At 33.8% G+C, this 72,089-nt stretch overlaps 4 protein-coding genes and 1 long non-coding RNA gene across 7 annotated transcripts; 2 read left to right on the top strand and 3 right to left on the bottom strand.

Annotated features, from left to right (window-relative positions):
* The first annotated feature begins 31,912 nt into the window (after positions 1-31,912).
* On the top strand, positions 31,913-34,969 carry LOC139858184 (uncharacterized). Its single transcript, XM_071847039.1, has 3 exons — positions 31,913-32,440; positions 33,067-33,174; positions 33,443-34,969. The coding sequence occupies exons 1-3, from the start codon at positions 31,991-31,993 to the stop codon at positions 34,739-34,741; spliced, it is 1,857 nt and encodes a 618-aa protein (XP_071703140.1). The 5' UTR covers positions 31,913-31,990; the 3' UTR covers positions 34,742-34,969.
* A 38-nt stretch (positions 34,970-35,007) lies between these two features.
* Positions 35,008-40,150, bottom strand: LOC139858230 (OVARIAN TUMOR DOMAIN-containing deubiquitinating enzyme 2). Of its 2 annotated transcripts, XR_011762856.1 has the most exons (10): positions 40,011-40,150; positions 39,457-39,536; positions 39,309-39,354; positions 38,955-39,063; positions 36,018-36,109; positions 35,868-35,930; positions 35,606-35,724; positions 35,443-35,518; positions 35,181-35,323; positions 35,008-35,139 (listed from the first exon to the last, which is right to left on the bottom strand). XR_011762856.1 is itself a non-coding variant. In XM_071847093.1 (9 exons), the coding sequence occupies exons 2-9, from the start codon at positions 39,519-39,521 to the stop codon at positions 35,267-35,269; spliced, it is 627 nt and encodes a 208-aa protein (XP_071703194.1). In that variant the 5' UTR covers positions 39,522-39,536; positions 40,011-40,150; the 3' UTR covers positions 35,141-35,266. The 2 variants fall into 2 exon arrangements, 1 of the variants encoding a protein (XP_071703194.1); XM_071847093.1 differs by lacking the exon at positions 35,008-35,139 and having other exon boundaries at positions 35,141-35,323.
* A 3,080-nt stretch (positions 40,151-43,230) lies between these two features.
* LOC139858920 (uncharacterized) lies at positions 43,231-47,490 on the top strand. Its single transcript, XM_071847755.1, has 4 exons — positions 43,231-43,300; positions 45,014-45,815; positions 46,443-46,673; positions 47,159-47,490. The coding sequence occupies exons 1-4, from the start codon at positions 43,231-43,233 to the stop codon at positions 47,292-47,294; spliced, it is 1,239 nt and encodes a 412-aa protein (XP_071703856.1). The 3' UTR covers positions 47,295-47,490.
* A 1,234-nt stretch (positions 47,491-48,724) lies between these two features.
* On the bottom strand, positions 48,725-53,125 carry LOC139857474 (uncharacterized). 2 transcript variants are annotated; one of them, XR_011762538.1, is made up of 7 exons: positions 52,741-53,125; positions 52,561-52,636; positions 51,960-52,013; positions 51,012-51,158; positions 49,685-49,767; positions 49,460-49,534; positions 48,725-48,826 (listed from the first exon to the last, which is right to left on the bottom strand). It is a non-coding gene; the product is annotated as an uncharacterized lncRNA (long non-coding RNA). The 2 variants fall into 2 exon arrangements; XR_011762537.1 differs by having other exon boundaries at positions 48,731-49,534.
* A 3,559-nt stretch (positions 53,126-56,684) lies between these two features.
* On the bottom strand, positions 56,685-57,213 carry LOC139858917 (uncharacterized). The gene is made up of 2 exons (XM_071847754.1): positions 57,182-57,213; positions 56,685-57,108 (listed from the first exon to the last, which is right to left on the bottom strand). Exons 1-2 carry the CDS (start codon positions 57,211-57,213, stop codon positions 56,685-56,687), a joined length of 456 nt encoding a protein of 151 aa, XP_071703855.1.
* Positions 57,214-72,089: the final 14,876 nt, after the last annotated feature.

The raw sequence follows: 72,089 nt of genomic DNA, 5'->3' as shown, positions 1-72,089 counted from the left end.
TTGTTTGCTGAATGATAAATGGTGCATATCATTTGTTCATTTCGTCTGTTGTTACATCACATTTATTTGTCATCTAGTCGTCAAAATTAGTAGCTTTTGCTGAACTTAATGTCAGTCTTTAAAAATGCGCTGTTTTACCCTGTTTTGTACAATCGACAATATACATACATACAAATATAATCATGCATGGCAATTTGAAATGGGACTTAATATCCCACTTTCAAATTTTAAATATGAAATATTAGTACACAATAGTAATAAAAATAATAAAAATTACACAAATATATCCAATAACATAAGTTTAAACATGAAAAAGTCAAAAGATAAAAATCATAAAAATAACCAAATGGAACTAAATCAGTCTGGATAGGGGTTCCAGTTCATCTCATCGGGTGGGTTCCATTGTTGGTTATAGGTGTTCTGATAGGCTTGGTCATAGTCATACCGGTTAAAGGGTGGTCGGATATCGGGGCTATGTGGCGGAAAATGAGCAGGTCGAGTAGGTACATAGTTATTTGGTACCTGATATGATAGCTGGCTCATGATTTGGTGCTGATGAACTAACCAGCTATCGTGTTGGCGTCGCCTATAATCCTCGTATACTCGCTCGGAGTTCCACTGCTCATACATACTATGTCTGGCCGCGTTCGTCATTGTTTCCTCATCTATACGAACGTGGACGTCAAGAATAGCATCTCGAAAGACATCCCTAATGTCTTCCGCCTCCTCCATTTCCTCGTCTGAGCCTCTCTCTACCTGAGGATGAGATCCCTCATAGGGTACTGCCTGGTTACGTCTACTTTTCAATACCTTAGCACCCACATAAACTTTCAATCCTAAGGGCTCAACCTGTTCTCTACAAATCTGTAATGGACCCCCTTGGTTCCTATCAACACCTAAATACTCTCCATTGAGAGTAACAAAAATACCTCCTCCTATTATACTCCCGTCCTGCATTCCCTCTACCATTTTAGATAAATAAAAAGCAACACAGTAAGGGATATTGACAAAGCTTCTAGGATCTCGAATACACTTTAGGTAGAATAAATCATATAAGGTAATTTTTTCTTTATTATGACCTCTTTGTGTAATCGAGTTAGCCAAAAATCTATGAATAATACGAAGCTCGGCTCTGTCAATATGTGTATAGGAGTGTCCTCCTGCTCGTGTAAAAACATCAAAATGTGACATACGCCTCCAAATGGCGTCAGCGTCAAAGTTACTATCTACCCGTTCACCATAATGAATCAAGTTTGTACAATAGGGTAATAGCAACTAACCAGGAGTATATATCTGTAAGGCCCTGGCCATGTCCAGCATGGACATTCTGTACATCCAACCGCCAAGGATAAACCTAAGAAATCTTCTATCATCTATCCTAACTATATTTGTATCAAGTGATACAGTACTCATCAACTCAACACACCATTCCTTATATACAGGTCTACGAATGGTGAAAAGACGTTCCCAATCTGTAAAAGAAGAACTGCCATACCTTTGAACTAAAAGCTGTCTAACACGGTCAGCTAGATGGACCGTTTCCAAAGGGGCCCAATCGATTACCCTTGGCACCTCTACATTTTTTGTTACCAATTTGAATTTGTTCCTTTGATATGTCTCGTAATCTCTCCATCTTCTATCAAATCTCAGATTAGGATGTAGAGTGTGCTCAGGAATCGTTGGGAATTCTACTGGCGGCCTCATTGGGAATACTATGAATTCATCAACAAACTATACCAGATCATAATAAGGTGTGTGCTGATCAGGCTGTTGTTGTTCCTGTTGTGGTTCTTGTTCGTGTTGCATTTCTGGTTCTGGTTCTGGTTCTGGTGCTGATCGTCTAGATGATGATGCTCCTGAACCTCCAGTATCGGCTTTCTGCAAAACACATTAAACAAAAAATTTGTGCATCCAAATATGCATTAGTGTTAGCAAAATAACAACTTAAAACAATCACTATAACATGTTAAATCAAAATTAAACTTATACACATTTTCACAATTTTTCACAATTCTACACTTTTCAAATAAGCACATATGAAAATGTATACAAAATTCATAAGCATTTAACTCAAATAACATGTTAAAATAGTCATTACTAATAATTAAACAAGTCTCAAATGGCAAATATATCAAATTAATCAAGTTCATGAATTTTGGACTTTAAAAAGTCCACTTTAATCTCCAAAAATCATGTTTAGGATCATTGTTTGGATCATTTAACTATCTAAACATGTTACACTACTCAATTTAGCAATAATTCATGACAAAAATCGGCCATAACCTGTTTATATCAAAAAGCCCCAAATTGCTCAAGAACACAAACCCTAGAATTCTAAAAATTTCGAAGCTTTTGGCTTCAAATCATGTTAAATAGCATCAATCTAGGTTATACATGCATAAAATACTAACAATTTAACACTAATTACACTAGAAATTAACAAAATTGCATTAGGTAAAAAATTGGTAATTATCACAAAAACTAGGAATTTATAGAGTTTAGGGGTGTAATTTTTACCAATTTGCTGAAGAATGAGAATCTAGGCATGATTAGAGCAAGAAAAATGACGAATTACGGTGGAAAAATGGCGAAAATTGGTGAATTTTTGGAGTTGGTTCGTGAATGTGTGTGTGTGTGGTGAAGAGCAGAACTCGCTGCTGTATTTGTTCTGGCCTGGATTTCAGCTCCATGCGATCGCATGGAGTTGAAGTGTAAAACCCATGCGATCGCATGGGGGTCCGGGTACAGTGTTTTCAGTTTTTTTTTTTTTTAACTTATAAAACAATTAAGTGATTAATTTTTAAAATTTTGTTTCCCTTTTTCTTAGGGCGAGGTCGTTTCGGATCGATGTCCTAGTCCGTCCTTCGACAAAATTTTAAAATTTGTCTTTTTCAAGCGATTGTTTTAAAAGCTTAGATTTTTGGGTTTTTTAATTTTTTTTTTTATATATATACCTTATTTCAATAAGATTAAAAATAGTGATAATAAAAGTTCTCGTCCCTCCCTTGTGTAAAGCAATTTCGGTTCAAAGACCTAGTCTTCAACTTACGACGAATTTTAAAAATCGTATTTTTAACTTAATGAGATAAAGTAAATTTTTGTATTTAAATTCACATAACTTAAAAATAAAATTCAAAATTAATATTAAAAATTCACACCAAACTTAAAATTTGAAATGCATAAAATTAAAAATTTATATTTTAAAAATTAAAAATTCACACCAAACTTAATTTAAAAATTCATATTATAAATTCACACCAAACTTATATTAATTTTTCAAATATTTACAATTTTAAATATATTGTTTTTACAAAGTTTACAATATTAATTTAAGATTTAAATATTAATTTTAAAAATATGGTAAAATTAAATTAAAAATCTTTTTGGCTTTTTATCCCACTTTAATCAATCAAATATTATCAAAAATATGCGCCCCTCTTTTCGGTAAAGTAATTTCGGTTCCAAGACCTAATTTAACTCATGACGAATTTTTGAAATATTTTGGGTTGATTGATTAAAGATATTTATACCTTAAGAATAAATGTTAAATTTCGCAGTGATGTAATAAATTTTTGAATGATATCAATAATTTCGGTTGCCAAACCTAATTTTATTTAATACCAATTTAATACTTTATAGCGAACAAATTAGCGTTTATTATCAAAAGGTTAAAAAAAATAAAAATAAAAAATGTACAGACATACCTGTGAAATAGATTTCTTAGTTATATGATCTATCCCATTCATAATATAGTCGGTTTAATTGGTTTTCCATAGCTACATAGGCGTAACCTCGAGCGTTCAGTGTCTTTTCTTCTAAACACATGAACGGTCCGTCTCTGCATAAAGTAACAAATTCGGTGTTTGAATAGGTTTGATTATTTGAACATTTACCTCCATGTGACCATTTTCCGCATTTGTGACATCTTTCTAGGTGTCGTGCTCTTCTTTTCGCTGCGGATTTTGATTTTCCTTTACCAAATTGTAACTTATTATCTTCGCATCTGGATTCTTTTCTAACTCCGTCCATTCTTTCTCTGATTACTGATACTAGTTCACTCGGTAGTATGTCATTATTACGTTTAGTGATCAAAGCGTGTAGCATTAGACCATGGTTTAGTTCACAGGCAGTCTTCATTTCGTAATAACCTAAAAAAAAAAAAATTCAGAATGGGGGGAGAAGACTAGTTCTTTAGGGTCTGCTAGGGAAAGACCATTCGGGTTCCATTTTCAAGAACTACACGAAAACAGACAATCTAACTCTAACAGAAATACATAAACCCCTTGATTCTCCCCACACTTAGTTAGCTGTGGTGTCGAAATTGTGATTAACTTCGTTGTCGACTTCCATCGGACTATCTATATAATGTTTAACTCTGTGACCATTAACTTTAAATTCAATCCCATTTGAATTTATTAATTCTATCGTTCCGTATGGGAAAACTCTTTTGACTATGAATGGTCCAGACCATCTTGATTTCAATTTTCCAGGAAATAGCTTGAATCGTGAATTGAAAAGAAGAACTCTGTCTCCTTCTTTAAATTCTTTTGAACTTCTGATTCTTTTATCATGCCATTTCTTCGTTCTTTCTTTATAGATTAACGAATTTTCGTATGCTTCATGTCTTAATTCTTCTAATTTGTTTAGTTGACTTAATCGTAGACGTCCGGCTTCATGTAAATCAAGATTACATGTCTTCAAAGCCCAAAACGCTTTGTGTTCAATTTCTACTGGAAGATGAAATGCTTTTCCATAAACAAGTCTAAAAGGTGTGGTTCCAATTGGAGTTTTGTAGGCTGTTCTAAAAGCCCAGAGTGCATCCTCCAATTTAATGGACCATTCCTTCGGATTTGATCCTACGGTTTTCTCTAGAATACGTTTTAAAGCTCGGTTGGTATTTTCAACTTGTTCACTTGTTTGTGGATGATATGCGGTGGAGATTTTATGAGTTACTCCATATCTTTTAAGAACTTTCTCAAGTTGATTATTACAGAAATGAGTACCCCGATCACTTATTAAAGCTTTCGGTGTTCCAAACCTTGCAAAAAGACGTTTTAAAAAGTTGACTACAACTCGTGCATCGTTAGTTGGGAGAGCTTGTGCTTCTGCCCATTTAGATACATAATCAATGGCTACGAGTATATATAGATTATTATGAGATTTTGGAAATGGACCCATAAAGTCAATACCCCAAATGTCAAATACTTCACATACTTGGATGACATTTTGTGGCATTTCATCACGTTGACTTATTTTTCTGGCCCTTTGACATGCATCACAGGATTTGCAAAGAAGGTGTGCGTCTTTGTAAATTGTAGGCCAATAGAATCCAGCATCATAAACTTTTCTTGCTGTTAGTTGAGGCCCATAATGCCCTCATGTTGGTCCTGTGTGACAATGGTTTAATATTTTACTAGCTTCATCTCCAAATACACATCGGCGTATTATTCCATCTGGACAACTTTTAAACAAATGTGGATCTTCCCAGAAATAGTGTTTTATATCACTGAAGAATTTCTTTCGTTTTTGGTACGATAATCCTTTTTCAAGGAATCCACAAACTAAGTAGTTTGCATAGTCTGCAAACCATGGAATTTCTTTATAATCTATCTTCAATAGAATTTCATCAGGAAAGTTGTCTTGTATGGCCGATTCATTCAGAACTTCTAATTCGGGATTTTCAAGACGAGAAAGATGATCAGCGGCGAGATTTTCTGCTCCTCTTTTATCTCGGATTTCAATATCAAACTCTTGTAAGAGTAAGATCTAACGGATTAATCTTGGTTTAGCATCTTGTTTTGAAAATAGGTATCTAAGAGCAGAATGGTCGGTATAGACCACCGTTTTTGCTAGAACGAGATATGATCGAAATTTGTCAAAAGCAAAGACAATAGCAAGGAGTTCTTTTTCAGTAGTTGTATAGTTCGTTTGTGCTCCTTGTAACATCTTACTAGCATAATATATAGGTTGAAATCGTTTTTCAATCCTTTGTCCTAAAACGGCTCCCATTGCAAAATCACTTGCATCGCACATTAGTTCAAATGGTAGACTCCAATTTGGTGTTATCATGATTGGCGCATTAGTTAGTTTTTCTTTAAGAATATTAAAAGATTTGATACACTCATCTGAAAAGATGAATGGAGCATCTTTTTCTAGGAGTTTATTCATAGGAGTGGCAATTTTTGAAAAATCTTTTATGAAACGTCGGTAAAAACCGGCATGCCCTAGAAAACTCCTAACTCCTCTAACATTGGTGGGATGTGGAAGTTTAGCAATTACATCTACTTTAGCTCTATCCACTTCAATTCCTTCTTTTGAAATTTTATGACCAAGAACGATGCCTTCTTTAACCATGAAATGGCATTTTTCCCAATTAAGTACTAGATTTGATCGTTCGCATCTAATAAGCATTCGTTCCAGATTAACTAGACATGATTCAAATGTATCACCGAAGACTGAAAAATCATCCATGAAAACTTTCATGCATTCTTCTATCATGTCGTGAAAAATCGCCAGCATACACCTTTGAAAGGTTGCAGGGGCGTTGCAAAGTCCAAATGGCATGCGTTTGTAAGCAAAAGTACCATAAGGGCACGTGAATGTGGTTTTCTCTTGATCTTCGGGTGCTATTGGAATTTGAAAATATCCGGAAAATCCATCTAGAAAACAATAGTAACTATTTCCGGCTAATCTTTCCAACATTTGATCTATAAAAGGTAAGGGAAAGTGATCTTTTCTGGTGGCGTCATTTAATTTTCTATAATCAATACACACACGCCATCGTGTTACAGTCCTAGTAGGAATAAGCTCATTTTTCTCATTTGTAATGACAGTCATGCCACCCTTCTTAGGCACGCATTGAACTGGGCTTACCCATGGACTATCAGAAATTGGATAAATTAAACCTGCATCTAGCAGTTTAATAATCTCTTTTTTACTACATCTTGCATATTAGGATTTAGTCTTCGTTGGCGTTGCACATACGTTTTATGACCTTCTTCCATAAGGATTTTATGTGTGTAATACGAAGGACTTATTCCTTTAATATCATGAATCTTCCATGCAATGGCTGGTTTATGAGCTTTTAACACAGAAATGAGTTGTGATTTCTCATTTTCAGTAAGAGAAGACGATATTATTACAGGTAATTCAGATTCACCATGTAAATAAGCGTATTCCAAATGGTTTGGAAGTGGCTTTAACTCTAATTTCGGAGGTTCTTCTATCGATAATTTATATCGATATCTGTCTTCTTCTTTTAGCATTTGAATTTCTTCTGTTGTTGGTTCATATCCATTAGCTATAAGTGTAGCTAACATTTCAGCTTCATCAATTGGTTCATTACCTTCTCCTAAAGAACATTCTCCTGTTCCTTGTAATTCTGGAAATTCTTCTAATAATTCTGCATGTGCTTCTATAGTTTGAATATAATAACATGTATCATCTGCAGATTGTGGTTGTTGCATTGCTCTATCAACTGAAAAGGTAACACTCTCATCCTCTATACTTAGGGTCAATTTCTTACCGAACACGTCTATCATTGCTTTAGCCGTGTTTAAGAATGGTCTTCCTAATATGAGAGGAACTTGAGAATCTTCTTCCATGTCCAAAACAACAAAATCTACTGGAAATACTAAAGTACCAACTTTAACTAGCATGTTCTCCATTATCCCTCTAGGATATTTTATTGATCTATCGGCTAGTTGTATGCTTATTCTGGTTGGTTTCAATTCTCCAAGGTCTAGTTTAGTGTAGAGTGAATACGGCATTAAATTTATACTAGCACCTAAATCTGCCAATGCTTCTATTGAACTAAGACTACCCAGAAAACATGGAATTGTGAAACTTCCTGGATCAGATAATTTTTCTGGTATCTTATTCAACAGCACTGCTGAACAATTAGCATTCATAGTAACAGCCGAGAGTTCTTCCATTTTGTTTCTATTTGAGATTAGATCTTTCAAGAATTTAGCATATCTAGGCATTCCTGAAATCACATCAATGAAAGGAAGATTTACATTTATCTGTTTAAACATATCCAAGAATTTGGATTGCTCGGCTTCAAGTTTCTCTTTCTTCATTTTACTCGGGTAAGGAAGTGGTGGTTGGTATGGTTTAACATAAGGTTTAGCCTTAACTGTGTTATCTTCATTAACCTTTTCAACTACCGGTTCTTTTTCCTTATCTTGATCAGGTTGTGGTACTTGTGGAGTAGGAATAGCTTCATCAGAAGTTACAGGTATTTCAGGTGGTTTAAGTGTTGTACCACTTCTTGTGGTAATAGCTTTAGATGTTTCATTCCGGGGGTTAGCATTTGTATCACTAGGTAGACTTCCCGATTTTCTTTCACCTATTAACCTTGCTAGGTTACTTACTTCTTGTTTCAGATTTTGAATAGAAGCTTGTTGATTTCTAAATGCTTAAGCATTTTGTTCATTAGTTTGTTTCTGAGATGTGAAAAACTGCGTTTGAGTTTCAACTAGCTTCGTCATCATATCTTCTAAATTCGGCTTTTTATCATCGGTTTGTTGTGGTGGTTTGTTTTGAAAATTAGGTCTTTGCTGATTATAAGTATTATTGGATACTTGTTGATTGCTAGGACCTTGTTGGTTGTTGTATGGAATATTTCTGTTATAATTCTGGTTTTGATTGTAAATCGGTCTTGGCGGTTGATAATTATTCTGATAATTATTTCCAGGCCTTTGGTTTATGTATGAAATATTCTCTCTTTGTTCCATTGTTAATTCAATACTGAGACAATCTTTTGTCAAATGTGGTCCTCCACACTGCTCACAACTAATTCGTATTGAGTGAATATCCTTAGTCATCTTTTCCATTCGTCTCTCCACAGCATCTATCTTTGCGGAAATGAAATCTAAGTCATGGTTAGAATCGGCTCTAGCTACTTTAGATGATCTAATGATATCTTTTTCTTGGTGCCACTCATGTGAGTGGGAAGCAGTGTTATCAATAATTTTGTAAGCATCAGTTTCGGTTTTCTTCATAATAGAACCACCAGCTGCTATATCTATGTCTTTCCTTGTAGTGATGTCGCATCCTTGGTAGAATATTTGTACTATTTGATAGGTGTCTAAACCATGTTGCGGACATCCTCTTAATAACTTTCCATATCTAGTCCACGCCTCATATAGAGTTTCATTTGGTTTCTGTGTAAACGTAACAATTTCTGCTTGAAGTCTTACGGCTTTAGATGCAGGAAAGAATTGTTTAAGAAATTTTTCAACTAAAACGTCCCATGTATCAATCGCCCCTTCAGGTAACGATTCCAACCAATCTTTGGCTTCTCCCTTTAAAGTCCAGGGAAATAACATGAGATATATCTGTTCATCCTCCACTTCTCGGATTTTAAATAGTGTGCAGATCCTATTAAAGGTACGTAAATGTTCATTTGGATCTTCCTTCGGCGCACCACTAAATTGGCATTGATTAGTCACCATGTGTAGAATTTGTCCTTTGATTTCATAATCTGGCGCATTAATGTCTGGATGAGTTATTGCGTGACCTTGGCCAGTGCGTTTAGCTCTCATTCGGTCTTCCATACTTAAAGGTTCCAGATTCTCCATAATTGAATTTGTTGAATCGGAATCACTAGAGGATTCTGATTTAATGGTTCGTTCCTCAACAATCTCTGTTTGAATGATTGGTGGTTCCGGGGGAAAGTTTAGTGGTTCAGGATCTACGAACCGTTCCTGAATATTCTCCGGATTCTCAATTGTGAGGTCGGGTTCAAAAAATGGATTATTGGAAATTTGAACTGAAGTACTTGGTCGACTGGATGACGTTTCTAAAGAAAAATCAACGGTGGTAATATTTGCTAAATGTCTTGATCTAGTTACAGGTGGTGAACGTACAAAAGGTGGTGAACGTCTTGCTCGGTGCATTCACTGAATATCCTATTAGTTTTTAAAAGGAAAGAAAAATTATAATAAGTTATCCAATCAATAGACTTTTCTGATTTTGCCCACGTTTCGAATAGCCAAAAGATGCAGCAGAGGGGCAGGATTCGTTTGGTCTCAATATAATTGAGGACTGTTTGGCTCCAATAACCCGGTCCACGTACAAATCCAACTATTACTACGAACCAGAAAATTTTGATGTCTATCAATTTAACCACTTAAAATAAATTTTCGTAATTTTAAGAAATTTAGATAAGAAGTAGAACAAAAATCTATGTCCTAAAACTAGAATAACGAGAAATAAGAAAGAAAAAGAGTTCGTCGGAAAAAGGTCGAAAAGGAAAAATGGTTGAAAAATAAAAGGTGACGGAAAAATAAAAGAAACTTATAAAACTAAAAAAAAACACTTGACTAACCTAACCTTATTACTACAACTAACTTAAAATTATAATCGCAAATTGAGATTACTAATTGTAATGATAATTGATACATAGGTAAAAGTCGTCTAAAAATATTAAAGCTTACAGGAAAAACTATATCCCAAATGGAAATAACTTAAAAAGAAACTAAAACTTAAAAAGGCGTCGCAAAATTCTAAAGCACTTAAATCTTAGTCTAAAGAAAAAGCACTTAAGGAATTCTACGGCAAAGCCTAAAAATCTAGAGGCAAAAACTATGAATTAAAACTAAATATGAGCGAAAAATACAAATATTACGCTAAAACGATTAAAAAGGGACAAAATATAAAAATATACAAAAAGTTGTAAAAAGTACAATTTTTATAAAAATATTATTTTTATATTATTTATTTTATTAAACTATAAATTTTGTAATTTATAAAAACTAATTAAAATTTTAAATACAAATTAATTAAAACTAATCTAAATAATAAAATAACCTAAACCCTAATTAGGGTTATAATTAATTATAATTAATAATTATACTCCGTAATGATTGCTGGCTGCAGTCTGGCGTGTCAGATGGGCTCATGCGATCGCATGAGTCCTCAGTTGCCCAGCCATGCGATCGCATGGGCTAGGGTTTCGGGCCAAGAGCTGGGCTGCTATAGTGTTCGGGCCGAATTAATTATTATTTTTTTTCTGTTTTTGCTGTAAAATATAAAATATATTTATTAATTAAATAAAACTTATATTTTTACAAACTAAAAAAAATAGAAATAAAAAAACTTTATAAAACATATTTATTTACCAAACTCTAAAAAAAATATTTATATTTTTGTTTTTCTTTTTATATTTTCGAATATTTAAAACGAATTTTTATAAAAATGAATTTTAATAAAAGTAAATTAAAAATTCTTTTTTTTTATTAGCGTTGCGCTTCCGGCTTTTAAGCTAGATTGCTCCCCGGCAGCGGCGCCAAAAATACTTGATGTTTCGCGAGGTGTATATAAAATAGCTTATATTTTTACAGGAAATACTATTAAATACGATACAATTTTACACAAGATATTTATTTATTTAGAGAATGGATATACTTAAACCTTGCTACAACACTTATAGGCAGTGTACCTAATCGTACAGTAGTGTAGTTTTTAGTAAGTCCGGTTCGTTCCACAGGGAAATCTTTAAACAAAGCTTAACGCTATATTAGTTTACTTTTATAAAAATACAAATATATATATAAGTAATATTATTATTATAAAGGGGGGTTTTTACCGTTTAATGACTGGTTTGTCGATTTTAAAACTTTAGTCGCTGTTAAAACCAAATGTAAAATAAAAAATAGATACAAGACTTAAATTAAAGCGTAAAGTAAATAACGATAATGAAATTGCGATTAATAAAAATGCGATAAAATAAACTTGCGATAATTAAAAAGTACGATAATTAAAAGTGCAATTAAATACAATAACAATAAAAATTCGATAATTAGAAGTGCAATTAAATATAAAATAAAGGAAATTAAATATGAAATAAAAGAATTATGCTTATTTAAACTTCCGTAATCATGATGTTTGACGTGTTGATTTTAGTTTTATGCCCATGGGTTAATTGTCCTTTGTCCTGGATTATTTAATATGTCCGTCTGGTTTTTGTCCATAACAGTCCATCAGTCATAAATATAAAGTGCGAGTGTCCTCGTCAAATTATCCTTATACCCGAAGTTAAATATTCCAACTAATTGGGGACTTAAACTGTAACAAGATTTTAATACTTTGTTTAATAATTACACCAGGATGTCGACTGAGTGTAACCCAAGGTTTTAATATTTTGTTATCAATTATACCAAGTGTCCTTGTACATTATTTCACCCCTGTTTTAATTATTCTAGTGGCTATTAATCCATTCCCGTGTCCGGTTAAATGAACGATTATTCGTACATATAAATACCCCGCCCATCGTGTCCGATCGAGTGTATATGGTAATTTATAGGGACGCCCAATTGTAAATCTTTATATTTGTAGTGACCCGAACTTTTCCATGTTTATATATATTAATTGAGATTGATATTTACATGATTAAATGTTTCCAACATGTTAAGCAATCAAACTTGTTAAGACTTGATTAATTGAAATAGGTTTCATATAGACAATTGACCACCCAAGTTGACCGGTGATTCACGAACGTTAAAACTTGTAAAAAAAACTATATGATGACATATATATGGTTATATATATAGTTAACATGATATTATGATAAGTAAACATATCATTAATTATATTAACAATGAACTACATATGTAAAAACAAGACTACTAACTTAATGATTTTGAAACGAGACATATATGTAACGTTTATCGTTGTAACGACATTTAATGTATATATATCATATTAAGAGATATTCGTACATCATAATATCATGATAATATAATAATTTAAAATCTCTTTTGATATTATAAACATTGGGTTAACAACATTTAACAAGATCGTTAACCTAAAGGTTTCAAAACAACACTTACATGTAACGACTAACGATGACTTAACGACTCAGTTAAAATGTATATACATGTAGTGTTTTAATATGTATTTATACACTTTTGAAAGACTTCAATACACTTATCAAAATACTTCTACTTAACAAAAATGCTTACAATTACATTCTCGTTCAGTTTCATCAACAATTCTACTCGTATGCACCCGTATTCGTACTCGTACAATACACAGCTTTTAGATGTATGTACTATTGGTATATACACTCCAATGATCAGCTCTTAGCAGCCCATGTGAGTCACCTAACACATGTGGGAACCATCATTTGGCAACTAGCATGAAATATCTCATAAGATTACAAAAATATGAGTAATCATTCATGACTTATTTACATGAAAACAAAATTACATATCCTTTATATCTAATCCATACACCAACGACCAAAAACACCTACAAACACTTTCATTCTTCAATTTTCTTCATCTAATTGAACTCTCTCAAGTTCTATCTTCAAGTTCTAAGTGTTCTTCATAAATTCCAAAAGTTCTAGTTTCATAAAATCAAGAATACTTTCAAGTTTGCTAGCTCACTTCCAATCTTGTAAGGTGATCATCCAACCTCAAGAAATCTTTGTTTCTTACAGTAGGTTATCATTCTAATACAAGGTAATAATCATATTCAAACTTTGGTTCAATTTCTATAACTATAACAATCTTATTTCAAGTGATGATCTTACTTGAACTTGTTTTCGTGTCATGATTTTGCTTCAAGAACTTTGAGCCATCCAAGGATCCATTGAAGCTAGATCCATTTTTCTCTTTTCCAGTAGGTTCATCCAAGGAACTTAAGGTAGTAATGATGTTCATAACATCATTCGATTCATACATATAAAGCTATCTTATTCGAAGGTTTAAACTTGTAACCACTAGAACATAGTTTAGTTAATTCTAAACTTGTTCGCAAACAAAAGTTAATCCTTCTAACTTGACTTTTAAAATCAACTAAACACATGTTCTATATCTATATGATATGCTTACTTAATGATTTAAAACCTGGAAACACGAAAAACACCGTAAAACCGGATTTACGCCGTCGTAGTAACACCGCGGGCTGTTTTGGGTTAGTTAATTAAAAACTATGATAAACTTTGATTTAAAAGTTGTTATTCTGAGAAAATGATTTTTATTATGAACATGAAACTATATCCAAAAATTATGGTTAAACTCAAAGTGGAAGTATGTTTTCTAAAATGGTCATCTAGACGTCGTTCTTTCGATTGAAATGACTACCTTTACAAAAACGACTTGTAACTTATTTTTCCGACTAGAAACCTATACTTTTTTTGTTTATATTCATAAAATAGAGTTCAATATGAAACCATAGCAATTTGATTCACTCAAAACGGATTTAAAATAAAGAAGTTATGGGTAAAACAAGATTGGATAATTTTTCTCATTTTAGCTACGTGAAAATTGGTAACAAATCTATTCCAACCATAACTTAATCAACTTGTATTATATATTATGTAATCTTGAGATACCATAGACACGTATACAATGTTTCGACCTATCATGTCGACACATCTATATATATTTCGGAACAACCATAGACACTCTATATGTGAATGTTGGAGTTAGCTATACAGGGTTGAGGTTGATTCCAAAATATATATAGTTTGAGTTGTGATCAATACTGAGATACGTATACACTGGGTCGTGGATTGATTCAAGATAATATTTATCGATTTATTTCTGTACATCTAACTGTGGACAACTAGTTGTAGGTTACTAACGAGGACAGCTGACTTAATAAACTTAAAACATCAAAATATATTAAAAGTGTTGTAAATATATTTTGAACATACTTTGATATATATGTATATATTGTTATAGGTTCGTGAATCAACCAGTGGCCAAGTCTTACTTCCCGACGAAGTAAAAATCTGTGAAAGTGAGTTATAGTCCCACTTTTAAAATCTAATATTTTTGGGATGAGAATACATGCAGGTTTTATAAATGATTTACAAAATAGACACAAGTACGTGAAACTACATTCTATGGTTGAATTATCGAAATCGAATATGCCCCTTTTTATTAAGTCTGGTAATCTAAGAATTAGGGAACAGACACCCTAATTGACGCGAATCCTAAAGATAGATCTATTGGGCCTAACAAACCCCATCCAAAGTACCGGATGCTTTAGTACTTCGAAATTTATATCATATCCGAAGGGTGTCCCGGAATGATGGGGATATTCTTATATATGCATCTTGTTATTGTCGGTTACCAGGTGTTCACCATATGAATGATTTTTATCTCTATGTATGGGATGTGTATTGAAATATGAAATCTTGTGGTCTATTGTTACGATTTGATATAAATAGGTTAAACCTATAACTCACCAACATTTTTGTTGACGTTTTAAGCATGTTTATTCTCAGGTGATTATTAAGAGCTTCCGCTGTCACATACTTAAATAAGGACAAGATTTGGAGTCCATGCTTGTATGATATTGTGTAAAAACTGCATTCAAGAAACTTATTTTGTTGTAACATATTTGTATTGTAAACCATTATGTAATGGTCGTGTGTAAACAGGATATTTTAGATTATCATTATTTGATAATCTACGTAAAGCTTTTTAAACCTTTATTGATGAAATAAAGGTTATGGTTTGTTTAAAAATGAATGCAGTCTTTGAAAAACGTCTCATATAGAGGTCAAAACCTCGCAACGAAATCAATTAATATGGAACGTTTTTAATCAATAAGAACGGGACATTTCAGTTGGTATCCGAGCGTTGGTCTTAGAGAACCAGAAAATTTGCATTAGTGTGTCTTATCGAGTTTGTTAGGATGCATTAGTGAGTCTGGACTTCGACCGTGTTTTCTTTAAAAATGATTGCTTAACATTTTTGTTGGAAACTATATATTTTTAACATATGAATATTATGTGATATATTAATCTCTTAACGTGTTTGATATTATGTGATAGATGTCTACCTCTAGAACAAGTCCCATTGACTCACCTAATAATAATGAAGAGTCAAATGTAACTTGGAATGATTTGTGGACTGATTCACAAGTTCCCGAAGAGGAACCGGAAGAAGAGTCGGAACCGGAAGAAGAATCGGAACCGGAAGAAGAATCGGAACCGGATGAAGAAATAGAACCGGTGGGGGAAATAATAAAACGGTTAAGTAAAAGAAAATCCTCAACCAACCGACCAAAGTTAATTATGGTCAATGGTGTTTCCGCCAAGGAAGCAAAATATTGGGAGGATTACCAATTCTCCGATGAATCGGATTCCGACGAGAATTCCGATGATGTTATAGAAATTACCCCAACTGAATTTAAAAAGGCAAAAGAAAATAATAAGGGAAAGGGCATAAAAATAGAGAAATCTAATTCCAACCCCGATGAACTTTATATGTATCGTCAACCCCCGAAGTCCTTAAGTTGTAACAATGACCCGGGAACCTCTAAACCACCAGGTTTTTCTAAACCAATGTGGACAACGACGGCTCGTATTAGGGGAACATCATATATCCCTAGAAACTTGGCAAAACGAACCAAAACCGAAGAAGAAGAAACGAGCGAGTCGGAATAAGATAGTTGTATTCGTGTGGTGTAATATATGGAATATAGTGTTCTTATGCTTTATGATATATGTAAAAATTGCTTGTATTAATAAGTATTTTTTTTATGAATCTAACTCTTGTCTATTTTACAGTTTAAAAACACAAAATGGATAGACAACCCAATATTTTAAGAGACCTACCCGGAGACATGATTGATGAAATCTTGTCTAGAGTCGGCCAGAATTCTTCGGCACAACTATTTAAGGCGAGATCAGTTTGTAAGACATTCGAAGAACGTTCCAAGAATGTCTTGGTTTATAAGAGACTTTCGTTTGAAAGATGGGGGATATCACATTGGGAAACCCATAAGTTACGATGTGTTTACTTTGACGCATATAATGCGGGGAACCCAAATGCTATTTTACGCAACGGGTTAAGAAATTATTTTGACTCAATATATCCGAATATTGGACTTCGTGATTTAGAAAAAGCGGCTAACATGCAACATAAAGAAGCATGTTATGCTTACGGATTAGTAATGTTCGCTTCTCACCAAAGTGAGAACAAGAACATCGGGCTACAACTATTAAACAAAACGTTTCCACAAGTGACGGAGTCGGTAATTGGGGTAAGAAATGAGGTTTTTAGATTATTACGGGACTGTTGGACATTACGTAACCCTCGTCCCTTTGATGACGTTACAACACGCTGTCTTATCAACGGCCATAACGGTTATGTTGCACAAGACCAAGGATGGGAAGTAGTCCTAGTAAAACCAGAATGCATGACTTGTTTCTGGACGTATGAATTACGTGTCTTTATTGCCTTTGCTGAACGACTTGTGTACTAGCTAGAATTGTCTTCACAACTATCTTGTATCAAAGTTATTGTGTGCTATATTTCATGCTTTATGTAAAATAAGCGGTATTGTAAGTTTGTAAAATATTGTATAAAAGTTTGAACGCGAAATATTATTATAATCAGTTTTTCATATAGAATTGTAGTAGTTGAATTGTATATTAGCTACTAAGTATGAACTTAACGGGTAGGTACTACCCGAATTTAAACTTATAAAACGCTAATATGAAGAAAAAGCTTTTATAAATGAGTTCATATTATGCTACGAAATACTATTAACTACTCTTAATATTCTGTATGATTAACTTGTTCCATTTAACTATTTTGAAGGAAATGGCACCGACTACTCGACACACCGTGAATATGAATGAAGAGGAATTTCGTACTTTTCTAGCTTCAAACATAGCCGCAGTACAGGCTGCGCTACATACCAACAATAACCTTGGATCTAGCAGTACAGGAAATCGTGTAGGATGCACCTACAAAGAATTCACTGCCTGCAAACCTTTGGAATTTGATGGAACCGAAGGACCGATCGGATTGAAACGGTGGACCGAGAAGGTTGAATCGGTGTTTGCCATAAGTAAGTGTACTGAAGAGGACAAAGTGAAGTACGCTACGCATACCTTCACAGGTTCTGCGTTAACATGGTGGAATACCTATCTAGAGCAAGTGGGACAAGATGATGCGTACGCACTACCGTGGTCAGCATTCAAGCACTTGATGAACGAGAAGTACCGTCCCAGAACCGAGGTCAATAAGCTCAAGACAGAACTTAGAGGGTTACGAACCCAAGGATTTGATATTACCACGTACGAAAGACGATTCACAGAATTGTGCCTATTGTGTCCGGGAGCATTCGAAGATGAGGAAGAGAAGATCGACGCGTTTGTGAAAGGATTACCGGAAAGAATCCAAGAAGATATAAGTTCACACGAGCCCGCCTCCATACAACAGGCATGTAGAATGGCTCACAAACTAGTGAACCAGATTGAAGAAAGAATTAAAGAACAGACTGCTGAAGAGGCCAATGTGAAGCAAGTCAAAAGAAAGTGGGAGGAAAACGGTGATAAGAATCACCAATACAACAACAACAGCAATTACAACAATAATCGCAACAATTATCCCAACAATCGCAACATCAATCGCAACTACAACAAACGGCCCAACAACAACAACAACAACAACAACAGCAACTACAACAATCATCCCAACAACAATAATAACCGCAACAACAACAACAATCAGAAGCAACTATGCCAAAGGTGTGAAAAGAATCACTCGGGGTTCTGCACCAAATTTTGCAACAAGTGTAAAAGAAATGGTCATAGCGCGGCGAAGTGTGAGGTCTACGGACCAGGGGTTAATAGAACGAAAGGAACAAATGGTGTCGGAACGAGTAATGGCGGAGCAAGTAGTGTCGGAGCAAGTTATGCCAATGTAGTTTGTTATAAATGTGGAAAACCAGGCCACATTATTAGAAATTGCCCGAACCAGGAGAACACGAATGGACAAGGCCGTGGAAGAGTTTTCAATATTAATGCGGTAGAGGCACAGGAAGACCCGGAGCTTGTTACGGGTACGTTTCTTATTGACAATAAATCTGCTTACGTTTTATTTGATTCGGGTGCGGATAGAAGCTATATGAGTAGAGATTTTTGTGCTAAATTAAGTTGTCCATTGACGCCTTTGGATAGTAAATTTTTACTCGAATTAGCAAATGGTAAATTAATTTCAGCAGATAATATATGTCGGAATCGAGAAATTAAACTGGTTAGCGAAACATTTAAGATTGATTTGATACCAGTAGAGTTAGGGAGTTTTGATGTGATAATCGGTATGGACTGGTTGAAAGAAGTGAAAGCGGAGATCGTTTGTTACAAAAATGCAATTCGCATTATACGAGAAAAAGGAAAACCCTTAATGGTGTACGGAGAAAAGGGCAACACGAAGCTACATCTTATTAGTAATTTGAAGGCACAAAAACTAATAAGAAAAGGTTGCTATGCTGTTCTAGCACACGTCGAGAAAGTTCAAACTGAAGAAAAGAGCATCAATGATGTTCCCATTGCAAAAGAATTTCCCGATGTATTTCCGAAAGAATTACCGGGATTACCCCCACATCGATCCGTTGAATTTCAAATAGATCTTGTACCAGGAGCTGCACCAATAGCTCGTGCTCCTTACAGGCTCGCACCCAGCGAGATGAAAGAACTGCAAAGCCAATTACAAGAACTTTTAGAGCGTGGTTTCATTCGACCAAGCACATCACCGTGGGGAGCTCCTGTTTTGTTTGTCAAGAAGAAAGATGGTACATTCAGGTTGTGTATCGACTACCGAGAGTTGAACAAACTTACCATCAAGAACCGCTACCCACTACCGAGAATCGACGACTTATTTGATCAACTACAAGGCTCGTCTGTTTATTCAAAGATTGACTTACGTTCCGGGTATCATCAAATGCGGGTGAAAGAAGATGATATTCTAAAGACTGCTTTCAGAACACGTTACGGTCATTACGAGTTTATGGTCATGCCGTTTGGTTTAACTAATGCACCAGCTGTGTTCATGGACCTTATGAACCGAGTGTGTGGACCATACCTTGACAAGTTTGTCATTGTTTTCATTGATGACATACTTATTTACTCAAAGAATGACCAAGAACACGGTGAACATTTGAAAAAGGTGTTAGAAGTATTGAGGAAGGAAGAATTGTACGCTAAGTTTTCAAAGTGTGCATTTTGGTTGGAAGAAGTTCAATTCCTCGGTCACATAGTGAACAAAGAAGGTATTAAGGTGGATCCGGCAAAGATAGAAACTGTTGAAAAGTGGGAAACCCCGAAAACTCCGAAACACATACGCCAGTTTTTAGGACTAGCTGGTTACTACAGAAGGTTCATCCAAGACTTTTCCAGAATAGCAAAACCCTTGACTGCATTAACGCATAAAGGGAAGAAATTTGAATGGAATGATGAACAAGAGAAAGCGTTTCAGTTATTGAAGAAAAAGCTAACTACGGCACCTATATTGTCATTGCCTGAAGGGAATGATGATTTTGTGATTTATTGTGACGCATCAAAGCAAGGTCTCGGTTGTGTATTAATGCAACGAACGAAGGTGATTGCTTATGCGTCTAGACAATTGAAGATTCACGAACAAAATTATACGACGCATGATTTGGAATTAGGCGCGGTTGTTTTTGCATTAAAGACTTGGAGGCACTACTTATATGGGGTCAAAAGTATTATATATACCGACCACAAAAGTCTTCAACACATATTTAATCAGAAACAACTGAATATGAGGCAGCGTAGGTGGATTGAATTATTGAATGATTACGATTTTGAGATTCGTTACCACCCGGGGAAGGCAAATGTGGTAGCCGATGCCTTGAGCAGGAAGGATAGAGAACCCATTCGAGTAAAATCTATGAATATAATGATTCATAATAACATTACTACTCAAATAAAGGAGGCGCAACAAGGAGTTTTAAAAGAGGGAAATTTAAAGGATGAAATACCCAAAGGATCGGAGAAGCATCTTAATATTCGGGAAGACGGAACCCGGTATAGGGCTGAAAGGATTTGGGTACCAAAATTTGGAGATATGAGAGAAATGGTACTTAGAGAAGCTCATAAAACCAGATACTCAATACATCCTGGAACGGGGAAGATGTACAAGGATCTCAAGAAACATTTTTGGTGGCCGGGTATGAAAGCCGATGTTGCTAAATACGTAGGAGAATGTTTGACGTGTTCTAAGGTCAAAGCTGAGCATCAGAAACCATCAGGTCTACTTCAACAACCCGAAATCCCGGAATGGAAATGGGAAAACATTACCATGGATTTCATCACTAAATTGCCAAGGACTGCAAGTGGTTTTGATACTATTTGGGTAATAGTTGATCGTCTCACCAAATCAGCACACTTCCTACCAATAAGAGAAGATGACAAGATGGAGAAGTTAGCACGACTGTATTTGAAGGAAGTCGTCTCCAGACATGGAATACCAATCTCTATTATCTCTGATAGGGATGGCAGATTTATTTCAAGATTCTGGCAGACATTACAGCAAGCATTAGGAACTCGTCTAGACATGAGTACTGCCTATCATCCACAAACTGATGGGCAGAGCGAAAGGACGATACAAACGCTTGAAGACATGCTACGAGCATGTGTTATTGATTTCGGAAACAGTTGGGATCGACATCTACCGTTAGCAGAATTTTCCTACAACAACAGCTACCATTCAAGCATTGAGATGGCGCCGTTTGAAGCACTTTATGGTAGAAAGTGCAGGTCTCCGATTTGTTGGAGTGAGGTGGGGGATAGACAGATTACGGGTCCGGAGATTATACAAGAAACTACCGAGAAGATCATCCAAATTCAACAACGGTTGAAAACCGCCCAAAGTCGACAAAAGAGCTACGCTGACATTAAAAGAAAAGATATAGAATTTGAAATTGGAGAGATGGTCATGCTTAAAGTTTCACCTTGGAAAGGCGTTGTTCGATTTGGTAAACGAGGGAAATTAAATCCAAGGTATATTGGACCATTCAAGATTATTGATCGTGTCGGACCAGTAGCTTACCGACTTGAGTTACCTCAACAACTCGCGGCTGTACATAACACTTTCCACGTCTCGAATTTGAAGAAATGTTTTGCTAAAGAAGATCTCACTATTCCGTTAGATGAAATCCAAATCAACGAAAAACTCCAATTCATCGAAGAACCCGTCGAAATAATGGATCGTGAGGTTAAAAGACTTAAGCAAAACAAGATACCAATTGTTAAGGTTCGATGGAATGCTCGTAGAGGACCCGAGTTCACCTGGGAGCGTGAAGATCAGATGAAGAAGAAATACCCGCATCTATTTCCAGAAGATTCGTCAACACCTTCAACAGCTTAAAATTTCGGGACGAAATTTATTTAACGGGTAGGTACTGTAGTGACCCGAACTTTTCCATGTTTATATATATTAATTGAGATTGATATTTACATGATTAAATGTTTCCAACATGTTAAGCAATCAAACTTGTTAAGACTTGATTAATTGAAATAGGTTTCATATAGACAATTGACCACCCAAGTTGACCGGTGATTCACGAACGTTAAAACTTGTAAAAAAAACTATATGATGACATATATATGGTTATATATATAGTTAACATGATATTATGATAAGTAAACATATCATTAATTATATTAACAATGAACTACATATGTAAAAACAAGACTACTAACTTAATGATTTTGAAACGAGACATATATGTAACGTTTATCGTTGTAACGACATTTAATGTATATATATCATATTAAGAGATATTCGTACATCATAATATCATGATAATATAATAATTTAAAATCTCTTTTGATATTATAAACATTGGGTTAACAACATTTAACAAGATCGTTAACCTAAAGGTTTCAAAACAACACTTACATGTAACGACTAACGATGACTTAACGACTCAGTTAAAATGTATATACATGTAGTGTTTTAATATGTATTTATACACTTTTGAAAGACTTCAATACACTTATCAAAATACTTCTACTTAACAAAAATGCTTACAATTACATTCTCGTTCAGTTTCATCAACAATTCTACTCGTATGCACCCGTATTCGTACTCGTACAATACACAGCTTTTAGATGTATGTACTATTGGTATATACACTCCAATGATCAGCTCTTAGCAGCCCATGTGAGTCACCTAACACATGTGGGAACCATCATTTGGCAACTAGCATGAAATATCTCATAAGATTACAAAAATATGAGTAATCATTCATGACTTATTTACATGAAAACAAAATTACATATCCTTTATATCTAATCCATACACCAACGACCAAAAACACCTACAAACACTTTCATTCTTCAATTTTCTTCATCTAATTGAACTCTCTCAAGTTCTATCTTCAAGTTCTAAGTGTTCTTCATAAATTCCAAAAGTTCTAGTTTCATAAAATCAAGAATACTTTCAAGTTTGCTAGCTCACTTCCAATCTTGTAAGGTGATCATCCAACCTCAAGAAATCTTTGTTTCTTACAGTAGGTTATCATTCTAATACAAGGTAATAATCATATTCAAACTTTGGTTCAATTTCTATAACTATAACAATCTTATTTCAAGTGATGATCTTACTTGAACTTGTTTTCGTGTCATGATTTTGCTTCAAGAACTTTGAGCCATCCAAGGATCCATTGAAGCTAGATCCATTTTTCTCTTTTCCAGTAGGTTCATCCAAGGAACTTAAGGTAGTAATGATGTTCATAACATCATTCGATTCATACATATAAAGCTATCTTATTCGAAGGTTTAAACTTGTAACCACTAGAACATAGTTTAGTTAATTCTAAACTTGTTCGCAAACAAAAGTTAATCCTTCTAACTTGACTTTTAAAATCAACTAAACACATGTTCTATATCTATATGATATGCTTACTTAATGATTTAAAACCTGGAAACACGAAAAACACCGTAAAACCGGATTTACGCCGTCGTAGTAACACCGCGGGCTGTTTTGGGTTAGTTAATTAAAAACTATGATAAACTTTGATTTAAAAGTTGTTATTCTGAGAAAATGATTTTTATTATGAACATGAAACTATATCCAAAAATTATGGTTAAACTCAAAGTGGAAGTATGTTTTCTAAAATGGTCATCTAGACGTCGTTCTTTCGATTGAAATGACTACCTTTACAAAAACGACTTGTAACTTATTTTTCCGACTAGAAACCTATACTTTTTTTGTTTAGATTCATAAAATAGAGTTCAATATGAAACCATAGCAATTTGATTCACTCAAAACGGATTTAAAATAAAGAAGTTATGGGTAAAACAAGATTGGATAATTTTTCTCATTTTAGCTACGTGAAAATTGGTAACAAATCTATTCCAACCATAACTTAATCAACTTGTATTATATATTATGTAATCTTGAGATACCATAGACACGTATACAATGTTTCGACCTATCATGTCGACACATCTATATATATTTCGGAACAACCATAGACACTCTATATGTGAATGTTGGAGTTAGCTATACAGGGTTGAGGTTGATTCCAAAATATATATAGTTTGAGTTGTGATCAATACTGAGATACGTATACACTGGGTCGTGGATTGATTCAAGATAATATTTATCGATTTATTTCTGTACATCTAACTGTGGACAACTAGTTGTAGGTTACTAACGAGGACAGCTGACTTAATAAACTTAAAACATCAAAATATATTAAAAGTGTTGTAAATATATTTTGAACATACTTTGATATATATGTATATATTGTTATAGGTTCGTGAATCAACCAGTGGCCAAGTCTTACTTCCCGACGAAGTAAAAATCTGTGAAAGTGAGTTATAGTCCCACTTTTAAAATCTAATATTTTTGGGATGAGAATACATGCAGGTTTTATAAATGATTTACAAAATAGACACAAGTACGTGAAACTACATTCTATGGTTGAATTATCGAAATCGAATATGCCCCTTTTTATTAAGTCTGGTAATCTAAGAATTAGGGAACAGACACCCTAATTGACGCGAATCCTAAAGATAGATCTATTGGGCCTAACAAACCCCATCCAAAGTACCGGATGCTTTAGTACTTCGAAATTTATATCATATCCGAAGGGTGTCCCGGAATGATGGGGATATTCTTATATATGCATCTTGTTATTGTCGGTTACCAGGTGTTCACCATATGAATGATTTTTATCTCTATGTATGGGATGTGTATTGAAATATGAAATCTTGTGGTCTATTGTTACGATTTGATATAAATAGGTTAAACCTATAACTCACCAACATTTTTGTTGACGTTTTAAGCATGTTTATTCTCAGGTGATTATTAAGAGCTTCCGCTGTCGCATACTTAAATAAGGACAAGATTTGGAGTCCATGCTTGTATGATATTGTGTAAAAACTGCATTCAAGAAACTTATTTTGTTGTAACATATTTGTATTGTAAACCATTATGTAATGGTCGTGTGTAAACAGGATATTTTAGATTATCATTATTTGATAATCTACGTAAAGCTTTTTAAACCTTTATTGATGAAATAAAGGTTATGGTTTGTTTAAAAATGAATGCAGTCTTTGAAAAACGTCTCATATAGAGGTCAAAACCTCGCAACGAAATCAATTAATATGGAACGTTTTTAATCAATAAGAACGGGACATTTCAATATTAACATTAACAAACTATCATTTAGTTAAACAAATATAAAGCCCATTAATAGCCCATAGTCTAATTTCCACAAGTGTCGTTCTTTTGTCCAAACCCCAATTATGGTACAAAGCCCAATTACCCAATTTTAGTAATTAGCCCAACATCATGATTACTTCATTTTAAATAAGCATAATAATAACTTAGCTACGAGACATTAAATTAAAAAGGTTGAACATAACTTACAATGATTAAAAATAGCGTAGCGTTACACGGACAGAATTTCGACTTACACCCTTACAACATTTCACTAACATACCCTTATTATTAGAATTATAATTAAAATTAAAATTAAAATATAAATTATAAATATAAATATATCGTATGAATGGAGAGAAGAGAAAGATAGATTGATTTGTGGTGCACCAAAGCTCGATTTTTATAGGCATGTGGGCTAGAACTGGGGCTCATGCGATCGCATGGATTTATGCCTTCCAGGCCATGCGATCGCATGGCCAGCTGGGGGGCTCATATTTGGTTGTTTTCTTCTGCCGACGGTTTTATAAATAATATAATATATTAAATAATTATAAGAATTATTTAAATATTATATTATATTTATGTGCATAGTTGACTTGTAATTTTTAGTCCGTTGCGTCGAGCGTTGAGAGTTGACTCTGGTCCCGGTTCCGGATTTTCGAACGTCCTTGCGTACAATTTAATATCTTGTACTTTGCGTTTTGAATCTTGTACTCTTGTAAATTCGAGACGTTTCTTATCAATAATTGGAACCTCTTGGATTGTATTTTGTACTTTTGAGCTTTTTGGTCGTTTGCGTCTTCAATTCGTCGAATCTGTCTTTTGTCTTCACCTTTTATTATTTAAACGAATATCACTTGTAAATAGAACAATTGCAACTAAAAGCTTGTCTTTCTTGAGGAATAATGCTATGAAATATATGTTCGTTTTTAGCATTATCAATAAGGATTAAATATCTAATCGTATAACAATGGTTCTTTTGACTAAGCTCAATGTTAAAAATACTTAAGCTACATTTTAATATTTACAGAAGATAACAATCCATTTCACTAGGGCTCTACATCTAAGTAAACACTATGGGAACTTAGCTACTCATTATACTAGGGTAAACATAAAAATATAAGTATATAAACATAATAATAACGATAAAAATTGATAACGATAATTTTAATAGAATAAACTTACGAAAATCTTCACTTTCATTAACTTCAAATGGTAAAAAATTACAATAACAACACCCTTGCACTCGAACAATAATACCCTTAATCACGAACAATACAATCCTTAATATTGAAACTATCCTAAATCTTGAACCTTAAAATTAATATGGAATGATACAGAAACTGAGTACTCGAAAATAAATTAAAACAGTAGATAAATAATGATAAGTGGTGATGTGTGTTGACTGTGATATTCTCTGTATATCTTCTATATTGTTGTGTAATGTGTCTCTCTGTATCTCCTTAGTACTCCGTATTATATCCTTGAGAATTGAAAAAGAGGCACCAATTGTTTAGTCCCCTTGCTAATTGTCCTTGATAAAGAATACATATTAAATTTGAGGCGTGCTAGTTGATTCATATAATAACTTAAAAGTGGCCGTCCCATGTGAATTTTGGATCTGAATCTGGTCTCAACATTACGCGTTTCGCGTAGTAGTTCACACGTTCCGCGTAAGAGTAAACTGAAATCTGGATTTATGTCACAACATGTAGAACAAAGGTTTTAATAATTTAAATAGATGTAAAAAAGTAAAAAAGTTATAAATGTAGAACAAAGGTTTTAATAATTTTAAATAGATGTATAATAGTAAAAAATATATAAATGTTTTACAGCTAAAGTGAAAACTCATTACCTCGATAACATCAGATGGACGAAATCCACCTATCCGCATTATACAGAGGGCCGTATGTGGCATCCAACATCCGTGAATAATATTGAAAATGTCTATTTGTGCTGCTTCTCTCTTCATTTGAAAAAGTTTGTTGTAATGTGAAAAAATTTCATCCAAAATGGGAGTAATAGTAGAGGCATTGAACATTGGTCGCATCCCTCTTAGTAGATTTGTTATATGTTGTTGTAGTTGTTCCAACCAATCCAAATATAATTTTCGAAAGTTCAGTGGATCTTAATTATATACATGTTTGCTCGACACCAAAAGCAAAAAAAAAAAACAATCAGAAAAGACTCAAGATTATAATAAAGTAAATTGTTTATAAATATTTATTGAGCATTAATAAGTAATACGTTTAGACTTTACCATTATTTATATTATGTTCCCAAAAATCCTGCAAACATTTTAAGTAATTTTTATTAGTTAATATAAAATAAGTATTGAATAATATAGACAACATTATAGATGGGAAGTTTATTTTTGTTTTTTTTCTCCTAAATTCTCTGTAAGAAAGTTTTTTAAATTACCTTTGAATGAACATCCTTTTGAATTTGAAGTTGTATAGATAGTTCTTGAACCCTTCTTTCCAATCCATTTACTTTGCCTACATTTTAATTATTGAACAACAGGCTATCAGGTATTTATATATAAACATTTGTTTCTATTGCTAAAATATTATCTTGTTGACCAAACATCTAAAATAGAATGAAAAATTATTGATGAAACCAACCTCTTTCCTCAACCTGCATTTGATATTTGCCTCTCTTTGACGTTGTTTTTTCTTCAAAACCTATAGATAATCAAAGATCTGTAGTTAATAACATTATAAAAAGTTAATGTTTGTTTCAGAGGTTACCATGAACGTTTTAATCACTAACCTTTTCCTTCGTATTGATCTTCTTGTTTTTGTTCTTTGGTCCTTCAGTTGATTTATTATCTACCACCATAAGGTCAGTTAGTATGTTTTTCTTTCACCATTTCTGTTTACTACCGAGTTTCGGAATGTTTTAACAAATGTTTATAGCGAAGATTGTTGGTATACTGTCATTTACTCTATTTTAGTTGTAAAATATTGATAATTATGTAAAAGATTACTTATAGGAAATTTAAGGCAATAAATATTATTATGTTGACCAAATTATTGGTTAATTTTAGGTAACTAATATATTAATTAACAACAATTATGATTTGTATATAACTTCCTCCGTTAAAATTTGATACACAATTTTGTGTTTTTAAAATGATGATTAAGTATGGAATTTATTTTAGGATTTTTAGGGATCATCGGGTAATATTTGTAAAAATATTTTGAAAATTTGAATTAATTTTCTATTTAATTTACATAAACCGTGATATATTTTTAATAAACCAGAATTGATGCAATGAATGTGTTGATTTCAAAGAATAAGTATAATGTAATTTATGGATACATTCCTAAAACATTCATTTAGATGGTACATTCCAATTGAACTATTTATTTTTTTGTAGGATTGGGTTGACCTACCATATAAACATGTTAATGAATGATTCTCTCATAAATAAAGTAGATGAATGGGAAGTTAAAACTTGATTTGAAAACAAATTTAAGTTGCATAAGAATGAAAATATAAATTTAATATAAATATAAATATAAATGTATAAATGATAATTAAAAACAATATAGATAAACGTTTCAGAATAACACAAGGATGAGATTATCAAAGCAAAATCTAAAATAAATAATTGAAAATGAAACTTCTTCTATAGGACGACTTTCTTTTGGTCAAACATTTCCTTCATCGTTCAAATCATCAACAAAAACAACCGCACCATTGTTTTGCTCATTCACACCATCAACAACATCTTCACCACCTGGGTTTTGAAGACTATATTAATAATTTTAAGAATTATTAGTAATACTGTTGTTTATGAAATATAAGTGTGTAAATGAAATGATTTGAATTAATATAGTAATATGTCTTACCCTGCACTGTAGTCAACTATAGAGTCGATATGCTCATTGATGAAAAGTCAAGTACCCCAAACGTGGTTAGTAACTACAGGAGCACCTATTGGAAACAATTAAATTAGAGGTTAAGTTGAATTTAACCTGTTGCAATGGTTGAAGGTCTAAATTATATTAGAACTGAAAATGATAATTTTATAAAGCATTATATAAATGAGATTACCTTGCCACTCTCTAATGAAGCAGTTGTTTAGCAAGAAAATTATTGGAACTGTCTCATCTAAATGAGTTGTAGCATAATCATATAGTTGTACCGCGTTATGTGACGTAAACGAAACTTTGATCCTATGACCATTGTCATGTATACACACGTAGAAATTGAATGAATTGCCGAGTTTAGATTCAACATGACCCAAAATGATTCACCCTACACTTTATTCAAGTCACCAAAATTTACAAATTATAGAAATGGGTCAAAAGAACCAAAAGGGTTCCAAAATATGAATGAATCAAATGACCAAGATTGAGATGGTTCAAATGACCCAAATGTTCTATCTTATAATAGAAATGGGTCAAATGGCCCAAACGTACTACTCAAAATTGTTTTTTCACCCATGTTTCTTCTTTCTATTGTGATATTTCTTATAATTCAATAGGCAAAATTTATAACAACTACTTCATTCGTTTAACATTTATTAGAATTCGGATTCAAAAGCGCTATTCATCATTATCAGGATTAGCATCATCAATATCATCTTCACTACCATGATCTGCGGTGACCGAAACCACCAACACCTTGTTTCTCATTGCCATTCGCCATTCTCCAATCCGAGTTTCTCCTCGCCACTACAAACATATTTGGGTCAACCCATCAAACCTCAACCCGTTTCGACCATACCAAAACATTACGCATTTTGACCCAAAATCAGTTTACACATACTAACTAGTCATATTGCCACCTATAATAGGATTAATATTACCCTTTAACCATACATGAAGCATTCTTAAAAACATAAAGAACGTTTATTTTAACATCAAAAATACAGAACAATTCAGAAAACAACTCATTATATACCTCTTTTACGTTATCCTCCGTTATCAACCCATCGCCATCTTTATCACACATGCATATTGGTTATAATGTGCAGTTACGGGTTAAAATTTGACAGATTAGTTTTGAGGTCATTTAAATGGTGTTGTATCTCAAATGAACCAAATCGGGCTAAACGGGATGGAAATCCCCTAGACATATCAACCTCCTAAAAGATGTGGTTTTCATTATGTATTTTATTGCATTTCATAGAGAAATAATATATGTAAAAATTGTTATCCAGTAACCAATTTATTGATCATTTACTAAAACTACACGACCCGCTCATATCACCATATTTAACTGTAACTTTCTACATCGACATTGTGCATGAAAAACTTGGAGAAGAACAATGAACAGGGGGGGATTATATATAAAAGAAAATAAGGATTAGAATCCATAAATTACCTATCACACCCTTCAAATTCAAAAAATATATAAAATACTTCAAATAACCTAATTCAAAACTATGTATTAATCCATAACCTAATTTATGTACCAGGATATTTAAAAATATGTATTAGATCTATCAAAATATTAATCACAATGCATAATCATATATTTTTGATTAATATTCAAATCTAGAAATGAAGAGAAAAGTACAATACCAAGTGAAACCCGTCATCTAACCCAAAACGTTATTGCTCAACATCGGTTGATATTTTCTGCGCATAATCAAATATACCTTCATTCTACAACATAACACAAGATACAAATTAGAATGCAAATCTAGACCATTGAATACCACATATGATGCATACACAATTTATATTTACAGAGCATGAACTTAACGTGTACAAATAGTCAATTTATATAAATTCAATGTGCTAAATATTTACATGGTATATATATTTAACCATTGTAAATATTATACAGTCATTTGCCTAGAAAAACATCCTTGGAACAAAAAAGAAAAAAAAACACCACAATAACCTTTGCTCAGGAAGACTTTGATTCCTTCGATATTACTTGTGTCCGCAGGCCTGATTCATTGGAATGATAATCTAGGTTACCATAATCTTTAGGTAGTATCGAATCGACAGTTGCAGTGTTAATCGATTGTTGAACCTGTTCTAGGGTTGTGTTAATCGATTGTTCAACATGTTTTAGGGTTCGAATGAATCAGGTTTTCAATTTAGGTTCGTTGTGGGAGCATTTTATGGATGAATAAATAACGCGAATGAAAGAGATGAGGATGACCCCTTATTTGTGTTTTTTCTCCCGTATTCTAATTTAAGGAGAAGGGTATTTAGGGTGTTTTAATATGTAAAAATTACTTATTGATCAATAATTTAAATGAATGGTTAGATGATGGAGGTAGTGCTCGTCTTTTAGTTGATCTAATGGTTAAAATTAAAGAAAAAGTTTTAAAATATCTCAATTAAGCTTTTCTTACAATGTAGAAGTGTAGAAGTTTAGAATAGTGTAGATGTAGATTATAATATAATATATAATATATAAATATAATAATTAAGGTTAAAATAGTTAATCGAGTGTAAATGGATAAAAAGTGGTGCGTTCTTTAAACAAAACTCCGACAACGAAAATGGTAATGGAGTTTATAAAAAGGCTATTCTAACGGCTCAATCTCGCCGGAAAAGATGGAGATCACCGGGAAAACAGATCTAACAGCTATCGTTTCTTCTAAAGTTTCAAACTTTACACCGGATTCGGATCTCTTACACAAACCCATTTCAGAAAAACAATCAACTCGGAAAACCCGGAACTCTGTTGGTGGGGTCCGGTTGAAAAGAGACGGACCTCCTGCTGCCGGAAAAAGGGGTTCCCGGCCGGGAACGCCATTGCTCCGGTGGAAGTTTGTAGAGGGTAACAAGAAAGATGAGGAGGATACAGATGTGGATGTGGAAAGTGAAAATCATTCGGATTCTGGACGGATAAATGGACGGAAATTGAGAAAAGGTAGAGATGCGGTGGCTGTCTCGGCGAGGAAGTTAGCTGTCGGACTTTGGCGGTTACAGCTGCCGGAAGTTGGTGTTAACGGCAGCGGTGAGCTATGTAATGTTCCAAAGAATAATGGGTTTGAGATTCAGGTAAATAAGTCAACTCATCAAGTTGTGTTTGTTTGTTTTTAGGGTTTGTAATGTGAAATAAGGATTAGGGCTACTTACCTCAGTTTTTTTCTCCCAGGTTCAACATGGTTTGGTGTTTCTAAATTTGAAACAAGATTGTAATTTTGTGTGTGTGTGTGTGTGTGTGTTTTAGATATGATATTGAATAAATCTGACCACAATATATGTTTTTCTTGATAAATTCCTTTAAGTTTACATTCCTAGCAATTGACTTATTAAACAGTTGTAAGGGGTTGCTTGGATTGGCTTAGTTACAAAGCTTATAGCTTTAGCTTAATTGGCTTATGTTACTTACAATGATGAAGGTACTAATAGAGTGCCGATTTAGGGCAAACTGTGAAAATGTAGATGCCAAACCTGGTATTGGTTCCTTATATTGAAATGCTTCTTTTAATTTCAACATTGATTAAAGTAGCTTTTTTGAGAGTAAAACTGATGGACTCTGAGTTAGGGCACAAAGACTGACTTGAAAAAATCAGTGATATAATCTTGACGTTGACTTCTAATTACCTTTTGGTGTTTTTAGACTCGATTTATACGTTCTTACTCATTCGTGAATCTCAACTTTTGGTTTCTTATATACGCAGCACACAATCGATCATTCGGGAATACATTCACCAGCTCTTCTTCACATGAAAGAAGTACCACTGAGCCCTAATTCGGTTACTGGATTCAGAAATAAGTTTCGTCAAAAGGTAATCATGACTCACAGAGCAATCTTAACGTCGTTGTTCGTTAGTTAATTAATCATTCGCCATGTGTAGTACATGTACTTCGAGTTTCAAACTTGTCCTTATTTCATGTAGTTTAGTATATACATATGATTCATGTAATATATTTATATATTTGCTTGCAAGTTTCATCTTTTAGATCTTGAAAATAGTATTTTTCTTGAATAAAATTGAATGAAAACATTACCTTTGAAATCAAGCTGACATGTTGTCTCCTTTCATGATCTTATAGCTTGAACCAACGTTTAAATTTACTAATTCTTCGATGGAGGGGGCGACAAAGTGGGACCCGGGCTCACGGAAAGCATCAGAAAACGTGCGACGAATCTATGGTGAATCAAAGCATTTGGTGTCGGAGCTCGAGTCAGAACTCGAGACTGCTCGAGCCCGTATTAACGATCTCGAGAACGAACGTCGATCATCAAAAAAAAAACTTGAACAATTTCTAAATAAGCTCAATGAGGATCGGGCCGCATGGAGGAGTCGTGAACACGAAAAGATTCGTGCAGTGATTGATGATGTAAAGGGTGAGTTAAGCAGAGAGAGAAAAAACCGACAAAGAACAGAAGTTGTGAATTCGAAATTAGTCAATGAGTTGACCGCAGTCAAACTATCAGCGAAACGTTACATGCAAGATTATGAAAAGGAACGCAAAGCAAGAGAGATACTAGAGGAAGTATGTGATGAATTAGCTAACGAAATTGGTGAAGATAAGGCGGAAGTTGAAGATTTGAAACGAGAATCGATGAAATTGAGAGAAGATGTTGATGACGAAAGGAAAATGTTGCAAATGGCTGAAGTTTGGCGTGAAGAACGTGTTCAAATGAAGCTCGTTGATGCAAAAGTGACACTCGAAGATAAATATTGTCAAATGAATAAGGTGATAACGGATCTTGAAACTTTCTTGAATTCAAAAAGCACGAATCTTGATATAGAAGAGATGAAACGGGCTGAAACCCTAATACAGTATGCGAATTCAGTTAACATTCAAGAAATCAGTGAGTTTAAATATGAGCCCGCGAACCCAGATGACATATATTCGATCTTTGAAGAGGTTAATTTTGATCAAAATGGTGAAGATGATGAGAGTGGTTGGGAAACCATGAGCGATCATGAAGATCGAGGAACAAATTATTCGTCCAATGAAAGTGATCCATCTGTCACAAACGATTATAGAAGAGAACTGGAAGAGGATGATGGAACCCTAATTACAGAAATAACCGAGGAACCGATTAAACATCCTAAAAAAGGATCTTCAATATCTCGTTTATGGAGATCATATTCAAGCAATGGTGATAATTGCAAGATAATATCATTGGATGGGTTGAACGGGCGACTCTCAAATGGGACCCACCCTGACCAGAGTTCTGGGTTGAGTGGGTCTGAGTGGAGTTGTTCACCCGGGACAGGCAGCAACCCACACATTACAAATGGAGTTACGCAGAAAAACAGATTAAAAGGCGAACTTTTGGAAGCGAGAATTGAAAGTCAAAAGATACGGTTGCACCAAGTACTGAAGCAGAAGATATGAAGTTAAAACGGTTGCAGGTAGTGGTTGACGACGATGGTGACGATGACGATGACGATGACGATGATGGTGGTGATGATGATGATGGAGATTCGATTTAGGCTATTGATATGGTTGCAGGTGATTGAGAAAGGGAAGTTGTGTACAATTTTCAATCTTGAACATTTGGAAGATTAATTTATGCCCATGAAGCTGCAATATTCTTATATTTTCCCTTTTAGTATAGGATTATCAATCTTGAACGTTTTCGATCATATATTATATAAAAACGGAATTACATCTTCAACATATCAATTCTATTTAGTGGATGTCAAATATGTAAAAGATGACCATTGATCTTAATTGAAAGTTTGGTATGTAGCTACATGATAAAAATGCAGCTCGCAATATTGAACACAAAGAAGAATCTAAACACCTGTTTATAACTTGATATAGTACAAAGGTTTACAACAATTTGGGTAAATAACACAATCTTTTGGTATCACAACAAACCAATAACACATAGCTCACAGACTAAATGCCACCAAATTACTTAAATTCTTGAAAATTGACATGCCCTGTTGCTTGTGCATGTTCCACAGCTTCCTGCATCATCATTAAATACAGAACAACAAAAAATAAAATAAATAAATATGACTGAAGTTTAGAAGGTAGCGTCTCGTTTGGGTTTACATATATTTGAAAAAGATTTTTAAATGCCTAACCTTTTGACCAATCACACCAATCTGGCACACTCCGCAGCGCAATGTGAAGTTGGCAGTGTCGGTGTAACTTCGTTTCCTATAATTTTAACATTATCGACCATTATTTTCTTCAACAAATTACAATTAAAAAAGAACTTTATAAACTCCACAACATTTTGTGTACCTTTGCTGATCCTTAACAAGATTTAGAGCAAGTGATTCATATGACCCAATGGACCTATCCGAATCTACACCAAATATCGTCTGATCAAACTCTTCAGGAGCTTCATCCACAGGGGACATCTATCAATACATAATAATAATCATTTGAAACAAAACTTGCCAAAAACATATTGTAGAAAGATAACTCTTTCTATAAAAAGAAATACATATGTGCTATAAAAGAATAAGGTAAAGGAAAAATAAAGGTGGAGAGAATGACATACAGCCAGAGCATCGTAATGGAGTCCATCGTATATCAACATAACTCTTTCTTCATACTTCTTTTCCTGTAAAAAAAAAGATGATAAAGATGGCCTATCAAGATTTTATACGAAAAAATGAACATGAGGCTTGACATGGTTACGAATGCTGACCTGTCCATACAAGTCACATCGTGTTGTTTGGATATCATATGCTGCAATTTCACGTCCATAATAATCCGCTAATATTGAAAGCTCAATGGCACCTTCATAACATAAAGAAATTCTGTAAGAGGCACAAATGACAAGTAGAAGAGAAGTACATTTTAATGTTTAAAAGTGTTACGTAAATGAATATACAGTAGTATTTCACACTTGTTAAGAAGTGTACTTTTAATAATATTCACATTTTTTTAAACTATAATGAACTGCGTTCAGAAATACATCTTTTGAAGGTGAAATAGCAAATCTGATAATTAATTATTAGGTTAACAGATAAAAATGGCAGTAAACGCCTATAGACAAAATGAGTTGAAATGAAACTAACTTTATGGGCCATCAATGAATAAGAAGGCCGAGCTTATTCACCAGACTAAAGAGTAACCTGAATACTTTATTTAGTTTGGATAAAAATTAATAAACAAATGTTAACAGAAACACAATAATTAGAATTCCTTCTCAACGAATATCAGTATTGAACCTCTAACACTACATAGTCAGGCAGCAATACATACGTAATAGGTGAAGAATCGTGTAACATTTTTAGGGAGATCCAAAACATATGTAACTGTTACAATGCAAGACTTACTCACTAGTTGTAAAAAAAAAGGGAACTAAAATATCTTTTGTAACAAGGTTGTAGCACCTATGAACTTATTGGATGCAAAAGTAACCCATAAAGGTCAGAATTGCTAACTAATTATGGCATTTGATTGGGTTTGTCCCAAAAAGGAAACCATCACAAGATAGCCCAATGGTTGGGCTATGAGATCTCGAGTTCGAATCATGTCTAGACGAATATTTTGTGGTGGCCAGGGAAGGGTTGGAAACAGCTAGGGAGTAGTCATGTTGGGTTGCGTACATCAGAGTTTGGGGTCGGATTACTCGCCCTCCCGGGTAGCCCGAATAGGGAAAACCTTCTACCTTTTATTTTTATAATCAACGTGATTTATAACTTCTTGTGTTATGTTATTGGTTGTTAACTCAAGGCACATTAGACGCACAGGTTACGTGTGTGTGTGTGGTATTAGAAGTTACGAATGTAAATCAGAATCACAAATTACATTAATAACTAATGTTGATCGGGCTTGTCTGTACTTTTGGTGTGTGTGTGTATATATATATATATATATATATATATATATATATATATATATATATATATATATATTCGGAAAATGATTCAGATTCAATTACATAAGAACCGCAAGGTGATGGTGCATTGGTGGTGAGCTGACTTCCCATAAGGGGGGCCGTTCGACTCCAATGTGCTGCAAAAAATATTTTTATTGTGGTTACCCGCCCACTTCATGGTCTCGGAGGTTTCAAACGTCTATGCGCTTGAGCCTCGCCCAAGTAGGTTTTTCCTCTATTTTCCTTGTGGTTACCCGCCCATTTCGTGGATTTCTCCTGAAGGGGCGGTGAGACTCTAATGGTTCATACCATAAATATGATCGGGCGGGTGGGTTCCGACATCGCGTTCGGAGTCCCGTCAGTGACTCCTAACCGCCGTTCAAAAAAATAAAAGAAGATTTGATACATAAGTTTACAAAATCAACTATGCAAACTATGTAGGGAGGGGCGTCGATTCTTGCTTACTGAAAAAGGGTTCCATTGATGTCCCTCAAATTTTACTTTTTTAATAAGCATACACATAATAAAACTTTAATTAAGTGTATGTTTATTTAAAAAAACGAATCCGGGGAGTGGCCAAGGAAAGGGCACAGGAAGTAGATTCGAGTAAAAATACTCTCCTTCCAGGTTAGGGACCTGAATAGAGAAAAACCTTATATGTGTACCCCGGTGGGGTCATGATATTCTCACAGCAGATCTCAGGTTCAAATTTCGCTAGAATCATATCTTGGGGTAGCAAAGAGAAAGGATTGGAATCAAGGGATAACCCGGTTAGGCCGCGTATATCTGCGTAATAATACTCCCCTTCACTCTTCACCTTACACCCTTCACCGTGTAGCCTGAACGTAAAAAGGTAGAAGGTTTTCCGTGTTCGGCTACCAGGGAGGGCGAGTTAATCCGACCCCATAGGGGCAGGGAGTATTCCTGGTTGTTTCCAACTCATCCCTGACTACCACTAAATATTCGTTCTAGACGGGATTCGAACCTGGGACCTCTTGCAAGGAACTCAGGGCCCCAACCACTTGGGCTATCTAGTGATGGTTGTAGCCTCGTTGTGAAAAGAACGAAATCCAAACAATGTTTGAGTTTTAAGCCCAATTATCACCTATTTTCCTAATCTAGGCCCACTCACATTTCCCTATAAAATGTTATCGATTACTTCAATTTACCACTATATGAATGAACTATTAAAGGACGACGTGGACTTCTTTCGAGTCTTTGTTTCCTCAACTGCTTTCACAAGCTTCATTGTCTTTTGTCTTCCTTATAAGTCCCTCAATTACCCTTCTACGTTTTTCAATTAGTTGTCACTCACCCGCAATCAAGCATGGTGTTTTCAATGTAAAACAATTGATTCATAACAACTTATTTATAATTAACCTAGGTTACTACGGAGTGTATTATCACAACGTTAGGTTCTGTAAATGAAAACTTATGTGTTGTGATGTTAATCATACGTTTATGTTATTGCTTATAACTATCCGGTCCACACTAACAAGAATATACTCCTTTGTTTAGTCTTTCAACTTGACTTGAAATTAAAAAGGCAGACCCTGATAACTTTACATTCTAGGTTCGCCCTTTGTAGGGACTAGGGAGTGATGTTAAAGTTATAATGAGTCCAAACTATGCATAAAAGTATGAATAGAGTAACTTAACTTCAAAAGTTATATAAACAGATCCAAGTAATGATAAGGTGATAATAAATATAAAAGTTCATGTTAATACAATTTATATCAAGAAGAGCACAAATCATACCTCCCCATTTATCCGGGTTAAGAATCCAAGAACAATATTCTTCATTAGTTTTCCCAAGAAATGCTTCAGAATACTTCGTTGGATCACTGGCTACTGTAGCAGCTATGACCTTTTATAATAAATACATCGTACAATATAGTTAACAAGATAAATACTATCTATATATATTTTTTTTTTTTTTTTTTTTTCACATAAACATGCAAAATAGAAATACTCAACTTCAAGGACTATCAAATATATATAAGCATGACTATTCCCTATACATATATACACTGATGCTTTAAATATGTATTACAGAATTTAATATACATGGTGATGCAAAAGATGATTAATAACAGACTATTTTAATCCAACCTGTCTCAATTCGGAAGCCTTATTTTTATCATGATCCATGACATACCTGCATACAAAGTAATCAGTTATGGAGTAAAAATCATAGCCCTGCAAATAAAGACAGAAACTTGAATATGAAAAATGAAAAATCGGTATTTTCGAGCTTCACCCGACAGCATTGAAGAGGCAGCTATTATCCGAAGGAATAACTCGTCTAACTATACTACCTTCCATCTTATAAATATGCACCTGCAAACCATCAACATTATTAGCAGCTATACAAATTCAATATATATAATAAAAAAATCTAATAGAATAAAATAAAAACACTTTTGAAGTTAACAACTATCAAGCAAGAAATAAACACAAACAATCAAACAAACAGATACATTTACATAATCATACATAACCATTATCATACAACTTTAGAAACTACATGTGATACCTGATTTGGATATTATACAACCCTAATCTTGTTATTGTTTATGCTTCAAAGAACATAATCAAGATTTCATTTTTTATTATTTCGTATGCCAAGAATTGCTAAATTGAGTGTTCTGAAAGATAAACTTTACCACAAGCAACTTCAAATTAGGTCTTTTGTAACCATAACTTAATAAAAGAAATTAATAAATTTAACAAAAAATGATGTTTTAAGACGATAACATTTATATTATATATTGAAGAAATGGAATTAATTTGGATCTGGGGAGTTAAGGGTACCTGTAAATTGCTTGCAGAATTGATAATAACAATTTGAATGGCAAGAAGAAAGTTTAAAGATGCAAACTTTATTATTTATTATTAAATTAAATAGAGGAAATGTAGCAAATCAATAATTGTTTTCCAACAGATACACAAAGAACTTTTGGGGAATTTGGGATTATGAAAGGATTTGGTGAGGGTATTTGTTTTGAATTTTTTTTCCATATCCGTAGAGATTATGCGACCAGTCCACCCCTCAAACTATCACTAAACTACAGTAATAGTCCTCTATTAGGATTTTTATAACGATAACCTTTTTGTCGTTAGAGTGCATAAAATGTTTGTACCAGATAATAAATTTCAATCAAAATTCAATAATAACAGTCATGTACTACTCATTTATAGACGTAAATTACAAACTTTATAGTTATCGTTAGAAAAATCTTACGTAGTAAAGGAAACGAGATTGTTGTTGGTGTTGTGTAAAGGTAGACTGATGAAAGATGGCTGAAAAAAGTGACGAAAAATGGGAGAATATGATAAAAATAATATCATATATACACACTCGTTTTTTCTTCGATTGAAACTTATTTCACACACCAATTTCTTTTCCAATCATACCCCATATAGGGTGTTGTATGTGTGGCATGTAGGATTCAATGAGCGGTAAAAATCCTGTAATGATGAGTTTAATGACAACGACGCTACAGTGGCGAAAGGATGAGCCATGTTCACATAATTGTGGTCTTAACCACTACGGAATAGTTGACACTACTTATTTACTGACGTCGCTCACTAAAGTGAAATGGTCAACTAAAGACAACTTTAGTATAACCCAATATTTAATTATTATTTTTTTCTTCTACATTATAACTGTTCTAATAATTATTCATATCAGCTTAAGTGAACCGAACGTTAAAAAGCATAAACGCATTACGCGCAACCAAGATCGTCTGCGGCAAGCGAAGCGTTTATATCTCGCCCCCGACTTCAAAACCTCATCAACCTTTTGAAAAGTCACCGTCTTTACCTAGCGGGGCGCAAACGATAACAACTTAGGTGAACCGAACGTTGAAACCTTCGAGTAGCCCACAATCTTCCCATCAACTATCGGAGGACCAAGTCTTGATTCAAAAAAAAACCTTCAAAGGCTCTCGATGAACTTTCGCAACCGCATCAGGATCTTTATCGCGAAGACAAAAAGAGTCGTCATACCGCGAGCCAATCTTCTTGTTCTTTTTCTTCATTTTACCAAAACTTGAATCTTTCGAAGCCAGACACCAGTTAGACATCGTATTTTTTTGTCTTTTGAATATTCACCCAACCAATCTTGCATAACACCCCACTCGATTTATCAATGCACGGGGGATTCAAAAAAGCCATAATATTCAACCCACCAATATAGGTCTAATGTCACACCAAATAGCCTATAAAACAAATTACCAAAGACACAACTATTTTCTTCACTTGCAGACACATTCAACTCAACATCACATCCATTCGGCCAGCAGTTAAATCCTTCAACCTCAGAGGGCTTCGGCCTAACAGCAGAAGCTTACACGAAGCACAAGATGTCAGTCTACCAACAGATTTGGATGGCCATTAACAAAAAATTTCATCACACCATCTCGCTCATTTCGTCCAGAAACTGACAAACCACTTGGGACATGAACTTCATCCCGAACACGAATAAAACCCGAATTGACAAGAAATTCTGGATGCATATTCATCTCGGTACTCAATCTGGTCATTACAATGTATTAAACATTGTCGATGTATCATTTTTGACATTTAAAAGTGTTTCTTTTTCAACTTGAACTTTAATTCTGGTAACGACGGCCTTTCTTTATTAAAGAAATAGACTTATTAGATTTTGTAATCGACAAGTTATTATACTTTGTGAAATTCAGGTATATAGTCATCATTAAAAAAAGAAATATTGATCCACTAATTGAGTAATTAAACAAAGTAATCACTTACCTAATTTTCCGTTTAAACATGTTTCTAGATTTTAACTTTGTATTTACGTGGGATTAGATCAGATAGAGGTTACCGACAAGTTACAGATATAAAATAAAAAAAAAAAAAGGGACAAAATCCAAAACGGGACGTCACGCCAACTTTCAAACGGTCGTAGGACATAATTTTGACACGTTTTATTCATTGTGATGTGCTCCTACCGATATATTATCACAAATCGAATTACAATACCAACCCTCGTACTATCATTTGATTACATCTTGTTCATCTTGGTTATGTTTTCTTCTCAAACACCCACTAATTTTGCAAGATTCTATCTCAACTACCTAATTCTATCATAAGAAGTTTTAACATGGCAAATAAATTTATTGTTGTTAAAGTCTAACTTGAATATCAAACATTAAGTGGTTTGGATATTATAGAGGCGAAGAGTAAATTTTTGACTTTTTATGGGCAAAAGTTATTTTTTTATTTGAATGAAATGTAAAACATACTATATGAATATTAAGTACTAAATATTTGACAACTAAGAGCAATGAAAGTGCTGACGCGCCAAATTTGGTATTCAATATTGTTGTTCGAATTTGGAACCAATAAGGAAAAAAATGAAAAAAATGTGGTTTTGAACTTTTAAAACTTGAATTTTGAGACTTTTAGAGGGAATATCAGACCAGAGTGATGGAACGCCGAATCCCTGTACACTCTTAAAGAGCAGTCATTAAATGTGCGGCCTCAAAAAAATGTTATTTTCCTAGCTAGGAGCCGACTCGGGCATCGGCGGCTTCGTGCCACATCGGAGTGATCGAAATTGTGGTTCTGCACGTTCCACCACTTCTCCGTTCATTTCCATTGCAAATAGGCAGAAAAGTAAGTATTGCGTTAGCTTATCTCTTTATTTTTAAACACCCTTGTTTGTGCTTCTTATTTTTCTACGCCACTCTCGCTAGCAGAGAATCTAATTATGTGTAACTGTGAAGAAAAATTTCAATGAAACCTACTACGAGTACTACTTTAATAAATATATACTACCAACGTGATCTTATTCAAACACGTATTAGGATTATCTCATGTTCATGTAATCTCAAATAAAAATGGACAAAATAAACAACAATTCATTTAGGAAGACTTATATCTATCGAAGAATATATCAAATGGTATAAAGTAAAGGATATGAAATAGTTCAAGGACTTCTTTTTATCGTTAACTAAAACTAAATATAATAGCACTGTTTTCTCATTTTTCACTATATATTATAAAAATGTCCGCCATTGACGACTTTCAAGCAATTGATCATGATAACAATGAGAATTCGCTTCGATTAAATAAAGGTATGATTTCAGATTTCTATGATATATGATACTATTCACGTTTCTGTTTTAATTGCTATCAAAATTTATTTCATGATGATTAAATGATATAATATTTATGTAGCTTTATGTTGTATGTATCGAATTAATCATTACTCATTTAAAAATATAATAATGTTTATATTTTCTTTACGTATTAGATATTAGATGTTATGTATGTAGCTCTTCTGGTGATATGAATGTTACTGAACCTAGATCTCATTAATTGATAGAATCCGGATGTGTTTGGTTTAAGAAACTATTGTCTGATCATATATTGCCTTCACAAATTGCTTATGTTTTGAGTGTTTGGAATACAACAGTTACATGAACAGTAAAAGATGATCGATTTGGGATAATACGTGATAACTGATAACGGATAAGGTTTTCTATGTTAACGCTACTAAGCATACGTGATATTTTTCATCAAGATGTAGCTTAACCAGGTTATCTTGGAACGGTCCGATTTTAGATAATGGTTTTGAAGCATTTTCAACTTATCATCCAAAACTATCTATACTTTAAAACAAAATATTAGAATCTGTTACATGATCATAATATCATTAGTTTGCCTTTCAAAAAAAAAAACAATATCAAATGGTCACATTGAGGGTGCACAACTACACAGTAGCCGGCCGAACTTGATGTTTTTGATTAGGAGGGCCGAAACAATGAACATTCAACATTTTTAGGTGTGGTACTTTTCAAACTTAAGTAATCGTCATAAATTATATTTTAATGAAGATGAATGGCCAATAGCTAATTTGATTTATTCAAACCGTAATTATGATAATAATCATAAAAATTAGTAAGCTTAAAATTTAAAAGATGCAATAGTGTTTGGAAATGTCTAACTAAAAGAATTAAAAATATGATAAAATTAATTAACGAAATAACACATACATACATATACATATACATATACATATATATGGTATATTATAGACACATTTTATTAGCAAAAAAGGCATGTGGGCAAGTAAATATCATAACTAGTCAACAATAACTGCTCGAACGGTTTCAGAGAAAATCAACAATCAACAATATATAAATATATACTAATGGTAACCATCCAGGCCTAGCCTGGGTGGCCACCAGCACTTTCAGTGAAGGGGAGGTCTCGGGTTCAATCCCAAGGAGTGCCCGCATTTAATGACTAAACTGGAGAATGCCTTACCTGGTAGCGGTGGAGGGCTGGCTTGCCGTTTACCCGGGGTTTACCTGCGGTGGGGGGGCCAATGTGCTCTGGCCCATAGTAGGGTTCCTCGTAAAAAAAAAAAAAAAAAATATATATATATATATATATATATATATATATATATATATATATACTAATGGCACAAATGTCAGGGATGGCCAAGGCCCTCCTAAGCTCTAACGTAGTTCCGCCTTTGACAGTAGGTAATCATACATGTCAAAAATACTCCAAATATAATTTACATAAGGTAAATAATATTAGCCGCACTGTTAAATTTGCATTGTAGTTGTGTGTGTTTTGATTGTCATGCTAAATATGTTATTATTAGCGGTATTAGGAGCGCCTCTTTGACCTTGATGTCATGAGTTTGAGTCCTGATTAGGACATGTAAAATTATGTAGGCATGGTGTGTGAGTTTGCCGTTCTACAAATAAAAGTTATACTATTTTACATTTGGAAATTGTAAATAACATTAAACATCATTGTAACTGTTGTAGAGATGGAGTTGAGATCACCAGATAATGGATTTCAAGAACTAAATGCTATCTTAAAGGAAAATGAGCCTTGTGGGATTGATGAATTATTGGAGAGTTGTATTGTAAGTAAAGAACAAAATTCTGGAGAATGTTCATTTAGTAACTTAGCTACTAACAACGAGTCTGTGCCCAACGATCTTTCGTATTGTGAAATTAATGCATCACCACAACAGATGTTTTCACCTCTGCATGTTGGATTAGGTAATGATGTTGTTTTAAGTGATGCTCAGTTTGTTGTTGATGATGAAAGGTTATGTAGTGATTATTTATCTAGATCCTCATTTGATGTTGAGCTCGAAAGTATGCACAACAATATGGATGTTGTGTTGCCTTTCGAGAATATTGTTACTGAAGAACGAGAAATCGAAGATAGGTTAGTGAACAGAGAGGCTGAAGATGAAGTTTTAGACATTCCAACAGAAAAAGTTGACGAATATATGAATAACGATCCCTTAAGAACCGATCTACACAGTCCTAACACTGATCGAGCTAGTCCGAAAACAGAGGCTTCGCATGAGCGTATCAGTGATCAACCTTTGAATGTGTCTTGTGAAGAGGAGCATAATACGCACGATGTTTTTGAAAGAAATGTTTCCGCATCACCAAGAAATGATCATTCACATCGAAAAGGGAAGAGATCAGTTTCAAAGTCACCTAGTAGGCAAAAAGAGATCAATTCTCGACACAAGAGAGATCATCGTGAAAGATCTCGATCAAGGTCTCCAATTAGAAGGCAACATTATAGAAGATCGAGGTCCCCAAGGTTATGCAACTTCCTTTTATGTGCATTTGTTCGTACATATTCACAACTTCCCCAATTTTTTTGATGTAGAACGTAACACACACACACACACACTAACCAAGGGTATGTTTGGTTAGGAGCTTTTGAACGACAGAAAAAATATATTATAACAAACTAGAAGAAATATATTTAGCTTCTGTTTTTTGGACCGTTTAGCTTCTATCTAAGTACTCATATCTAATAAAAAGTTTCGTTTGGTTAAAAGAGCTTAAAACTTTTAGACGGAGGAAAAAAACTATAAGCTAAAAGGTCACAGAACTAGCGTTTGAGCAAAGTTTCCTAGCTTTTGGTCAATTTACTCTTTATTATAACAAAACAGCTACTCTGTCAAACACCTAAATACAAACTACAATACAAGCTACCAGCTATCAGCTACAAACTAGTTTTGCCAAACATACCACAATTATTAACGACCATACTTACTATACACTCATTTGTCTCTCCAGTAGAATTTGAACCCGAAACCTATTGTTTGAGGGGTTATTTACTCTGATACTGTTGGCCAAAGATGCTTAGGTTAATTATAATCATTCGACAAGTAGTAGTGTCCAATTACTCATTGTATATAACTTTGTTCTTTGACTTTAGGAGGAGATACTCTTCATGTCGTAAATCTCCTGCATCATCTTATCATTCTCGATACAGATCATCAAAACAGAAACAATGGTCACCGCCTCATAACAGGAACACTGGACTAGGGAAACCTGGGAAGAATCTGTTTGTTGCTGGTTTTAGCTTCTTGACTACCGAAAGAGACTTAGAAAGAAAGTTTTCTGAATTTGGCCGAGTGCGAGATGTGCGCATTGTTCGTAACAAGAGGTAAGCTCATCTCATATTTTTTCCTTCTTAGAAGGGCTTATTGCCTAAAAATATAACCAGTTTTGGTAAACATCTTTGTTTTCACCTGTAATAACCAATCTTTGATTATAAGTTTAAGTTAATAACAATCGAATTAAAAAAAATCTACTTAATGATGACGTGGCATACTAGTATAATGACAGTTTAGTAAGTTTGTTTGTATGTTTTAAATGGCTAAATTGTACAAGGTGTTATTAGCTTTTTAATAGAATGAATATATAAGAATATATAACACAGAAGCTGTTTGTAGTACTATTAGCTGTATTAGGTTGCCTAGAATGTACATGGGCTTTTGATTATTGCATGAATAGTAACTAGAATTGGAATCTTCATAAATAAATAATGTGATTAAACTATTAGCATAAACTCTGTATGTGTTCTAAATCTTATATGCACTTAAACTATTTGGAATATGAAACTTTTTATATTTTATTATGCACGAATAGGTCAGGGGAGTCTCGTGGATTCGGTTTTTTAACACTAGAAAGAGACAAAGAAGCCGATGCAGCGATCAGAGCTCTAGATAAAACCGAGTGGAACGGTCGGGTCATCCTTGTAGAGAAATCCAAACCTCAATCATGAAAGCATAAATGCATTGTAATGTAAGTTAACAAGATGTTCTTTAGGCAGCTCAATTTTGTTTCTTAATAACATAAAACTAATTTTCTATTAAGGGTTATGATGATTATGGTTATGGTTATTAAAGCAGTAGGCATAAAATAATGTGTTAGGTTATTTTCAAGTTTTTGTGGGCTTGGCAAATTGGGCAAAACAATCATTCTACTCCACTTTTTATTTGTACTAGGTAAAGACCAGCGAATTCGCGGGATTATGAAAGAACAATTATTGCAGTGGAGGGTTAATAATACACTTAAAAGAACTATACATATCTTTCACAATTTAGAAAGGTGCACCACAAAAAATTAAAACATGTGAACCTAAAGATTTAAACCCACGAGGATGAGAGCTACATAGGCTAACAAATACATGGATGATGAGATAACAGTCAAGACAGTTTAGCAAATGCGCTCCCCATATTATACTAATCAAGTCACACACGAACTTGAATTTGAAACCCACTAAAGCCAATCAATATTCTTCTTTTTTCCCTCCTCTAGATCCATTCGTATCTTTTCAATTGAATTTCGTTTAAGGCTACGGGACCATTCTACGATTTGGTTTTGAATACTTTTTCATTCCGGTTGTTCCAAATTAAATAACCACTCGACTTGCCACTTTTTTGATCCCAAAGATGTAAGATTATGTGGTGCTTTACCTCGAAACATCTCCCCAATGCTAAGATTTGAAACGCGGTTGAAGCTTCACCATTCGTAAACAATTTCCCAAATATCAAGCACATGCTTAAATAGTATTAGTGAATGCTCGCATGTCTCTAATTAATCGTGCCAAACGCTCGTGCTTGCCCCATCACCTATCACCTTGACAAAAGAAGACTTGAAAGGGATTTTAAGTTCATTAATGTCATTACTTGCAGCCATTATGTTAGGCCACATACCCAAGGGGCTTATTGTATTTTAAGCAATGTTGTAAAAGTCGGCCGACTTGGCTGACGCGTCGGCCGATGCGTCGTTTTTTTGGGTTCTCCGTCCCGTTTTTCTGAAAACGACTCAAAAGACGGTCAAAGCTAAAAGTTCGGTCAAAGTCTGTCAAAGACGGTCAAAGTTGGTCAAAAACGGTCCAAATCAGTCAAATTTTCGTCAAGATCTGATATGTTTTAAACTTAGGGTTTGTTTTCATTTTTTGAGCCACTCTTTTCTCTGTGTCCTTACTGATTATGTACTCGGTAACATTAATTGAGTTTGAAGTTTGATTGGTTTTAAATTCAAGTTCTTATTTAAGAATTTTATGGTATAGAAACAACTATTTTACATATATATGAATATATATTTCAGAAATTATTAATAAAGTCAACGTTGGTCAACGACCGAAGCGTCCCCAACGCGTCCCCGACTCGACCAATGCGTCCCCGACTCGCGACTTTTACAACCTTGATTTTAAGTAATCACCAATGTCATGGCTATATTTTTTTCAGACCCATGGTAGCAATTGTTTAACAGGTGCTGATCACTGGAACATATGCTACCACGTACCCGCTATAACAAATAAATTTAAACAATTTCACTTTAATTATTCAAACTTAAAAGAACGCAACATAATATCTACAACATTTTCAAGTATATAGAAGTACCTATAGTGGACAGTGAATAATGTACAAATCATGGGCTATCAGCCTTTTCTAAGCATGTGTTTGATGAGTGATGGCAATTACCAGTATGATACATTGCTCAAATTATCCCTCAACCAATTCATGTCATATTTCAATAATGGTAGGGTGATAGTGGCAAAAAATATGACATTTTCCATCAATTTGCAACCCAGAGTCATATTTCAAATTATCCATTTAAACAATTCAACACATCTTATGATTTGTTTACGCTGACTGACTTTTCAATTGCAGATATACTTAATAAGCTTAAGCATGTGCATGACGAATCAAACTAACATTATCATAAAGTACCAGGCCATCTATATCAGTTATTTCGTTGAGAATTTTATCTTAGCTATCCTATTATCACTTGCCCATTTTGAGTGATTCTCTAATGTGTTCAGAACATCAAAATCATCTATTACGTATATACAGATCAACTGCCTACTTGAGATGATTAGAAAAAAAAAAACATGTTGAATATGTCGTTAAAAAATGAAAATTTTATCGCAAATGGTACCTGTAGTTGGATGCAAATGAATTTTGCGTGTTAGATGATCAGTTTCTTGGGTGAAAGTAGGTTAATCAAATTGACCTATTCGATATCGCCGTTCAAAATAAATCAAATCGACATATTAGACATTTACCTGTACTTTTTACACTACTTAATACCAAGTAACAACATATCATGTAACTACTATATTTTGCAGTAAATTAATGAGCCATTTGAGTTTACACAAACTACCTGACATTGCGACTCACATTGCGACTCAGTTTAAATAGCTTCAAGAGTAGTAACAGCAGCAGCCAATGCACTTGTCCCAGCACCTGCAGCGGATGAACCACCATTATCTTGGTTAAACTAATCCTGAATATACAATAAAGAAAATTTTGTTTGACCGAAAAAAATTATCGAATTGCTATAAAAAATATATAAGTTTTGATATTAATTGTAATCGATTCAAGCAAAGCTTAATCAAATATTCACAACACACAAATTTACACCAAACTGCATTTGGAACTAATATTTTAAAGGTGATCTTTTTAACCCAAAAAAATCTTATTCGGATTGTAATTAAGTTTACCCTTTCTAACCCGTTAATTAGTCGTCGGACCCTAACAACCCAATATACATCAAGGAGTGAAAACTAACTTCTCCACTTACTTATGTGCTGCCCGAGACATAGTTTGCGAATAGAAGTTAAGAACAACTACTAACAATCGTATCAATATTGATATTCTTACACTCTCCCATCAAGCTGTCACTTCATAAAATAAACTAACAGCAACGCTTCCTGACCTGCTAACAATCCTATTAGCAACTTTTGACACCCTTAAATTTGACCAATTTTTTTGTATATAAACAACCTCTTTTCAACAGATTATGGGTCTCACAAAATCAGATTTAATACCTTAGACCCTGACCATTGGAAAGTAGACTCTTTCACCTTTCCTTGGACAACTTATTTGTCATAAACGGAGTTACGGTTTAAAAGTTATGGGTTACCGAAAACAACCCCATTACTTATTTGCTGATGTACTATTGTATTGTACTGCTAGTGTTCTGTTGCTGTCCAGCAAGCAAACATCTGCTACATCCGATTTTGAGACTCATTTAAAACTTATTTAGGCGCGACAAACCCAAACATACCATATACCTTTTTAAAGCTTGTCAGGAATACTTTCTATCCCAGTTATTACTTATCATCCAAACTTACCCATTTTCAACTTACGGGTTCTCAAAGTAGGCTCGAGAGTCATTTTAACATTTTTACCCAAAATGACAACAAAATTAGTTAACGAACCATACTCTTATCCAATGTACTCGAGTGACCCAAAATCACTCCACAACTCTAAAATGACATTCTAAACAAGTTGGAAACTTCAGATTTCTAGAAATAATACAATGGGTCTAAATGGACAATTATGACCCAAATGGAGCCTTTAAATCAAGTTAAAAAGCACTTTTCAGCTCTAGATACATCCGTTTACAACCAGACATTTGTAATACACTCAATGATTGATACCCCAAAATTTAACATATAACAGACATGTGATTTAAACATTGTTACCTTTGTAATTAAGAATGCACTTACGGTTGATTCAGATACACATCAAACCGTCCGTGTAATCAACATTCTTGGTGGTTTTAGAATCATTTCCATCCTCCTCCAAGATGATGACTTTCAATCCCTTCGTAGTGGTGACAAGAGATACAGCTACTTACAACTAACAATAATAAATATACTTGTTCATATATGAACAAGTTCCAGGGACATGAGTTGAGTTATTGTAGCATGTTTTTCTGCATGTGATAAAGACGTTGACTTTAACTCTCCAGTCAGAACGTTCATTAGTGATTTCGTTCAATAACGTGTAAACAAGAGAAGCAACCATGTGTATTCTGAAAGTTCAGTCAAGCGGTTTGAGATGGTTTAATCACTTAATGAATGTTGTTCAAGCGTATTCTGGAAGGAAGAAGTTAAATTTGATACGAGTATGAGAAGAAAGAAACTGTATTTATAGATAAAGATTGTAAAATTTTTAAAGAGAAACAATGGAGGGAAAAGTTTAATTTTCAAAAACTAATTTGTGGTATACAATTTGACTAATTGGGACATTATATATAATTGATCAATATGTAAAAGGAATTTAAATCCGAGTCAGTTAGTTAATATTGACTTTCTCCAATATGAGATATTTATGTTAATGCAATTTAATGAAATTTAAGGAATTTAAAAAATTTACCATAAATAACTCACAAGTTTGAAATTTAAATTTGAAATTCCGAGATATTTGTAAAAGAGTTAATGACAGATTGTAGGTGATACAAAAATCTTATAGACTAATGTACACATCCAGTAAAAAATTTTATTTTTATTTTTGTTGTACATATTTAAATTAAACTTAATTTTGTAATTATATGATTAAATATGAATGGATGTACATTTAAGTAATGAGAATGACGATATACCGTTTAAAGTTCATAACATTGTAAAGTAAAATTGTGATGTTGATACCTGCATAAGACCGAACTTGTGATACATAAACAGAACGGAAAGTAATAGCACACCCTGTTACATTTAAACGTAATTGATGTTCACTAATAGGTAAGATAGAAACAGATTGAACAGTTCAAACATAGACGTAAGTGTTCAAATGCAAACATGAAACACCACGGATTGAGAGGCGACACACTTGGTTAAATCATAAATGCATTATAGCACACATGCGTACATGTATGAGACAATGTATGTACTTATATATACATATTCCAAATTCAAATTTTACATGCAGCCTTAACACAGTTATACAAACAATTTAACGTGGAGACAATGAATCAAAAAACATGGCAATCATGGACAACTTTTAGAGTTTTAGTCAATCAAAACTTGCTCATCACGAACGTCAATCTGATGACCTTATTGAGCAAATTTAAATCGGTTAAGAATATAATAATGGGTGCTTACGATTATGGTTATTGTGGCCATGAAAATAAGGAAACATACTACTTGTAACCAAATCAAACACAACAGAATCACAAGAGCAGATTGACATATTAAACCCTATAATATATGATTTAAGATGTATAATGAATAAATAGTAAGATAAACATCAAACTCGTAACATGATTTGATTTTAAATTTCAGAGTTCACTCCATCGATGTTTAAAAAAGACTAAGGGCGTTCAATCAACCTGCACATTCAACACACAAAAACCCAATTTAAATGAAGCAATTAAAAATCAATATAAAACTGTCGAAATTGATGATAAATTAGTAATCAAGAATATGATCGTACCGATGAGTGGCTGATATCCAATTCAATTCCGATCAGTGCATCGTACAATCAATATGACTCGTTAAGCTTGTACATTGTTCTTATTCATTCCTGAAACCCAAGTCAAACACGGGTTATTTGTAAGACTTAACCGAGAAACTCATAAATCTGCACCATCTTGAATAAAACTAATTAAAAGGTTGAAATAACGATTTAGAATATGAAATTGAGGCTTAAAAGTATGAACAACTATTTGAAAGTTGTTCAATTTAGAGGCCATTGATGAATCGTTTGTGTAATCTGAAAGATGGATCCGTAATGAGAACGACAAATTTTTTAGATCAATATCGAATTGTATGATTGCACTGGGTTAGGGAAATGTATGAAGGAGGAATATTCAACATTCTCGTACTGTAGTATTTGTGTGGATATGAAATGAGAATTTAGAGAGCAAAGTGTACTTGGGATGAGAAATGATGAGAAATGAGAATGAAGTGATTATGCGAAGACCCCTGAATTTAGTGTATGACCCCGTTTTTGTAAGGGTATAATATACCCATTAACTCACAAATGATGATTTATTAGCTAATATGTTTTTTAGATAATTTGTGGATTAAGAGGTATAGTAAAGTAATTACTTGATCTAATGGTGATTAAAGGGTGTTTCAAAATATTTATTACCTAAAGAAAACCCTTTTTTAAGGTATAGAATAGATTCGAAATTAGAAATTCAATTTGATAATTCATTAATTAACTAAAGTGGTAAAGTTAGGTGTTGTTAATAAGCGTTAAAGGTATAAATAAGTGTTAATAAGCGTTAAACTATAATATGTTATATACTTTTATTTTTATTCCGATGTAGGGTATATATACTTGATAAAAACTTCGATGTAGGTCATAAATTTTAAAATGGGTATTATTGTAAAAAAAAAATGTAGTTCATTACTTGCTGAATCGGTAAAAATGATTATTTAACATTTTTTAAACTTTATGTGATATTTTTTAGTTGAGTACGACGAAAAGAACTTTTAAAAAAAGGAAACAAAAAGATGATTTGTTAAAAAGAATATATAACTATTCAATGTTAAAAGTTTAAAATAACTATATTAAAAGAAGTTTTAAATTTTAACTTTTTTAAAATTATATAAAAAAAATTACTCTATTATCTCACAATAAAGGTCTACTATAAAGTTAGACATAGTTTTAAGAAATTTCACTATAACTTCATTATTCACCAATATAATTTCCACCTATATCCCACATATGCACCGAGTCATTACCGCATAAGTTCGAATTATTATAACAACAACAACAATACCCAATTCCACTAAAGTGGAGTATGAGGGAGGTTAGATGTAGACAGTCTTTCCTCTACCCTAGAGTAAAAGGGCAGTCATTCCTCCCCCCACGGATACCTATCGGTCCGTGGGTAAAAGAAGTCGTCCCTCCCTATACTATAGGGCAGAGAGGCTGCTTCCCAAGGACCTCCGGCCAGAAGAACCATGAAATCCGTTAAGTGAAGTAACTAAATGCAAGTAAAGTAAAGTAGATAAAAGGAACCTTACCATGGAAAATGTAAAGGTAAATATGGCATGTAACAAAGTAAAGTAAAAGAACATATAAGTGAAAAATGTAAGTGTCAAATATGCAAGTATAACAAGTCATGTAAGTTTAAAATGTGTATGTAAGCATATAGGTATAAAGCATGTAGTTATAATATGCAGTATAAAACATATATGTAAATACGTGTAATTTAAATGCGATATAATGTAATGTAACATGTAAAGGTATAGTGCAATAAGGCATGTAAATAAGTATACTGTAATGCACACAACATGTTGGGATATGCTACAATAAGTAATAGTATATTGAAAGGAAAAAAAAACATGGAAATACAAACATGTATGAGGAAAAAAAACAAGGAGGCAAAAAGGCATACGATAAAAATATATAAAACTAAATACAAAATTAAAAAATAAGAATATAAAATAAAATATATATACAACCTAGTCAACAATCCTAATCCTACTCCTCCACAAATTTCTATCATGAATAAAATGATCAAATTATAAAATATATCCTACTATTAGTATGCAAGAGCAAGACAGATATTGAGATATGCATGATGTAATGACCTAATATTTAAAAAGGCCGTTCAAAAATATAGCCCAACAATATGGGAGGTGATACTTACACACTAAGTTTTGATTCATATACACCTAAGTTACTATTATACTCTTACTAACAATAATGAATGTTCAACTTCTTAGATAAACTTAAAGATATAATTGAAAGTTTTATGATCAAAAGTGTGTATTGATCAAAACTGAGTGGGTGAGTATCACCTACCCAACAATATATATTTGAACCATTTATTTATCGAATTTGAAAAATTAAAAACTAAATACTTAAATTCTAAGAGTAAATTCTAAGAGTAGGTTACACATTTTCGACTTATTTTGACTCTGCCTCGATGTCAACGTCAATATATACAATATCCCTTGCGAGACATTTATTATTATTTACTTATTGAACGGATTCCATAAAATTAACAAGATTGTGTTGTTAGTGAGATTGGACAAATCATTAGACATGTATAATATTAGACGAGATCTCATTCTACAAGGATATTGTATATCTAGTTACCTACCTTCAAATTCCCAAAGGTCTATTATTTAATGGATATATTCTGTTATTCAGTTATAACTAGCTTGCACCATTGTCAAGGGTAAATATATTTCTAAAATATGATAAAGAAAAAAAAGTTAAACTACATATCTATATCTATATCTTCTATATAATATAATAAACCTCTAAAATGATGATGTCATCATTAAGCTTAATTTTCATAATAATGATGTCATAATTATATATTAATTTAATTTAAAAAATACAAAATCTTTTATAAAAGAAAATATTAATATCTCCTAAATTGTAATTTTATTTTTCTAAAAAAAATTAAAAGGCATATATTATTATTAATTGTTATTATTATTATTAAAAATATAAATATAAATAATCAACTTTAAACGAACTTTATGTTTGTAAAATCAACAAGTTTCTTAGTCGTAATCCGTGGTTTCACAGGGCAATAAACTAAATGACTTTTATACATTCACTTAATACGTAAAACGTATCATTAAACTGTTTCGTTTAAACAAACCCGTGTTTCCACGGATCATTTCACTAGTATTATATAAAGTCTTTCAAATAAAAGTTGTGGATTATTTATGGGGTAGGTTTGATATTTAAAAGCCACCGCATAATCTAAGTGGGATGAACTCATGGTAATAAAAGAATTTTCAAACTCTGGCCTACCTCGTACCAACCTGAGATGCGAAGAGGAAGAGCACGTTGTAAATATTTATTGTATTGTATATACAAAAAAAATGTAAATAAAATAATTATTACAAAAAGTTTGATAATTCTTGTGTTTATCAAGCTTTGAAGTAAAAGTGTACAAGTTGACTTGCTTATTTTAAATTTAAATGGTGATAATAAATCCATCAAAAATTGATAGATTCGGCATACTTTTTTTTTTTTTTTTTAAAGCAATCAACTATCAACTATCAACTATTTCTATTATATAGAAAGGATATATACATGACAAAAGGGCGAACACTTATATACTTGGCCCAACCCACAAACATAAATATATACAAGTTCTGAATAATTACAATAGCAAGCCAAATAGCACCTGCATATACAACATCTCGAAACTAGATACTATAAGACACAAAAAATGACGATCTAAGCTAACCAGTATCACGATTGTTTACGTGAGGGAAGCCCATTTTACTTGGGTTCAACAACCATTGGTGACAATCAAGAACTTTAGAATGCGAACGATTATTAATCCACTCAAAAACCTTGACTTGAATCTCGTTGATAATCTTCGAAGAGGCCCAAGAGTTATTATGAAAAACTTTTTGGTTTCTATTCTTCCAAATGAGATAACCCGTAACTCACTCTACCGCTTGCCATATATCTTTGGCTTTACCAGTGAGGCCCCCGAAACCCGAACCTTTGAAGAGGTTATCATAGCTAATGTCCGGAGGCCGATTCGAACCCCACCACCTATATACACCATCCCAGATTTCTTTCGCATGATTACAAGAGAAGATAGCATGATCAACTGTTTCAACGTCATCACCACACATCGGACAAAGTAAAGAATCAAGATCAACCCCCCGTTTGTCAAGTTCAAACCGTACCGGAAGTCTCTTCCTTATCGATCTCCATATAAAGATGCCAATTTTCTGCGGAAGAAGCTTGTTGCGCATAGTTTCCTCACCCGAAAGGCTGCTCGAAAGTGTAACAGCATCAATTTTAGATGCAACTGACCTTGAGGTATAAACCCCATTACTTTCCAAATTGCATATCCATGTGCTGTTACCATTCCCGAATTTAGCATTGTCTTTATTTAGAGAAATTAAATTGTTCAACTCGCTTACAACTCTACCATACAGACTGAGACGCCCCGTACAAAACCATCGTGTACGATTCATCAACAACATGATCTTTACACGGTCAAGTACTACATGCTGTTTGAAAATCAGTTTTGCATTCATAAAAGATAGCGTTTACAAAAGATAACGTGACACAAAGGTTGTTTCAAAGTCATTATTTGAAAATAACATAAATTACGAATGCAAAAGAAAAGTTCCATAATTGAGACATCTCTAAGTTATGCAACGGATATCTAACACAGCAGGTCCTTAACAGCAAGTCTAAACAGCATGACAGCAAGTCTAACAGCGGAAGCAATAAACCTCTAAGCACCTGAGAAAACATGCTTAAAACGTCAACAATAATGTTGGTGAGCTATAGTTTAAATTGTAACAGTAATATAAGATTGACCACGAGGTTTCAATGTTTCAAAACAGTATGAAAAGTATATGTATAACCGTGGGCACATGGTAAGTAGACTTAACGTAAATATAAATATCACCCCCTAAAAGTACACCTGGCGAGTGCGTATGTCCTCGAAGTATTAAACACCCGTTAAATGCTAGCGCGACTAGCCCGAGTGGGGATGTCAAACCCTATGGATCCATATCTAATATTCGCGTCTACCGGTTCAAAAATCAATAGTTAAACGTTACCGTGCTAAGGGGAATCTTTATGCCGTTGTATAACCCACACATATGTAAAATTTAAGTACTCGTGTCAAGTAAGTAAAACATAAAAAGTGCATGTATTCTCAGTCCCAAAAATAGTATAAGTAAAAAGGGATGCTATAACTCACAGTGAATAAGCAATACAAGTCGATACGAAAGTGTGCAAGTAGTAAGTCGGTCCGAAAGGTCGTCAACCTAAATCAAAGGTTACTAGGTCAGTAGGTTGTCTTTATAAGTTCTATTAGTGCATAAAATAAGTTTAAGTGTCATCATCATCATCGTTCATCATCATAAAAGCTAAGTAAGTTTGACAAGAATAGAGATCGAAACAATAGGCTGACTTCGGTCAGCTTCTACGAGATCTACGTAAATCGAAAAGACGCATAGTCAGTGGCTATGGTTCCGTATATGAGTCCCCTAACCGTTGACCAATTTTCAGAACCTAACTCGTCTTCGTTTGACTGTGGCGATGGTTTAAGTGCAAGTAGGTCAGAAATTTCAGCACAACGTTACAACGGCGTAGTTACTTTCGGAGGGCCGTAAATCCTAAACTGTAACTCGGATTAAGACGAGGCCTAAACGGAAAATCATCTAATCGAACCAAAATAACTAAAAATCAACTTTCCAGTAGCCCAGGTGGTCTGATCAGATCCCGAAAACAGTAAGCAAGGTGCTCCGGTGGGGTTCTTAGTGCTTGATGCTCATCACGGTTCTCATCCTTGATGCTTGTAGCTTCAAGTGTACAACTCGTTGATGGGTTATGTGATGACCCGGAAATTTCTGACCAAATTTAAACTTAATATTTGTATGATTAATATTTCCGACGCGATAAGCAAAGTCTGTAAAACTGAATCTCAAAATTTTTGAACTACTTTCATATATTCAAATACCTTTCGGTTGTTCTCGGCGATTCGCGAACAATTATATGTATATAGATACATATATATATATATATATATACACACACACACACTATAACTTGAAAACGTAACAATGTATTAATTGTTTGATACCGTACATTAAACTTATTGGTTTAAATATTTATTTGAATATATATGATAAGTTGGAATATTAATTGTATGAATAACTTACGACGTATATTTAAAACGTGTTTATGAATGTTGAAAATATATATTAACTTGATCATAAAACGATTTGTTATTATATATATATATATATATATATATATATATATATATATATATATATATATATATATATATATATATATATATATATATATATATATATATATATATATATATATATATATATATATATATATATATATTAACAAATAGCGAGACAATGATTTATAGAAGTAAATTGTAGCGACCCGACAAAATCGTCATTGACGGCGCCGACTACTTAGGTCCCGTTGTGTGGTCATAGTCCCTATATGAGACTCGTTTGACCAAAATTATGTCGCATTCATTTGAAACGTACAAGACTTGCAAAGTTTAGTTTACAAACAATTCGACAACAAGTTTAAGATTACAAAAATTGTAAAGTATAAATGAAATAACTTGCGACATAATATAAGTTGAAAATCACAGTTGCTATAAATAGCGTAAGTATGTATGCATGCTTGACTCCAAGCAAGTAATCAGAGTGTATGCATGTATGCTCGACCCCAAGCAAGTATGAATGTACGCGGAAGCATGTATCAAATAGCCAAGTATGAACCTGAGAAAACATATAGAAAACTGTCAACGAAAAACGTTGGTGAAATCATAGGTGTATTAATAAAAGTTATATTTTGAACCACAAGATTTAGTATTTCCATAAATTGATCATCCAAAAGTTGCATTCCAAAAGTTGGTTCGCGAGCACCCAATTATCAATGCTTAACATTTCCTTCCATACAACCCCATCACAATAGTGTTAGAACATACACTGTTTCACGAAAATATATTCCATTCGTAAACGGTAGCGAACCGTTTGAATGAGGGTTTGTCAAACCCATATGGATCCATACAACATAAGTTCTCGCTTACACCCGGCAAGTGTAACTAATGATAATCGAATTGAGGATTTTTGTTCTAAACTCGCTGTAGAATGTTTGTTTCATCGGACTTGTGTTCAAAACATAAAAGTAAGTAGTATAAGATGTAACAAAGTATATGTTTCTCAGCCCACGATTTAAAAGTATAAAAGTTGTTGAAAAGGTGGGACTATGATCTCACCTCGAGTGCACGAGTATAAAAGTATTTCACAAAGTAAACGTGTGCATGAAAGTTGCTTAGCCTTGACCTAAACAAGTAAGTTGTATCAATTAACCGGTTACGACACATGGTCGGGTGAAATGTGTTCAATTAGTCCTATGGCTCGTTACGACTTGAATATGTAGCATGTGAGTCACGTTATCAAGTTTCATGCATGAATCAAGTATGAAAGCATGTTAGAACGATTGCATAAGTGTTTTGTTAAGTTTGACTAAAAGTCAAACTTGGTCAAAGTCAACGAAAAAGTCAACGGGGTCGGGTCCCGAACTATTTTCCTAAGCTTAGAAATCATATATGAGCATGTTGTCCAAGTTTCATGTTGATCGGGGGTGTGTAGCATACTTAGAATTAAGCGAAAATTGACATTTTTGGGCAGTCTGCCTCAGATGCACCGCATCTGAGGCAGATGCGCCGCGTCTGCAGCTGTATCAGCAATTCTGGGGCAGTTTTCACTTATACGATTTCAACTTCAAACGATCATAACTTTTGACTCGTTAACATTCAAAACACGTATCTTATATCGTTGGAAAGGTAATTTAAAGAGGAATACAACTAAACATATTTCATGAATCAATTCCATCATTAACAACAAAGAAAACCTCAATAAATGATCGTTAAATGTTCAAAATCGAAGTTTCGAGTTCATAAAACGCATTTCTTGACTCGGGAATCCAATTTACACATACGATAGGCCGTTTTGAAGATAATGAAACATACAATACAACTAAACACTTACCAACAACGTTTCATGGCATTCAAAACATTAAAAGTTCGTTTTAAGCTTATCAAACCCTAACCAAAATTCACAAAAATCAATAATCATGTTTTTGAAGTTTTCTTAATCAACCTATGCATCAAAACGAAGCTAGTGATACTAGTAACACAATTAAAACATGGACTTTAGCATTTAAACAATATTTAATCTTCCAAAATGCAAGATTAAGCAAACCCATTTCAAATGTTCAAATTAGTTACTCAAAACAACAAATCGAGCAAACAAAACATATATTCATGTTATACACGAGCCATAGACACTAACTAACACCATTTCAAGTATATAAAACGAATTTAGAGAAATCTAGTGTTTTAGAAACGTTACTCAAACGAGATGAAGTTGGTATCAAATTGTAGAGGATGAAGAGAGGATTCTAAATATGTAATTTGTTTTGTTGTAAGCCTCCTAGATCGAATTTAGATGATGAATGATTGAATTGGGTGTTTGTGTGTGTGTTCTTGCTAGAGAGAAAGAGAGAGAGATGGAGATGATTGAATGGTGGTGATTGGGGTGGACTAGTTGACCTAGTCAACTAGTTTGCCCCGTGTCAATTTTAGTCCCTCGAGTTTAGAAGCGGGTGCGGGATTTTACCGAACGAATATTTTGAAAACGCTCGAGTAAACGAGTGATGTTATAATTAAATAACGGAAATATTATGAACGTTAGTCAACGGAAACTACGAATTTAGATAATGGAAGATATTATCTAAAAAAAAAAAAGACGGTCGTTAAAATAATTTAACGGAAAAATGCGGGATGTTACATTACCTACACCTTAAAAGAAATTTCGTCCCGAAATTTAGTTGAAAGTAGTAGTCGTTGTTCCTTCATCGAGATCGTGCGTTGCCCATTCTACGGATAAGTGAAAGTACTTCATCGGGCATTTCAACGAACTTTGACAGTCGGGGTTTTACGTTGTTTCAGAGTTTGGTTTCATGATTCAAAATTTCAACCGGTCCTCCTAGGAAGCGGAGTTTGTCATCGATAGTAAGCTCATCGAAAAAGATAACAAGTTCTTGTTCCACAAGACACTTCTTTAAGTTTAATACATCGAATGTAGGATGAACGGAGACTCAATTGAGTCTGAAATCTAAACGGCTAACAACGGGTCCAAAACGCCCCAAGATTTCCAAAGGATCAAAATATCGCGGATTTAGCTTTCTACGTTTCCCGAAATGGATTACACCTTTTCAAGGTGTGACTTTTAACGTTACGCGGTTACCCACTTGGAATTTGAAATGTTTACGTCTAACATCGGTGTAGCACTTTTGGCGACTACGGGCCATCTCGAGCCTTTCTCGGATTGGAAGGATTTTAACGGTTACACCATGAATGAGTCCAGGTTCGGTGACTTGATTATCATTTACTTGGTTCTACAAAAGGAGAATGACGTTTTCGGTCATATAAGATTTCAAAAGGTGTGACGTTAAGACTTGAACGATAACCATCGTTGTAAGAGAATTTGGTTAAAGGCAAAGACTTTTCCCAAGTATATTTGAAGTCGATAACACAAATTCGTATTATGGTTCCCCAGGTTCGAATCGTACATTCGCTTTATTCGTCGGTGCGTGGATGACACGCAGTACTTATGTCTAAACGTGGTCTCGAGACTTTTTGTAAGGCACTCCGAAATCTAGAAGTGAAACGAGGATCTCGATCAGAAACGAAGTATATCTCTTTAAGATATATTTTGAACAATTTTTTGTTTCTTAAGAATTTCGCGCCACAGAAGATTTATCGGTTTTCAAAAACGTTCGTTAGGACTATTCACCCTGCAGTGAATACTAGTATAACGTGAAGAGTCTCTCTCAATTGAGAATGTAGAATAAAGATTTCCTTAAATGGAAGTACGAGTGTAATGCGAGAGAAGTTTCCGCCTCAATGTGAGCATACCAAACAGTTTGTAGTTCGTCGATAAAACTGTGCGAAAACGAGATAGTATACATGTGTAACATACTTCTGATGTTGAAAGAATTTTCCATTCATTTGGAAGCATAAATATGGTTCGAAAATAATCGACGATGTGTCCCGGGTATGGTTGTTATCAGTATTCTCGGAGTTGTCGGATGTTCAAACAAGAAAAATGAAATCATGTACATGGCACATGGTGGTGATTAGGTTGATCGAGTCCAACCACCATCACGTGTCATTAGAACTTTGGTATGAATTACCGTAATATAACCACGTTGATCGAGTGTCGTTATATTATGCTATCTCATACCTCCATTCCCACATCACTCCATAGATTCAAGTTCGTGTAATCGTGAAAATTTAAAATGAATAAAGTGTAACGACGTCTCTAACATGACTCGTATTGAATCGAAAGAATTAGTGCAACTCTAAAGAAGCGTTCCTCGAGGGAAATGTATAAATGACTGTCACGTCAATGCGGTTCAAGTCAAACAATAATGTATTTCGGTACGAGAAGTGCAACGAATCATGATAACGAGTAGTACGTAACCGTAGTGATAAGTATTGATGACGATACTCACCTAGAGTAGTGATGGTAGTAACAAGAAATGATAGATAGTGAGGAACACCGGTGTGACACCGATAGTAAGTTTAAACGGTGGCGAATTACAATCTGGGAGACAGAGTTCCCGAACAAGTGTGACTAATGAAGTCGTCGTCATCCATACGCATATGAATCTTGAATTTACACGTGTTACCAGAAAGTTGCAGAATACGAGTTCGTAAGATGAAAACTTGGTACCATTAAGAAGTTTGCCTAAGAATGATTCAAGTATAATGCACAAGTAGTCAAGTAAGCACTATCTATAGCAAATGTATGTCAGAATGCAATGGTTAACTATCCGGTTGTAGTCTAGATTCACTAATGCGTCCTAACGACTCTGTCAGACACACTAATGCATATCCTAGTTCCCTACAACCAACGCTCTGATACCATCTGTAGCGACAGATGGGGTAGAAACCCACCCAGTGCCTTTCCAGCAAACTGCTTGGTGACCACTGAGTGTACCTCAGACACTGATTTTACGGCCCGCATTTCTGCCAAACTGCCAACCCTCAAATTCCAAGGGATCGCAAGGGGTAAGAGCCAATGTTTCGTCACAGGTAACACTGTGAGAACCCCCTCTACGATTAACCCGCCAAAAAGCATAGTCCGTATGAGTGCCCGGCCTAACAGTCGGCGCGCGTGACTACCTTTACGGCTAAGGTTAAACCAGCTCTGATACCATCTGTAGCGACCCGACAAAATCGTCATTGACGGCGCCGACTACTTAGGTCCCGTTGTGTGGTCATAGTCCCTATATGAGACTCGTTTGACCAAAATTATGTCGCATTCATTTGAAACGTACAAGACTTGCAAAGTTTAGTTTACAAACAATTCGACAACAAGTTTAAGATTACAAAAATTGTAAAGTATAAATGAAATAACTTGCGACATAATATAAGTTGAAAATCACAGTTGCTATAAATAGCGTAAGTATGTATGCATGCTTGACTCCAAGCAAGTAATCAGAGTGTATGCATGTATGCTCGACCCCAAGCAAGTATGAATGTACGCGGAAGCATGTATCAAATAGCCAAGTATGAACCTGATAAAACATATAGAAAACTGTCAACGAAAAACGTTGGTGAAATCATAGGTGTATTAATAAAAGTTATATTTTGAACCACAAGATTTAGTATTTCCATAAATTGATCATCCAAAAGTTGCATTCCAAAAGTTGGTTCGCGAGCACCCAATTATCAATGCTTAACATTTCCTTCCATAGAACCCCATCACAATAGTGTTAGAACATACACTGTTTCACGAAAATATATTCCATTCGTAAACGGTAGCGAACCGTTTGAATGAGGGTTTGTCAAAGCCATATGGATCCATACAACATAAGTTCTCGCTTACACCCGGCAAGTGTAACTAATGATAATCGAATTGAGGATTTTTGTTCTAAACTCGCTGTAGAATGTTTGTTTCATCGGACTTGTGTTCAAAACATAAAAGTAAGTAGTATAAGATGTAACAAAGTATATGTTTCTCAGCCCACGATTTAAAAGTATAAAAGTTGTTGAAAAGGTGGGACTATGATCTCACCTCGAGTGCACGAGTATAAAAGTACTTCACAAAGTAAACGTGTGCATGAAAGTTGCTTAGCCTTAACCTAAACAAGTAAGTTGTATCAATTAACCGGTTACGACACATGGTCGGGTGAAATGTGTTCAATTAGTCCTATGGCTCGTTACGACTCGAATATGTAGCATGTGAGTCACGTTATCAAGTTTCATGCAAGAATCAAGTATGAAAGCATGTTAGAACGATTGCATAAGTGTTTTGTTAAGTTTGACTAAAAGTCAAACTTGGTCAAAGTCAACAAAAAAGTCAACGGGGTCGGGTCGGGTCCCGAACTATTTTCCTAAGCTTAGAAATCATATATGAGCATGTTGTCCAAGTTTCATGTTGATCGGGGGTGTGTAGCATACTTAGAATTAAGCGAAAATTGACATTTTTGGGCATTCTGCCTCAGATGCACCGCATCTGAGGCAGATGCGCCGCGTCTGCAGCTGTGTCAGCAATTCTGGGGCAGTTTTCACTTATACGATTTCAACTTCAAACGATCATAACTTTTGACTCGTTAACATTCAAAACACGTATCTTATATCGTTGGAAAGGTAATTTAAAGAGGAATACAACTAAACATATTTCATGAATCAATTCCATCATTAACAACAAAGAAAACCTCAATAAATGATCGTTAAATGTTCAAAATCGAAGTTTCGAGTTCATAAAACGCATTTCTTGACTCGGGAATCCAATTTACACATACGATAGGCCGTTTTGAAGGTAATGAAACATACAATACAACTAAACACTTACCAACAACGTTTCATGGCATTCAAAACATCAAAAGTTCGTTTTAAGCTTATCAAACCCTAACCAAAATTCACAAAAATCAATAATCATGTTTTTGAAGTTTTCTTAATCAACCTATGCATCAAAACGAAGCTAGTGATACTAGTAACACAATTAAAACATGGACTTTAGCATTTAAACAACATTTAATCTTCCAAAATGCAAGATTAAGCAAACCCATTTCAAATGTTCAAACTAGTTACTCAAAACAACAAATCGAGCAAACAAAACATATATTCATGTTATACACGAGCCATAGACACTAACTAACACCATTTCAAGTATATAAAACGAATTTAGAGAAATCTAGTGTTTTAGAAACGTTACTCAAACGAGATGAAGTTGGTATCAAATTGTAGAGGATGAAGAGAGGATTCTAAATATGTAATTTGTTTTGTTGTAAGCCTCCTAGATCGAATTTAGATGATGAATGATTGAATTGGGTGTTTGTGTGTGTGTTCTTGCTAGAGAGAAAGAGAGAGAGAGATGGAGATGATTGAATGGTGGTGATTGGGGTGGACTAGTTGACCTAGTCAACTAGTTTGCCCCGTGTCAATTTTAGTCCCTCGAGTTTAGAAGCGGGTGCGGGATTTTACCGAACGAATATTTTGAAAACGCTCGAGTAAACGAGTGATGTTATAATTAAATAACGGAAATATTATGAACGTTAGTCAACGGAAACTACGAATTTAGATAACGGAAGATATTATCTAAAAAAAAAGACGGTCGTTAAAATAATTTAACGGAAAAATGCGGGATGTTACATAAATGACCAAAACACTCGAAAGTTTAAGATACACTTTGAATGATATGGTTTAGTGATAATTTAAGACTATATTTTGACAAAGGTACGAGTCACAAAACGTAAATTGCGAGTTTTCTAAGCGTACGAAAATGCGTTCGAGAAACCGGAACCGGGACATAAGTCGAGTGATAACGTACGAGTCATCGGAACGAAAATTACAAGTCAACTATGCACATGAATTTAATATAATATATAATTAATTATTTAAATTATATATATTATATTTAATTATGTCGACAAACAAGAAAACAAAAATATGTGAGCTGGATCTGACGGCCATACGATCGCATGAGAAATAGGCATAAAACCCATGCGATTGCATGGGCATCAGAATCAGGAATTATGCCTATAAATACCAGGTTTCTGCGCGAGTTGTTTTACACATATATTACTATGTGTAAATTTATTTATTTAAATTATTATTATTATTATTATTATTATTATTATTATTATTATTATTATTAAGATTATTATTATTTATTTTATTATTATTAATAGTATTATTATTATTATTATTAATTATATCACTTAAAATACTACGACGAGGTCATGAGCGTGTCGCTTTCAAAATGGGTTTTCAAGTGGGATAGAGCTAAGGAAACTATGGGTTATTACTAAGGAGGTTATGGGTATTGTTCGAGGGTTTTGCTCGTAAGTTAAACCTAGTGTTTATCATCTCCGTTACTTCTACGTACTATCCTACAATATTGAATCTCAATATTGATACGTAAGCACTCATATTTTATCTTTTATATATTAATTGTGTATCCATGTCTAGTGCTCGAGTATATATATTTGTACATACGTGTATGCTAAATTTCGTCGTTAAACAGTTTATAATAGATCACGAATTAAATACATATATTACTGGTAAAAGGTATATGATATACATGTTTTTGGAAAGCTGGCGAAAAATCAATAACTTTTCATTTAGATATCGAATAATTTCGATGAACGGATTAAAATATATGAGCAATTGAATTATGATTGAAGTTAATTGAAATTACTTTTGAATCTACAATTAAGATTTAAACAACTTGTTTACGAGATTGATAAATTGGATTTTTGAATATTACCAACCGAGTAAATGAATCCTTATATAAGGTACGTCTCGTTTTGTTAAACTATTGTCAAAATTGACTTTTTGAAACGACTTTGGATAACTTTTGTATGTCGACATCGAGCATTAGGATTGTGATACACTATGACCTGACCTAGCTTGATAGACATTTATTGACCAACATATGTTCTCTAGGTTGAGATCTACGGTTATTTGGTAATTCGAGTTTCGGTCACATTTTGGTGAACGACTTTATATGCTGCTAAGGTGAGTTTCATATGATCCCTTTTACTCAATATATTTTTGGGCTGAGAATACATGCGACTGTTTATAAATACTGAAAATACTAGATTTATATGCGTGAGTTTCATTTGCTCCCTTTTTAATTGCTTTTACAATCTATATTTTTGGGCTGAGAATACATGCAATTTATTTTAAAACGCAATGGATACAAGTACATACTAAATTCTACACTGAGTTTGAACTGAAAATCCCTTAGCTTTGGTAACTAGTAGCTGCCAGTACATAGGATATGGACTGGTGAGCACGAATAACAGTATATGGATCCATAGGGCTTGACATCCCCGTCCGAGCTAGAGCGCTAGCCTTTTAACGGACGTGTGTTATTTGAGTTTAGGACACGTTGGTTTGCGTGTATTAAAACGAATGGGGTATTTATCATTATAACGTTAAAGCTTAGTTACCAGGGTGCTCTGTTATGTAGAATCTATTGATAAACGTTTCTGGATGAAACAACTGAAATCTTGTGATCCACTTTTATATACAGATTATGCGAAACACTAAAACTACGAACTCACCAACCTTTGTGTTGACACTTGTTAGCATGTTTATTCTCAGGTTCCCTAGAAGTCTTCCGCTGTTTGCTTACATGTTATACAAGCTATGTGCATGGAGTCTTGCATGCTTTAGTCAAGAAAACGTTGCATTCACAAAATCATCACCATGTATCTTATTTTGACTGCATTGTCAACGAAAGTACTATTGTAAACTATTATTTACAGTGATTGTCTATATGTAGAATTCATCAGATGTCGAAAACCTTTGATTTAAATATTCATTGATGGTGTGCCTTTTCAAAAGAATGCAATGTTTACAAAACGTATCATATAGAGGTCAAATACCTCGCAATGAAATCAATGAATGACGTGTTCGTCCATATGGATTTGGAGCGATCATCACAGTTGGTATCAGAGCGTTGGTCCTAGTGAACCAGGTCTTGCATGAGTGTGTCTAACTGATAGTTGTTAGGATGCATTAGTAAGTCTGGACTTCGACTTTGTCTGCATGTCAAAAGTTTTGCTTATCATTTCTTGTCGGAAATTATATGCTTATCATTCTTAAGTCTAGACACGTTTTCCTGCATTTATTGCATAAATAGTGTATAGACAAAAATTCATATCTTAGCGTATCTGTTACTGTAAACTTTTCCTGACATCTTCCGAAAATTTCTCCGTGATTTATTGAATTTGGTATTATATATACATATGTAAATTTTGTATTGAAGAATACCAAACTAAATTTTATAATCTAATTCATATCAAAAATCATCTCCCTAATTATACAAGATGTATCCCGTATCTAGTTCAAATTCCTTAAACTCTGACAGCTATTCCAATATGGATATTCACCTGAATTCCGAAGACAGTGTAACAGGAATGGATCAACCAATTAGCCATCATCTATTCTGGATGAATTGGGGATGGGTTCGTAGCCTACTTAATTATTGGAGACAAGAAGAAGGCGATCCCTTCCATCCACCACATTGCCCTCTTGGCGAAGAACCTGAAGCACTTACCGGCGAACCTGTTCGAGACACCATTTTCTCTCTTATTTCCAGAGTATCTCGTCACGATAATATACTATCTCAAATTCTGGATCTTATTCATCCGCTCGTCCGAACCGCCAATCATCCCGGTGTAATAGAAGAAGTCAACGAACTTCGCGCGTGGGTAGTGGCTTTGGAGAATATGGTGCAAAGGTTGCAAGCACCAGCAGCATCACCGGCATCAACAGTACCACCGACAACAACACCAACAGTACCATTACCACGACCAACAACATTCGCATTGCAAACCTCAACTTCACAATCTGTTCCACGAGCATCAACGTCATACGCACCGTAGTTACCAAGAAATACCAGCAACAATAACCGATGAAGTATTAACTCATTTTCCCTGAAGAAATTTTATGTATATTTAATATATATGAATTTTGAAATCAAAATAAATCTTTTCGTACTAAGCTATTACGTGTGAATCTTAACTGGTAGGTACTACTCGGTTAGTTCATATTACTAATATGCAATGATGTACATCCTTCCTTAACAACTTAACCATTGTTAACTACAATCTCTATTCCAACTTAATGAATTCCATTTCATAATAAACCAAGTGTATTATTCAATTACATAATTGATTTTACATTTTTATTTTTGATATACTCGAAACTTTCCAGAAAACATCATTTTTACCTTTCGAAGTTAGCAAGAGTTCCATAAGCACCAACATGATTCACTGTGGAAATATCAATAAAACTGAATAACGAAGTATTGATTACATTAGTAAAATACTCCACGAAGATTATGAAATCTTTAATGTTTTAAAGATTATTCATTTCTAATCCAGCCAAAAATTAAATGAGCTTAATATGATATTAACTCATTAAATCTGCGTTACATCTGAAGAAAATATACATACATATATTTTCATAAAGACGGTAATAAAAATTCTTTTGTACAAAATATTACTTGTGAAATCTTTAACGAGTAGGTAATTCCCGGGAAATATATAAGTTCACAATTAATATGTTATACTGTACATTCTTCAACTTTGATTCAAAAATTATTAACTATGCTCACAGCGATATACAATCGTTTCCATACAAATTCAATTACATATTCTGATATTGACGGATCAGAATCCAAGTCAAGATTTAACGGGTGACATCATTCTTAGATCTCTACATCTTTCAAGGCTATACTTTGACTTCAAAAATGTGAAAGATCCTTTAGCATTGTTATTACTGAAAATAACCTTGCAATTTCTTTTCAAAGTATCCAGTATTATCAACCGTTCAACCAGTTAACGACGACCTTTCAGACTTGTAACTTTGGCATATACATTTTTGTTATCGGGGAACCTTTCATATTCCACCACATTAGCAGTAAACTTATCAACAACTTCATTGATCATTAAGCCTCTCCGAAAAATCACGATAATTATTCATTGAAACTCTATCAAGTACTCATATACAACTTTTAACAACAATTGTCATACCAACTACTGGGAATTAGCAAATCAGTATTTTGAATTTCGTAGCAATTTTTCGCCAACAGTTATATATACATATAACGTTTACCTTCAAGACTTACAGACTTCGAATGTGAAGTTTCTGAAAAACACCCTAAACTATGAACTAGTTCTCGAAATCTTGAAAAATGCTGATGAAGCATCAAAAAACTGTAAACGACTTTAACAGTCAAAAGTTTGATGATAAAGAGTAGTGTATTGGCAAAGCTCAGAAAAATTTTGGTACTGAAAAACGGATTGAGCAAAGTATGAAGGAGGCTGTGGATAAATCACAAAGACTAAACCTGCCTTCAAAGAATCCAAATGATTTAGTATCTGCTGAAGCCATTAATGAATACCTTGCTTCCGAATCTAAACCCTTGCGGACAATATTCTTCATCATCCCCTAATATTAGAAATTCTAAGATATCATCGTATCTTTCATTATAAATATCCTCCATATTTCTGGTGATAATTCCATAATCATTCTTATCAGAAATCAATTTTCTCCTTGCGATATCTGTGTAACATCATAAAAGAAACTATTTTAGTTTTTAAATTCTGAAACCTTCGAGGTTAAAATATGAATATTTTTGAAGTGGTGTTGGGAGCTGAAGCATGAGTTAGTATAGTATAATGACACTTGATCAACGTGATTATATTAAAGTAAGTCATGCTGAGTTTCTAATGGAACTTGATAAATGTTCACAGATCACACCCTCATCATGAACCATGTTACATAACTCTCTCATTCTATATAATCTCTAAAAATATCAAGAAAATATTTTCTTAATGATTCGGTCTTTTTCAAGGTATTCTGGTAATTTGACAAGTCAGATTGTGCTATTACCGTTTCTTTCTTAGAACATTAATTATGTTCATTCCGAAATGTATAGCTACGAATTTAGGACCATTATTTGCTTGACTTAAAGTCGGGAAGAGAAAACGAAAGCATGAAGCTCCGAAATATAATGGAAAATATAAAGCCCGAAAACAACCCCGAAATTACAAACCGTGTATATCAATGCGTATAGCGATATAAAGACACGGGAGAATGAAAAACAATATAACCCCAAGGTAATAGTAGAAGAAAATAACCTCCTCTGGTGGCAGATGAAAAAGAAGAATGAATGATATGATAGACAAGAAAATATCAAGAATCAGAACTGGATGAAGCATTTTCACAAATCTTTTGTAAGTAT

The sequence above is a fragment of the Rutidosis leptorrhynchoides genome, chromosome 7, assembly GCF_046630445.1.
Source record: "Rutidosis leptorrhynchoides isolate AG116_Rl617_1_P2 chromosome 7, CSIRO_AGI_Rlap_v1, whole genome shotgun sequence".
Classification (NCBI taxonomy): Eukaryota; Viridiplantae; Streptophyta; class Magnoliopsida; order Asterales; family Asteraceae; genus Rutidosis; species Rutidosis leptorrhynchoides.
The sequence above is the reverse complement of the archived record's forward strand: the minus strand, read 5'-3'. Positions and strand labels throughout refer to the sequence as shown.

Excerpts from the sequence above, each read along its gene's own strand:
- LOC139858184 (XM_071847039.1), top strand. The coding sequence starts at position 31,991 with ATGGAGATCACCGGGAAAACAGATCTAACAGCTATCGTTTCTTCTAAA. Across the intron at positions 32,441-33,066 it reads ATAATGGGTTTGAGATTCAG|CACACAATCGATCATTCGGG; the intron begins GTAAATAAGTCA and ends TTATATACGCAG. Across the intron at positions 33,175-33,442 it reads GAAATAAGTTTCGTCAAAAG|CTTGAACCAACGTTTAAATT; the intron begins GTAATCATGACT and ends ATGATCTTATAG.
- LOC139858230 (XM_071847093.1), bottom strand. The coding sequence starts at position 39,521 with ATGGAAGGTAGTATAGTTAGACGAGTTATTCCTTCGGATAATAGCTGC. Across the intron at positions 35,931-36,017 it reads GATGTGACTTGTATGGACAG|GAAAAGAAGTATGAAGAAAG; the intron begins GTCAGCATTCGT and ends TTTTTTTTACAG. Across the intron at positions 35,725-35,867 it reads TCCATTACGATGCTCTGGCT|ATGTCCCCTGTGGATGAAGC; the intron begins GTATGTCATTCT and ends ATGTATTGATAG.
- LOC139858920 (XM_071847755.1), top strand. The coding sequence starts at position 43,231 with ATGTCCGCCATTGACGACTTTCAAGCAATTGATCATGATAACAATGAG. Across the intron at positions 45,816-46,442 it reads AGAAGATCGAGGTCCCCAAG|GAGGAGATACTCTTCATGTC; the intron begins GTTATGCAACTT and ends CTTTGACTTTAG. Across the intron at positions 46,674-47,158 it reads CGCATTGTTCGTAACAAGAG|GTCAGGGGAGTCTCGTGGAT; the intron begins GTAAGCTCATCT and ends ATGCACGAATAG.
- LOC139858917 (XM_071847754.1), bottom strand. The coding sequence starts at position 57,213 with ATGGTTTTGTACGGGGCGTCTCAGTCTGTATG. Across the intron at positions 57,109-57,181 it reads GGGGCGTCTCAGTCTGTATG|CACATGGATATGCAATTTGG; the intron begins GTAGAGTTGTAA and ends GAATGGTAACAG.